This window comes from Leptosomus discolor, chromosome 3, assembly GCF_034619465.1.
Source record: "Leptosomus discolor isolate bLepDis1 chromosome 3, bLepDis1.hap2, whole genome shotgun sequence".
Lineage (NCBI taxonomy): Eukaryota > Metazoa > Chordata > Aves > Leptosomiformes > Leptosomidae > Leptosomus > Leptosomus discolor.
The window spans coordinates 40,570,413-40,641,354 of record NC_141393.1 but is presented as its reverse complement, the minus strand read 5'-3'; the positions used below and the strand labels follow the sequence as shown (position 1 = coordinate 40,641,354).

The following is a 70,942-nucleotide window of genomic DNA, read 5'->3' as shown; positions in this document are numbered from 1 at the left end:
CAACACTAGGATTAGAGAAAGCCTTGGGTCTCTTTCTCACTGCTATATGTAACTACCAAGGTGAAATCGGCAGAGAGAACAGTTTAATTCTGTTTCCATTACGGAAATCTAAGGATCAACAGATACAAAGACTGAAACTGCTCACTGAAGAAGTGAAAGATATGGACAAGAGGAAGATGCATCCAGTTCCTTGCAGCAGCCAAGATGCTACAATGAAGGGAACGGCCTAGCACGTTTTTTTCTGTCAGCAGCTAGGGAACACACATGAAATGTACATACTCTTCCAGCAGTCAAGGGGGGCCTCTGACATCAAATGTATAAGGAACTACAAACCAAGGGTTAGGTATAGAACGTGAAGAGACACTAAGCTGGGTCTAGGTAGAATACACTCATAGAAATCTGAGGAACAGTATCTTGAATGTCTCTGCAGACTGTCCTGCTACCCTGCCAGTACAGTTCAGTGATCAGCATCCGGTACTTACTGTGGTCTCAGTATTGTAGATGGTAATTTCCAAATTTCCCCAATATATTCAGACATGCAAGTAAGGAACTAAACAGCCTTGAAATATTTTTAAAACCTTCGTTGACTTATGAAAGTATTACCTCAAGTGAAATTGGATGCAAGCAGCATTCTTGATAGCTGCACTCTAATCAAAGCTCTTTAAGGCAGAGATTATTTGTGTGAATGTTACAGTGGTAAGAAAAGCAGTAACCATCTGGCCTGACACCATTCAAAATACTGAAATAGTGACATCTTCAGCCCTCCAAATTATGTCAGTTTAGGCTCTGTCTGTGCCAGCAAGCAGGGCAGTAAACCAGGAGTGGTCTATCAAACAAAACAGATGGAGCTGAGACCCTAATGTCCATACTACACATTTTGGGGAGGTCTACCCCACTGGAATGAATGCCCACGTGAAGCGAAGAGTGCATCATTCAATATATTTTCAGCCAAAAAGAACCGAGTTCATTCACTGGAATAGAGCAAGCTAACGCAAAAAAAAAAAAAAAAAAGGTTTCCCAAGTAAGGATGACAGTGAGACCTCCTTCAAAAGCACGCTCCTGACCCAAGCTAACAGTAATGTAGGTGCACAGTTTATTGATCTTAGGCAATTTTTGCAAGCTGCAGATTAATGATGTCATGGATGGCAAAACATCTAAGCTTACTCTAAGCAGACCCAGCTCAAATCCAGCCTGAGCTATTAACTAAAGCAAGTGTTACACAAACACAGCTATGATATTCCAGGCTCAACTTCAGCCTAGAAGGAGTTCAGTTGTTTCCATACACTGCTCTTCTCGGGTAGCAAGTCCTGGTGGAACCAAACACCATGCAGAGCCAGCTGCACCAATCTTCTGAAACTCAGAGAGCAACAAGGATACCCATATGGCTCTAAGGTTTGGTAAAATCCACAGAGACTTGTTAATGCTGACTCGGTGCTATCCCTGCGGGAGGGAGCTCTGTCCATTAGAAGCACAATAAGTGCACGGGGCTGGCCTGAGGGCATGTGGGACTCGAGTGTCCAAGATCACAGAGAACTCAGAATTACTAAGAAACAAGGGTCACCGTCATTCAGACATTGCTGCCCTGTGCTTCTTTATTACCTCCAACTCCCAAAAGTCCCAATAAGAGGGAACTGACTATATGAGAAGATTGTGCTGGTCTGGCTGCACTGTTAATGTAACTTTTTTTTTTAATCATAGTATTGTTTAAACCTTCTTATTTACTCATTTTTTTTTAATAAAGGGGTGAAGAGAGAAGTCATAAACAGAATGTAAATTTAATAAAAATCACTGGTGACTAATGTATTTTAAACTGACAATTATATCACCTACTCAGGGCAGCATCATAATCCTACCAGTGTTGCAAGACTAATCTCCGCAGTATCTCCACAGTGTCTATGTCCTAACTTTTACTTAAAAAAAATGCAAAACATTTAAAACATTTTCAAGTTCCCCATGAAACAGTTACCATACTTACTGTTGAGCTGCTGTTACAGCAAACCAAGATCAAACTAACTGTAAAAATCCTGAAGTCTTAATGCATAAACGAACTTAACGTGCTTTAAGAATACATACATGTAGTGTTATAACATCGGTGACAGTATGGCTGATGTAGCTTGATTTCATTTTGTCTGGTCTTAACTTCCCCTCATCATTTTCCCCAGAGAATTCTTCTGCACCACAAAAAGATCCGTACACTTAGCCTAGAATAAGTTGCACAAGACAGCTGCGCAAGCTAGTCCCCCAAACAAGGGAACAGTAAGCGCAAAACTTGCTTGGGATTTACTTTTTTTTAAAACTACAATCCAGCTTTGATTATAATCTTAACATTTAGGTTATCACAAGAGCGCCTGATGAAATCCACACTGATGCAAGTGTGCAACACTGTGCTAATTAGTAACACTCTGGTTAAAGAGATGTTATACCAAGCCATTTGATCTGTATATCCACGTTGTTATGTCTCACTGAAACATCCCTATAGAAAAGCTTTCACACATTAAAAATGGTTTTAATGCTTTTAAGAATTAATTACGATTAAGAATCGTACAATGTTTTGGCATTTGATTCTAATGTCAATACCTAGGCAGCAACGGAAAGTGACTAACAATTTCCTCTACTTATGACAAATTATTTTATACATTTTGTGTCATATGACAGGTGCAGCTGAGCAAGAAAAGCATTTTCAGAAGCAACTGGAGAAAACATGCAGTAAACCAAACTATTAAAGTCAGTGCTCTCACACAGGCTTTTACATCAGTCTCTACACAATGTCTGGATTTTTAAGCTGTTCCATTATAAAATAACCTCACAGTTTTTCACCCATTGGAGATGATATTTATATTATTGCTTCTCACAAAAAAAAAAAAAATCCCTAAAATAAAAGCATTTTACTTCAAGCCATCTGATTCTCTCAGTGAAAACATCCACTTTCTCATAAAGCCCTACAGTGTTCTCCAAAATTGCCTGCAGGATAAGCAAGGCATCAATGTCAAACACAACAGACACAGGGAGAAATAAATCAGATTATAGATTTTCTAAGGATATTTATTTATAAACAAACAAAACTAGCATTTGCCCAAGCCTGTTTTTCAGAGGTGATCTTGAAAGTGATCACTAACTGCCACACAATAAGTTGCATCCCACACTATTATTATGAAGCAACCCAAAAAGCAACATGCTTCTCCAAAACAAAGCCAGAGTCCAAAAGCCCTTTAACTAGGGCTCCTTTAAGCATGCCACCAGAACTTTAAGATCTTTGATTCTGTACCTCTGCACCCATAATAAAGCCCTAGTCAGGCAAATAAGCGACTCTCGACTCTAACTTTGCCATTAACTCTTCCCAAAACACAAACACGGCTGTGGCATTACAACATTTATGTGAACGGGCACTCGAGAGACTGAAGCAGAGAAACATAAAGCACTAGCCACTCCTTTACAGGGAAAGTAAGAAACTCTCCTGTTCTTCCTTCTTCAAAAGTGTTCTTGACCATCTTCCACAAAGGCTGATGCAATACCTGAAGCAATGCTCTCCTGACCCACAAAAAATTACTAAAAATCCGTGTGCATGCATCTGAACAGATGGAGAACTATACAACTTTAAGATTTCACTTCCTGTAAGCCCATGTAAGACTTACTACAAAAAAAAAGTTAGTTGTGTACGGGATGCTCCTTGTACTTAAACAAAACCCCCTCTTTTCCTTCAAGCAGACAAAGTTCTTTTTCTATAATAAAGATATAATGAGAAAAACATGCCAACGTACACGTCACAACTGTTACCTACACGGACGCATCACTGATTCTTTTATGCATAAGCTGCTGACACGTGTTTTAAGATGACTACCCCAGTCCACCCCAAGGACATTAACTTCCCTGCCACGACACCGTCGAAAAACGTTTCCTCGCATGACCCGCTTCCTCGACATCGAAAAGTAAAATCCCACCCACAGCCAGAGGCGGCCGGGCCCAGGCTGGGGAGCCGTTTCGGGCGCCAGCAAAGCTCCGCCAGGGGCTCGTCCGCTCCCACCCGAGAAGCGCAGAGCCTCCTCCCGAGCGACAGACGGGCTCCTCTCGCCTTCCACGGCGCCCACGCCGCCCCGCCGGCTAGGGCCGGCTCCCCGCGGCGCCTCTGGGAGGCGGAAGGGGCTCCCACGCCTCCTGGGCGGGAGAGGAAGCGAAAGGCTGCCACCGCCGCTTTCCCGCGAGCACCTCCCCGAGGCCGCTCTCCCGTTCCACCCCGCCACCAGGCCGACGCCGCCTCCCCGCTGAGGCGCGGGCCGCGGTCCAGGGTGCGGGGGCGCGGCGGAGCGGCCTCGGCCCGGCCCCGGCCGCGCCTCCTCTGAGCAGGCGACTGAAGCGCCACCGCTACCTTCCCTCCCCCCCCGCCCCCATCCCCCCGCAGCCCCTCGCTTCTCACCCCTTCGCTACGGAGCAGAAGCCGCGTCCGGAGCGCCGCCGCGGCCCCTCCGAGCCGCGCGGGCCGGGGATGGTGCAGGGGGACGCCGCTCGGCCGCCTGAGGCCCGGCTGGGAATCCCCGGGACGCCACTAGGCCGCGAACACACCGCGCCGAGCCGCCGCCGCCGCGCTGCGCGGGGTCATGTGACCCGCCCCTTCCGTCAGCAGCCCGACCTGCACCGCGTGCGCCACCATAGAGGTGGCTTTGCCAGAGCGCCCTCCCGCGCCGCACCCGGACACTAACGCGCCCAACCATAGAGCGGCAGTGGCTAGACGGGCAGAGAGGGAGAGAAAGGGCTTCCGGGCTGCCTCCATCTTTGGTGGGGGCAGGTGATGCGGCGCTTTGACCCAGCCCGGAGCTTCGCCATCTTGAGGTCAAACACCGTCGCTCGGCGCTGCCGGCGCCTGCGGCGCGGGTGGCTGAAGGCCCTTGGAAAGACTCTTGCTGTGGGCCAGCACCGGCTCCGCTCCCGGCTGCCGGCGTGCGGCTCTCGCCTGCCCGCGCCCCCTCGGTCACCCCGGGGCGCCATTTCCCGCGGCCGCGCTGAGCTGTGACCCTGCTGTGGCAGTGGTAGGTGCAGGCTACGCCCGCAGGCAGAGCCGCGTGGGAAATACAGGTGTTCCTTTTAACTGGCTATTAATAAGAAGGGAACACGTGTTTTAGCTGTGTTTTGCAAATTTTAAGGGCTTAGCTAAAACAGAAAGCAGTCTTACGGTCAGTAGATGTAAAGATGTAGAATCATAGTCTGGGTTAGAAGGGACTTTAAAGGCCATATAGTTCAACCCCCCTGCAGTGAGCAGGGGCACCTTCAGCTAGATCAGGTTGCTCAGAGCCCTGTCCGGCCTGGCCTCGAATGTTTCCAGGGATGGGGCCTCCACCACCTCTCTGGGCAGCCTGTGTCTGTGTTTCACCACCCTCATTGTAAAACATTTCTTCCTTATATCTAGTCTAAATCTGCCCTCTTTTAGTTTAAAACGATTAACCCTTGTAGCAATAGGCCCTGCCAAAAAGTTTATCTCCATCTTTCTTATAAGCCCCTTTTAAGTACTGGAAGATGGCAGTCAGGTCTCCCCAGAGCCTTCTCCAGGCTGAACAACACCAACTCTCTCAGCCTGTCCTCAGAGGGAAGGTGCTGCAGCCCCCTAATCATTTTTGTGGCCTCCTCTGGACCTGCTCCAACAGGTCCATGTCTTTCCTGTGCTGAGGGCCCCAAACCTGGAACCAGGGGTCCCACCAGAGCGGAACACAGGGGGAGAAACGCCTCCCTTGACCTGCTGGCCACGCTTCTTTCGATGCAGCCCAGGATACGGTCGGCTTTTATGGAGGGCTGTATCTTTGCTGGAAAAACTAAGGATTTACAGAGCAAAAAGAGCAAACCCCAGTCTCTTAGGCAGCCATATCATCAGCAAAAAGCTGTTGCTGTGCTAGAAAAGCAGTTTGGCCTAGCTGTGGACTACAACTGGTAGTTTCTCTGACCTACTTCCAGCATGAAAAAACAATTTAAAATGTACAATTCCCCCCAACATTACATGCAAGACAGTAATTGCTGGTTGCCACAATGATGGCAAGCGATTGCAAATGGAAGGAGGAAGTGACTGAATGGAAGGGAGGGGGTCTTAGAGGTGATTGTGAGGTAGACCACAACATGGGCGTGTGTGCACAAAGCTGTTTAAAACATTTTGGATCGGCTAGGGAAAGAAGTATCTTACTATCACTATATTCCATTTCCCACTGTTTATATACACTGTAAGGAAAAGTGCTCAAAAGATGAGAGTCTTAACGGCAAACAGTCCCCTCCACCTGTAAAGGCAAGGAAAACATTTGAAGCAGACACTGTTGACTTCTCAGTACAAAGCAGATTAAGTCTGACTGATGTCACACGTGCTACTGAGCAGTGAACAACTGAGCTGGACCAGAGGCCTGTTCATCACCTTGCTTTACAAGGTGCAATAGCAACTGCAATACTGACTACTGTTAATTTTTCAAATAATTTATAAACTTACCTAGGTAAGAAGAAATAGTACTCATTTTGCAGCTTGCAGGAAAACCGAGGAAAAGAGAAAGGGCATAAAAAGAATCTTCTGAGTGTCCTGTTACGATGCTGTCGTCTCAGATTGAAAGCGTTACCTGCTTAAAAAAGAAACATGAAATCCAAACTCACTTGTACTGCTGTAACAAGCTTTTATTTACAGTAAATATTGTACAGGCATTCCTGATTTAGACTTCATCTGTTTTGTTTAGCCAAAGAAACGGATCATTTTGCATTTACTCTCATTGTACAAATCATGAACTTTAGCCTCCAGGGCTAATCAGGGAAGAATAGCATCAGGAGCATCCAGTAAAAACAGCTACTTCCACATCTCTACTCTTTCTGCTATTGAATTTTAGAATTACCTGCCCCTAAACCTATCTGTGTTACCTTTTTACTCTTCAGTTGTGAAACTGAGATCCCGCTTTCCAGATACTGATCACAGTTCACTTTGTTCAGTTCCCCGCTGTGGGCTCCGGAGTTTCATGCTCAAGCCAATCAGGAAGAGTGCAGTAGGTGGTTTTTAATAGTAAGGCCAAAACTAAGAGGTCCTTTTCATGTCTGCAGATTGTTTTGCATTTCAAGCATAAGAAATCATTCCAAACACACTAGGCAGGGTACAGGGGTTGGATTGTCTCTAGACTATGCAACGTGTTGAATGTTTTATGGGTGGAACAGAGTTCTAGTCCACAGCTCAAGAATCATTGGGTGAAAAGGCCCTCCTACAGCGGTGAAGCAGTGTGGTCTTTGTAAAAACTGTGACTAATCACTGGGATCCTGGGTCCTTACTGCCTGTCTGCTCTATACAGGGCAGGTTTCTCTCCCTTCATCGTACTCTATGTTACTCCCATGGAAATCAGTAAAACTTGTTTTCAAGAGGGAGCTGGAATTGATTTTTGACATACAACAAAACCAAATTTACAGTTATAAGCAGGGCATTTAAAAGAGAAATTAAATGTACACTTCTTATCCCAGGAGGAGCAGCACTGCCTAAGAGAGAGAAGTGGGAAACAATGGGGGTGAAAGTTGAGGCTTTATGCCGAAAGTAATAACTAGCAAAACTTTGTACATTTTGTAATATTTTAAATAAAAGTAGCCTTCGAGTGTACTTTTTTTTCAAGACCACAAAACCAGTAATTACATTTTATCTCCCTCATACCCTTTAATTGCTCCCTCTGTCACATGACCAATCTAAATATAGCCACTGAGAGGAAGATCCCTTAGATGCCAAACTCTCCTTGATTCGATTCCTTGGCTCCCCATGAATGGTGCTGTGAGATTTAGATGTTTCTACCTCGTATGCATTAAATATATACGCTATCCAGGATTTTTTCACTCTGAAGACATCTGCTTCAGCAAAAGTTCATTCCTATAAGTGTCAGTCTATTTAGTTAATCTTTTTGATTACAATCTTTTCTGCAAAATACTGAGTGAAAATACATTATCTTAATGGTATGAAATAGGACAGGGAAGACAGTTACTGTGCTAATTGTCAGTAATTCATCATCACTGAACTGCATATAAGATAAATAGATAAACCATGGATACGCCTAGTTACACAAATACACGCCGTAGAATCTAGTAGCACAAAAGTACTTCAGCAATGCACTTGAGTTCTGATAGGGCCTCGGTCACTCCAAGTGTTCCGAACTTCAGCGATGCCTCGTTTTTGTAGTAATTGGGCCTGCTGCCTCAGTTTTGTGAAATGATGGTACTTCACCTCACAAAAGGTAAACTCACAATCGCTGCTGTCTACATGGGTATCCAGTTACGTAATTTGGCTCCCTCTCAAAATTACTTGTGTACAACCAAGGCAGGGGACCAAACAATGGGGCACTTTACAGCTGCCTGTCTGTGATTATCAACATGTAAAGTCCACTGAGGTGAGACAGTGCATCTCCCTCCTTGATCCAAGCGTCCGGCCAAAAACTCTGGTTACTTTAGAAGAGAAATTGCTTGAGCACTGGCTACGCTACAACAAAAATATTTTTGCCTATTATCTAAATCACATACTTTCATATACATGTACGGCCAACGAAAAATAACTTGTCTTTTCACGTAGCGCCCTGCCCTTTCCAGCCAGTACCATGAGCCGAAAGCTCAGTGGAGCCATTGCTGGCTGAGGTTACTGCATCACCGTGGGGCTTCTTTGACATCTCTGTGTCCGCCACCCGTCCCTACAGCTCCCTTTTCTGGCTATGAATCTGCAATTTTTGGCAGGCGTGTGCCCTATTTCAGACCTGCAGTCTCTTTCAGCTAAATAAATTGTGGCAGTTCACCCACTGGCTGTAGCTACCATCACGAAAAAGAAAGGGCAATAATTCTAGTAACTGGTGGCACGCCTTGTCGAGCCTCGGTTTACACACGTGTGTGGCAGGACTGGGCTGGGTGCCGACCTGTCCCTCAGGCAGACGCCACAACCCACCTGTTTGCCAGACCTGGAGGTCTGGCAGCGGCCTCTTGGTCACTCTCCAGGTGGTGGAAGTAGCTTCGCTACGAATTTCACCCCTCGGACACCCGCCATGGGGGTATTTCCACTGCTCCGGCGCAGGGTGGCCCGCAGCTCCGCCCGCCCTCAGGGGAGCCCAGTAGGGCCTGCCGGCGCCACCGACAGCGGCCAGCCGCGGGGCGCGGGACAAAAGTAAAGCGAAGGGGAAAGAAAACCTCGGGGGACAGCGAACGGGCCGGGAGGGCCGCGCCGCGCCACGGCCGCCCTCAGGGCCGGGAGCGCCGCCTTACGGCACGGATGCCGGGGCAGCACCCCCCCGCCGCGTCCTCGACCCCACCAATACCCCCTGTTCCGCCCAGGAGCCGCGCGTCAGGCCCCACCGCCCCTTCCCGCCCTGGGAACTACACCTCCCAGCAAGCCCCGCGGCAGGTCCCGTGGCGACGTGCAGTGCGCTGGCGGCTCTCCGTGAGGCAGCGCCCGGCCTCCGGACTACAGCTCCCGGTGTGCCAGCGGGGCCCTGCCCCGCCTCCCGCCCGCCGCCTTCCCGTCTCCGCGGCGAGAAAATAACCCTGAAATTCCCCGCGATCAGCTGATCCCGGTTGGCAACGAGAGGAGCGGGCGGAGGGGGGCGCGGGTCCTGCCCTGCCCTGCCCTGCCCTGCCCTGCCCTCCCCTCCCGGGCGCCTCGCCTGCATGGTCGGGTCGCCTCCCCGGCCCCTGGGGGAGGAGAACCGGGACACCCCCCGGGGCGCGGGGGGGGGGAGGGGAGAGGAAGCAGCAAGCAGCCGCGGCCGGGACCCGAGTCCTTAGTCACCGGGTGCTGGCGGGAGGAAGGGGAAGAAAGGTGGCCGCCGGCTTGTAAACAATAGCCCGGCTCGCGGCGCCCGGTGTCGCGCCGCCTTTGTTCCTGGCCCCGGCGCAGCTCCCCGCCCGCTGCCGCCGCTCGGCGGGAGGAAGCCGGGGCATCCCCCTGCCTCCCCAGCCGCTACTTAGAACGCGACGGCGCAGCCCCAGGTAGGTGCGGGAGCGAGGCGCCGGCTGGCACCGGCCTTACGTAAGGAGCGCCGGGCTGGCGGGGGGCCGCCCGCCGCCCCCGCCCGGCTCAGGGGCGGCTGAGCCACAAGTGTCGGCCGCCGCGGGGGCAGCGCTCCCGGGCGGTTGCCCAGCTCCCTCCCTGCTTCCCTCGTTCGCCAGGTCGGTGAAACCGGCCGGGGAGAGGGAGGCGGCGAGGGGCGGCCCGGTGCGAGAGGGAAGCGGGGGGGCCGAGGGCCGGGGCAGGGCGGCAGGGCTGGGGCCCCGCGCGGCCGGGAGGCAGCAGGTCGAGACAAAGGCGGGCCGGTGCGCAGCCTGCCCTCGGCGGGCGCCGGCTCCGGGGCCTGCTGTGGCAACTTGGGTGGAGAGGGAGAAACGCCGTCGTCTGTCAGCCTGGCCGCGGTAGCGATCGTTACCCAGCGTTACTAGAAGCAGCGCACAAAGAGAGCGGATTTTTGTTTATCCGGCGAAGCACATCAGGAAATTCCCTGCAAATAAATACTGTGAACTCTGAAGGAGGAGCTTAGCTGGGGAGTGAAAGCAGAGAATTTTCTAGTATTGACACAGTCCTCTGTGTGTGTGTGTACATGTATGTGCACTTGTGCATTTCTCATGCCTTTTTTGCCTCTGTGTCACCAGCTGTCTCCCTCCGATCTCTGCTTCAGGGAAATACTTGCCCTAGCTGCTGAAGTACACCAGACTGTTGGTTTTTTTTTTTCCTCGTCATTGTAAATACATTATACAGCTACACAGAGGAAGAATGTATGCCAGCACTTGGCTGTAAACATACATGAAACCAGCCATGTTATTTAAGTTTATTATGGAGAAAGAAAATTTCATCTGTGTTTAACAAGACTCTTCCTGGGAGGCAGGTCAATGTACGAATCTTACAGAAAGATCTATTAGTTATTTAAAATTAAGTACGGGCAGCATTCCTATTGTGTTTCTTTCCGCTGGGAAAATACTACGTTTGCAACTGACTTTTACATGTATCATTGTTCAAAACGGAAACAGGAGGGAAAAACATTGCTTTAAAGAAATCTGAAGATGAGCGCCCACACACAAACTGCAGAGAAGGGACAGAACACAACACTCCTGTGCCAGGAAAGCTATGTTTGCAGTGGGACAGATGAAGCAATCTTTGAGTGTGATGAGTGCAGGAGCCTGCAGTGCCAGCGTTGTGAAGAAGAGCTGCATCAGCCGGAACGGTTACGGAACCACGAACGGACCCGTATAAGACCCGGCCACGTCCCGTACTGTGACTCCTGCAAAGGTGCCAATGGGAACATAATGCACGCCAGTATGACGGGCTCTAGGCAGATAGCAGCAGTGAGGTGCCAGGTGTGCAAAATCAACCTCTGCGTGGAGTGTCAGAAGAGAACACATGCTGGGGGGAACAGAAGGAAGCACCCTGTCACTGTGTACCGTGCTGGCAAAGCCCAAGAGCAGGAAGAGGAGGAGGGGATGGATGAGGAGACTAAGAGAAGGAAGATGACAGAGAAAGTTGTGAGTTTCCTCTTGGTGGATGAAACTGAGGAGATTCAGGTAAGAACTGCTGTGGTTTGTTGGAACAGGCAAGATCCTTCAGTTTCTGTCTTAGTCTAACAGGCTGCTGTCATGCATGATTAATGCTTGAAGTGTAACTGGCAGTAACGGTAACAAAATGAGGATAGCCAGTTAAGTGGCACTGAGTGAGTGAATACCTTGGACCAAAAAAGACAGAGTGCCTTGCAGTGGCCTTGCTCACGAGTTCCTCAAAAGGTCAAGTTCATTAAAACCTTATGTGTGGCAAGAGCGTCCTCTAAGAGGCTTGGTAAGTAAAGCTGGTGAAAGAATTGACTCTGTACTGAGACACGCACAACTAAGATAAGAGCTCTCTCTGCAGGATGCTGATCATTCCTGAACAAAACTGAACTGAGTGTATTGCAGTAGATATCCTGCAAAGGGGAGTGCTGGCAGCCAATCTCCTGCCGTATGACTAGGAATGGGCACTGTACCAGGCAGTGCTAATGCAAGACTACAGCCCCTTGCTACCCTCCTTTAGCATCAGTAAATCCATCTGATTTTTAGGAATAGGATAAAGTAGAAATAAGGACCCAAAGTGCGCCATCCAAGTCCTACAGACACTATGGTTAAGTATATTGCTTGTCATAGGTGTTATTCCATGTTAGCCTTTTGCTGAGAGGGGGCAATTGGACATCAATTTGGGTAAGGCCTGCTGGTAATAATGGTAGAAATACTAGTTGACTAGGAACAGCCTCTCAGGAAGCATTAGAGTCTAGCGTTCAATATATGCAGTTAACGAACTCTTCTGTTGGCCCTTACATTTGGTGAGCATAAGCACTTTACACTAAAAATAATTTACAGATGTGAAAACAGCAATGTGTGAAAGACAGAGCAGCTTAGTTACACAACTAAAAATTCAGCTTTGTCTTCTGGCTTCCAGTTTGCATCCTTCATGTTAAACCTCATTCAGAAGACACTGAAAGAAAATGTGTAGTCACCTGAAGACTCAATATGTGGTTGCTCTAATTTAACGTATTCATGGTACCAGCGGTAAAAAGAATTGTGATGATATTCTGATTGTTGGTAGATTAGTTATTTGTATCTGTCATAGTAACGGCCAAGGTGTCTGCCATGCATTGCAAGGAAATGTGAGTTAAGTATCTTGTATTCTATACTATAGAAGAGTGTATATATGCATATGTATGCTGTAATTATACTATAGAATAGATGCAAGATACTTGGATCACATATTGGTCAATTCAGGTGTACTGATTGACAAGCTCTTGTGGCTTTTGGAGGGGAAAGGAAGGAAGGGATGACAATCCTTACAATGCACAGACATAGAAAACACACCATACACTAGGATACCAGGACTGTAAACGGAGTGACTGAGGTTTCGGGTGTTGTAGCAGTCCTCTGTATGCCTCCCCTAAGCACACATAAATTTCCTTGTAATGCACGGCAGATGCAACTATTACTTTAAGATGCAGACTTTTCAGTCATCTTCATCTAGCCACTAGAGCAAGCTCTGAAATGCCTTAGAAGAGTGCTGTCCTGGAAAGCTGCTCACAAGCTGTGGCTGCGTGTGGTTGTACTGGTTTGAGTTATCTTTATACTCATGAATCTGTAAGCCTTATTGAGGTAGACTTTTGGCTACCTCTTGCAAGCAAGTGAATTGCTATTTAAATACCATGAGCAATAAAGCCAGCTTCCTTGTTGTGACAGCAATGGTGCTTTATCAGATCATAGCAGTTTGATCAGAACAGGGTTGAAAAAGCTCTTGAAAACTGATCTTGCTTAGCTATCAAGTTGTTGAATCAGAGCTCTTCCATCTGGAGTGATCTTTTCTTCCTCGTAGCTGAATACTTATGTGACATCTTACAGCCAATGTCAAAGCAGTTTGAGAGTTTTCAATTAAAATATTTTCCAGCAGCTGGAACTTAAAGGGTGCTTGCTATTATAGTGATGTTTCTGCTAGTGAGCATGAGGACCTTTATTTAAAGAGGGCTGTCAGATGACTAGCTAACTCTGAAGACATCTTCTGTAGAATCTTTCGGTCTTGATAATACTGAATAGCCAATTTAGCTATAGGAAAGTATTCCTCAGTCTTTTGGATTTGCCATTAGCAAGATTATAGCTGATTACTTGGGGAGAAATCCTTAAAACGTTGTTTATTTAAACCAACTTTTTTGTCTGAGAATGCCTAAATAGTAATGACTTGAAATGCGGTGGTTCAGGGTTTGAGGGTGTGTGGCTTTTTAAGCTTGAGCAGACAGGAGAAGGACTTACCAGAATTATGGAGTCCAGCTATCTTTAACCATCTCTTTTCTGACCTTTGGAACTTGAAGATTGTTGCACTAGTTAGGAAATAAGAAAGGAAACTGCTGATTTGCTGTCAGTGTAGATCCTGCCACAGCAGTGTTAAAATGCTAGTCCTATAAAATTAGGCATAACTGGTTATGCTGCTGAGCAAACAGGTTGGATCAAGATACCCACTGATGTATACATGTTTACAAACCTCTAACCTGAAAGTGGTTCAATGAGATGGGAATACAAGGCAAAGAGTTTTCTTTTTTAGTTTCCTTTGGAACTTGGAGTTGTTAGGCTCAAGTGGTTATGTTTCATTTCGTTATTCCTGTTGGCTTCTTGGAGGTGATAGCTCTGAAACTCAAGGACATTTATAGTGTGTAAGCAATGACTGAGCTAGGTCCAGATCTAGAAGCAATGTAGATTAATCCATAAGAAGCCATGCCTGAGTAAATTAGTTTAGCTGAGAGGTGGAGATTGTCAGCTTGGGCTCAGCACTACACTGATACAGCTATGATAATTCTGAGATCTGCATAATTGTCTTTGTGCCATGTGGCACAGATGTGCTGGCCTGCTTAAAGCTGGTTTGGAGCTTTTTGCGCTTTGCAGGCATAACCATAAGTTCAGAAAGCTGAGGACTTCTTGTGCTTTTTTCAACATCCACTTAGTCAGGAAAGGTCCTATTTTAAACCACCACTTGTGAAGCAGTTGTTTGTAGAGAACTGATGGTAGCTTAAGTTCATGTCTGTGAAATAAAAGCATCTCTGTGATGTTCATTGTAACAGCACTATATCTGAGCACCTCAAAAAGAGGTTGGTTATCTCATGTTATGAAAATGCCGTTGAAGGATAAATCCAAGTTTGCACTGCAAGTCTGTGGAAGAACCAGAGAGAGGTTGTTCCTGCTGGAGTCCAACCCCAGCTGCCTCACACACCACACAATGTGATGCTTTGCGAGTCTTCTGAGTTAGTCCCCAGCCATCTTGACCTACATCACAAATTTTCCTTTCCTTCTTCCAGGACTTACTGCCTCTCAGAAGACCTTATTGATGACTTCTGTTGGAAAACAAATCTTACCCATGCTTTACAAATTGGCATCAAGTGCAGCTTAGACCCCATTCTAGGTCTTTTTTTCTCAGGCTGCATTGTGCAGTTTCTCTTTACACAGTATTAAACTTTTGGCCTTATCTATCTCATATCTAAAACTGAGGCTTAAATCAAGTTGTTCTTGGTAACTGCAGTATTTGTTTGTTAACTGGCTTTGACGTAGTCTATCTTCCTTGCTCATCTCTACTCAGAATGATATTGTGGGAATTACTTCCTCAGTCAATTGCTTTGGTGGTGTTACTGCTCTCATTACATCTTCCACATCTCCTCTGCACTGTGTTAGACTCAAACTGCATGCCTTCTTTTTTTTTTTTTTATGTGTGTAAATCCCCCAACTGAATCTCCTGATCTGCTCTGTCAAGATGTCAGCTTTCCTTTCTTATCTCTAACTTGCTGTATTTTCAAACAAGCATCATTGTGCTGTCACTAGTGCTGCCCCTTGCACACAGGAGGCACTTCCCTTAAGAACTTACAGAATCAATTTATTGATCTTTTAAAAGTCCCCTGTACTCGTGGACCTATAAAGAAAGACACAGCAAAATACAACAATAAAAACACAACACAGGTTTCAAGTCTGATACCATCTCACTGTCTGTTGAACCTTTCCACTTGTCTGTATGTCTGTCTTTTGTACTTATGTTTATGCAGTTTTATGGAACAGTATCCAGTTTTGCTTTGTCCTGCAATAGAGCTCTTTAGCGTAAAGCAAAGAGTTAGATAGCAGTTGTACAGTGAACACTATTTACTACTGCTTCTGAGGCAGGGGAGAAGAAATGCTAACAACGCATAACAACAACTTGATATTTTTATCTTGGGGAACAGATGTTGAGAGTTCTTACCACAGGACCAGAACTTGGTTGTAGTGTTGCTAGTGGCTTCTATGATAACAGTTTGTGCAAAGCCCTAATCAAGGACTCGGTACATATACTTTATAGAAGTAGAGAAGGTCTTTCATTGACCCTAGAAGATAGGGACATGCTTGATCGTTATTAGTCTGCCTTAGAGAGTTCATTGATCCTTGACCAGAAACTAGCTTTGTCACAAGAAATGACCCAATCTCTGGGTTGCAAGGAAAAATAAAAGTTACTGACTTTGTAGCTTGTTCTTACTAAGGAGACAGGAAGAAAAGGAAGATTTTCCTCTAGCTAGTCACAAAAATAATATCCCCAGCAGTATAATTTCGTGTGGGAGAAAGAAGCATACATTTATTAATGAGTCTCCCCTGAGATATCCACTATAAGCTGTCTTCCTTCAGTTAGCAGGGTATTTTTGTTTTGCCGATAGATATCTCAATTTCCTAATCAAGTCCCATTCCTTGAGTTCTTTTTATTCTTGCTAGCAGGGTCAGACACCTAAAGGATTAAGCTTTTCCCCTCAGCAAGTACTGAGCAGGATCTATATAATGCTTTGCAGTCAGTTTAGATGACGCAGAATGACCTGTAGTCCTCACTTAAATGCAGAGCATTTCATACAATCATTAAATAACCAGCCTCTAACAGTGCAACAGTCCATGTGTCCTCCTCTGTGCCCTCTCGTTAAAAAGTACGTGTACACAGTGATAACTCCTTAGGGATGCTAGCTGCTTTGCTTTTCTCACTCCCACTGTAAACCTGATGAAAGTACTATGATTTTTCCTCATTATCTACTGATTTGAGCCTGGCCAAAATCTAGGGATGAGAGAATGGAGAGTTGGTAGAAATGCTTTTCTAGTGAAGTATTCTTTGTCAGTCAATGCAAACTAATGTATGTCTTCTAATAGACCATCACAATCTGTTATTGCTTGCTTCTGTAGTAGAAAAGCATTTTTCTAGAAACTAGTACTAGTTCCTATGACACACTTGCTTGATTTGCTGTTGGGGGAATGTTTTTTTTTTTGTTACTTTTTTTTTTTTTTTTTTTTTTTGATGCTTTAGGGTGGCACAGTCAGCTGTAAGTTTCTGGGAATTTTAGTCCATATCCTGTAAACTGAAGAGTCACAGCTGATACATTTGACATGGATGTAAAGGAGGAAGAAGAAATGTAGAAGAATTCAAGTTGTTTAGGTCAGTGTGATCTGTTGGAATAGAATATGTAATTTCTGTCCCTCATCACTCTTGCTGTAGGATTGATGAGTTTTCCTCCTCTTTGTGCTTCAGAGAGGTTTTCTTGCCAAAGTATTTTTGGGAGTTTGCTGTTCTACGCTCTAGGAATTTTTCTTTTATTAGTTTGCTATTTTTCAGTATTCCTCCCATCCCAGTGTGTTACCAGTTTTTCAGTTAGCTTTCCTACACTAAAATACTCTGTTTTTCTGTCCTTTGAATAAAGTAGTAGAAAAACTACTTAGCAATTGCTGGTTAGGAGTGTTCTTTATTGCACTGGACATATACCAGTATTTTGGAGAGTATTTTTAGAAGATGCAACAAATGCGCAGTTCTCTTAATGGTCGCAGGCTGACTCCTAGCTAATTTGAACATAGCCACTTACAAACATTGCTTTTCCCTGGAACTGCTCATGCACCTTCTTTGTGATGCAGTTCTCCTGGGCTGTAATTGAAGTAAAATCTCTTGCTTTCTTCCTGTCTCTTTTGTCCATATGCTGAAATGAGTGCAGGTGTGGAAGCAAAGGAAAGCATGTCACACATGAGAGAAGCTGGTAGCAAGCCACTCTGGAATTATTCACTATTTTATTTGAGGAGTTCCTGAACTAAATTGGGTTGGTGGGGGAAAGGGGGTGTTCTAGTGCCTCCTCCGCTGTGCTCCTCTGCGCTTACCCAGTGAATCCTTTTGGGCTCCTATGTGCTGCCAGCAGGAGCAGGGTGTGAGTGCTTTGGGGTACATGCAAGAAAAAAGGGAGCTGGCAGCTTGCTGTCCTCCAGCCCTTCTGTCCTTGCCATCTCCTCCATTCTCTCACTTCTGCAGAGGTCACCAGAGGCAGGTGTTGCTGCAGTGTACCTTTTACTTTTTCACCTGGGTTGTTAATGCCTTGCTGTAGGATTGCATAAAGGCAGAAGTTTCACAGTCCTTTGGCCTGCCTGTCAAAACAGCCTGCAATTGGGAAAAAATACAGAGTAACTCTTTTCTAGGAAGAGTGGAACTGTAATACAAGTAAGTTTGTAAATGTCCCTCTTAACAAGGACACAGGTATAAAGTAGTGTCCACACAAGTAATCTAGTTACCGTTAGTATTGAGGAAGACTGTTAGTTACAGCATGGACTTGCTCACTGACTTGCTGTCTTCTCCACAAGTCTCTTCACCTGGATGTCACCTCTGCTGCTACAGCTGTGATGTTGGCATGGTAATTGGTAGCTGTGTGGCCAAATTAATACCAATGGGGAGCTTAAAAGGTACTTAGGATACAGAGTAATGATTTCTGCTTCATTGTTTGCTGTTCTCTTAAAGAGTTAAATGACACTCTGCAACTGCTGCAGAAATAAAGACTTCAAGGTAAATTAAAATAGTGTTATTAGTTCTGAGTTCTTGCAAAAGTAGTTTTTCAGCTAGCAAACAGGTTAGTGGGCTGTGTAGTCTTTCTTCAGCTTTCAGCAAGTTCATATAACTCAACTGTCATCTACAAGGGTAACTTACCTGTAATAGCAATATTTCAGTTAATATTGCTTCTTGGGTTAGGGAGGACTCCAATCACCTTATGTTTTTTTCACCACTGTCTTAAAACCTTTGAAACGGGGCCTCTTCTTTGGGTAGGGTTGTTAAGCAGGCTTTAAATCTTATGTATCTCTCTTTCAGAAGAGAGTCCTGTAACAGAAAGGCATGGGCCTTGGACATGGGCAACCTCCACCCTTTCATTGTAGAGACCTGCAGGTCCTGTTGAGATTCGTTCTGTTAAGCTCTGTACAAACCCAGTAAAATACTGTCCCTGAATTCCTTTGCCAGATATTCTGCTCAGGGACACTATTTTCATAGGTGTGTACAGAGCCTAATAGAACAAATCTCAACAGAACCCATAGGTGGTACTGCAGTGAAGGCAAATAAGCAGGTACAAAAAAATTCAGGTTAGAAAACACCCCTAATACAAATGCTTTCCTTTGGTTGAGCCAGACCTGCACCCAGCATGTGCAATAAGATCTAAACTAGTTGAAGCTGAGGAGGAGTGTTGGAATCTAACCTTAAATCCTCAGGGTGTGTCTGTCCCCCTCCTTTATTTTGCCTGCCCCACATCTGTCGTCAGGTCACTCAGTTTGGGCTTGAGGCTCTGTAGGAGTCCAATCCTGAAAGTGCTGATGTCCACTGTCAGCTTGACTGAAGTCTAGGAGATTACTGAGGACCATAATGATAAACATATTTAAGAGTTTGCTGGGTCAATGGTTAATAACTTACTCCTGAAGACCGGGCTGTAACTACTGGTATGACATACACAATTTTATAAACTGATCTATTGACACAGCATTCTTGGGGAAAACTCTCTGGAGCTGCCATAAAATATTTACATAGTAACAAGTAACTCTGAACAGTAGAATTAATGAAGTCTAATTTCTGAGGTGTCTGCCTCCTATTATCCGGTGCTTATCCATATCTTCTGTCTTTTGGGTAAGAAGAAGTTGCTATCATGCACCAGCCAGCATGCTTACTGGCTGGCAAGTATGGGTATGAGTGCTCAGCTTACTACTGTATCCTGGTGGCTGTGTGGAGTGGACAAGAGACAAGCTTCTTTCCTCAGAAAGGTTATTAGAGTCTTTCTTTTTGACTCTGCTGTTTATTTTCATCAAACTTTTAGGAAATTTATGTTTTAGAGGCACTTGTTTCTCTATCAAATATGTCTGTTAATTGGATTATGGATTTTAAGTTGTATGTGGAGGACTCGAGTAGTGTCATAGATGACATTTTAGATGGAAACTCATGCAGAAGAAAATATATAGGAGACAAACTAAGGTAGGAAACTAGAGCTGCTTGGTTTGATTCTTCTTGAGCACCTGCTTATGATCAAAATCTTCTCTCTTGTTTGGAGACCTCTAAAAGCTGGGAGGGAGTAATGACCTCCTGAGGTCCCTTTTAGCCTGAATTAGTCTCTGATCTTAGCGAAAACAGGGTTTGAATTATGATAATGTAGGGCTCCTCTCGTAGCTCTACTGATGTCATGAGTTCATAGCAGAGGGTTTTCCTTCCTCACAGGGAGCTACCCAATCCTTTTTCTTACTTTGTATCAAGAAACATTTGGGAATATCAATAGAAGTTTCTCCTGGAGCAAAAGCAGGGAGTTTCCAGCTGCCATTGTAATAGCCCGTTGCACTTGAGTTGCTGGGGTAAGCCAGCTGCAGTTCTTTGCGTTCATGCGTTGCCTTTCCGGGAGTGGCTGTGAGGAGCTCTGCAGAGATGTGAATTTTGGTGGCAGCGCTGTACTGTGATGCAAGTTACTCTTCTCAGATTTGTCTTACAGGCTGCAGTTAAGGGAAAAAATCTGCTTTACAGGTTTGCTTTTGTTTGTTTTCAATGTACACTGAAATTCTGATGTAATGACCTAACGGTAGGACCTGAGGCTTTAAGCATGCACCCATTTTTTGTGAATCTACCTGTGGATGGGAACTCAGGTTTTTTTAGAGTTAAAACACAGCTGCCAAAATTTAGAAGCTGTGTCATAAAGAACTGGTCTGTGTTGAGGTGGGCAGATCTGTCAGATCTGTTCTGTTTCCAAGTTTAATGATTGATATGATACTCTGTCCTTAAGATCAGTTACCTAAAATTGTCTCTGTTTTGTGTTTTAGAAGTTCAGGGCTGCTTAAAAAGTTACAGATCTTGTTTTAGCTTGCTTTGCCATTTCTCCCTCTGATTTCAGGTGTTAGTTTGAATTCTTGTAAGCATTACCTTTTTTAAAAGTTTTCTGAACTGTGAGCAGAATTGCTTGTGTTAAGTAATGTTTTAAAAGAAATATTTTTTTTTTTCCCATTTGTTTGTTTTGACCACTTACATTTGAAGACTGAAGACAGATGTTAGCAATTTTATGCTGGTATATATTTGGATGTGCTGTTACAAATCTCGTGGCTTATTTTTCCATTCATTGAAAAGTGTGTTAAATTTATATCCTTTTTATCCATTTAGAGGTTATGTATCAAAAGATACTGTCGCATGCTGTTGTCAGACAAGTCTAATATATCATTAAATTTAATTATTTGTATGATGGTATCTTTCTTAATTGCAGAAAATGTATTTTAGTTATTAAAAATACTCTGTTAAAATCAGGTCAAGCAAAGAGTAAGATTTCAAAATGCAACAACAAAAGTACAAATGTAAGTCAAAATGGCAGTGTAAGACTAGCAAATGAAGACGCTCTGATGAATACTATGCCAAGCACTCTTGATTCTTGTTTTGAGCTATTGTGTCGGCATGGCACAGCTCTGGCTTTGTGCACCACTCCATGAATACTAGCAAGCCTTAAAGGGTTCATAAAGAGTTTTAAAAGGAGAAAACTGCGGTAAAAATGTCTGATTTTGTTAATATGTTTCTTTTGTCTGGAGGCAGATTTAAAGTTGTATGAGTAACGGATCATTGGAAATTCCATTCTGTTTTATGGATTTTGTTCCTAAGCTTTTAACATGTTATTGTTTTAGTAACGTTGTTTAAAAAAATTCATAGGCGGGAATGTTAGTTTAGCAGTTTGTGCTTCTTGTCTCCTCTGAAACAGTTCCATTTTATTATGGCTCAGATCTAGGAAGCTTGTGTTAGGTATAATAGATTTCCAAGTGCGGGTGACAAGGAGGCTTCAGATCTAACTTTGTTCCATGACAGCGTCATGCAAGTTTTTGTGTCCTCCTTAGAGAGGACTTTAGCTGCAAAGTTCTCTGTTTTTCCTGCTGAAGACCTTTACCTCCAGTTCAGCTCAACTTGGGTAGAGTGTCTGTCTGGCAGGCTGGATGACAGTTGCTAACAGGAATGAGTTAAAACTATAGAAGGAGGCTAACCAAGATTCTAACCTATGATGGAGTAAAAGCTGTTCTTTCTAGAAGAGAGTCCTCTTCTAAGAGCTGTAACATAAGTGTAAAAGTACAACACTCATTTAGTCTCTGATACTAGAAATGACGAAACAGAGAAGGGCTGGAGAGATATGCCTCTTGTCTTAGGTTAGACATAACAAAGTTTTCATTCTTAATTGGCATTATGCAATTCAAGGCAGGTTTCATATTTGCCCTCCGCTGTTCATGTCAGAGATGTGGAGCTCTTGGTCAATGTGGGAGTGGACATGGATATGGAAACATGAGTCCTTTGCACATGCAGCAGAAGGTGGTACCATGCAGATTTTTTAGAGATGAGAAGCAAAATGGAGAAGTGGGACTTGAGCCCAATGGGGATTAGTACTTTGACACTTATTACACCCACTTTGACTTTAAATGTCTTAAAGAAACTTGCTCGAGGGAAGTAAATTTGTCTACTGATATGGGGATTGTTGTGGATGGTTCTTTGAGAGCATGGTCCCTGTGCTCAGCCACGGTTACAGACAACAAATGCACAAGAGCAAAGAACACCCAATGACATAAAACCCATATTCAACAAAAGGAAGTGGTTTTTTTGTTTGTATTAATTTGAGGGTTTTTTTGTTTTGTTTCTTTCCTTCCCCACATGGAATTTATTCTAACAGGATATTGCAGGATCTAAACCCATGACCAGGTTCACAAAGGGGTTAGACAACCTCCTAGAGGATAGGTCTACTGGTTCTCTACCAAACATCTAGATGCAGCCACTGCTCTGGAAGTCCTTTGACATCTGACTGCTGAGAGCTGGTAAAGCATGCTAGGAAGCATTTACTCTTTTTGTGTCTAAGCTCTTTCTCACCCGTTACTGAGTCCTGTGAGACACAACATTGGACTAGCTGTACTTTGGTGCATTCGTGTGCTCTGGGGTGGCTTGCCTGTCTGAATCACTCCTGAGTTATCTGTCCTGCAAGGAAGTCTGAAAGAGCCTGGAGCCTTAAAAGGGGGTAACAGCTCAGTGCTTTGAGTGTCTGATTTGATATTCAGTGTAACTTTTCTGCTGGAGTGATCTGGATTATTGATCTGGAACCAAATCTGTCTGGCACAGCAATTCAGCTATTCTTCCCACAATAAGTTGCCCTGGCATCAGCAGTTGTTAAAGTACATTGAATGTGAAAGAAGACTGGTGGTGTGGACATTTGTGTTAGCTCAGCTTGGGACAATTTCAGCTGCAGCGGAGTTTGTCTGAGTTGACTCCTGTTTCTTACTGGTGGGAATTCATTGCAGCACTACTCTTATCCCTCTGGTCCCTATTGTCGATTGTGCTTCTGACATTACTGACTCAGTCCCTCCCACAAACTCTGCCAGACTGATAACAGAATAATAAACAGTGCTGCCTAAAAGACCTTAGTTATTAGTTGTTCGGCCAGTACTTAAGCAACTGTTTGCAGACTGATATTTCTTTGTGCTGTCCAGGGAGTGCATAACCACTGACTCTGGCAAAAAGAGGGTCTGCCACCCTTATGGTAAGAAGTTTGGAAGGTGGGAGTTAAAACCAAAACTGTCATATTCCTTTTTGCTTACGTATAACCTTAGTATATTATCAAATCTGTGAATGGTTTTAGGAGCTATCCCATAAACCAAGAACTTCCTTTCATCCACAGAGACATCTCGAGAAACACTAAGAGAAACTGCATCTGTCATCTAAACTACCTTCCTGATGACAAGCTACCACTAATCGCAGCTACCACAAAAGCAGACCCTTTCTTGTGCACCTGTAACTTGAGTGTATCTCCATGATCTCCCACAGACACCAGAAAAGATTCTATTGAGTGCATTTTGGTTTCTCTGTTTCCTGTTTTCTTCCACACTGTGAGGCTGCCTTGAATGCTTTGAGTCCATGAGAAGCCACTGCAGCCCCAGAGCCCATATGTTTTCTTTCTGAATGCTGTTCCCAACTGCAATCTGGCATACTAGTTGGTTTTTATGTTTTGGCACACTGGCTGTTTTTTTATTTTCCTTCGAAGTCCAGATGCTGCTGATAGATTTGACCAGAGCAAGTGGGGCTGGCTGAACCTTAAATTAATTTGCTGATCTAAGAATAAACTTGTTCAAAGAAACCATTTATTACCTCATGGCCTCTGTGGATCATGTATTATGAGACCTTCCAACTGTACTCCTGGGGGGGGGGTGGGGTGGGAATAGCCAAGGAGCTTCCAGAAGTTGAGAGGCAGGCAAGAAAGCATCTGACATTCATTAGTGGCCAGCCCAGCCCTAACCCGTGACAAGGGGATGGAAGCCGTGCTTCTGTCAGCTGATGGGTATTCCTTGAGAGAATCATGACGAAGGAGGTGAATTTAATCCGTCTCAAAAACTGCCTCTGTCGTATTTTTCCCTCTCACATAGCACATGGACAAAATCTGTTAGAAGAAGAAAAAGCAAGTGATAAACAACCATAGCCAGAAGCATGAAGCCTTCGAAAGCCAAGGCTATATTCTGCAACAAAACCAAGGCAGGCTTCTGTACAGAGCCCTAAAGTGTTTCATTGCTTGTTTATCTGTTCCCTGTTGCTCTATTTGAACAGAAAATGCCCTTCTCACTAACCTGAATAGCATGATGCTTGTCACTTAATCTATGTGAAGCCAAAGAGAAGTTACCTACTGAAGGCTGTCTACTCTCTTTTGGTTTTGTGTTTGTGTTGGTTTTGGTTTTTTTTTTAGTTATGAAATGGATCATTGAGGTAGTTTGACACTTCTGTAAAAGCCAGTTTGACCTGCTTTGACCACGTGACTCCAGTGCACAACTTTGCTTTCTTCTTCTCTGGCCCTCTTTCCAGCTGAAGGATCTATCAGCTGGAGAGTGGTGGGAGCAGGACAGGCTGTGTCTGAGAGACCCTGGCTGTGGATAGGTGCAGCACAGCTGCACGGAGGAGCTGCTTCTCCCTAAAGAGGTGCTCAGTCTCTGTGGATGAGACAATTTAAGGTGACCAAAGCACTCCCCTGTTTTGCACCTGAATTTGCGTTCTTTCCAGGAGACCAATGCTACTGAGGGCACCTGCCATGCTCTAAGTAGCTGTTCTGGCAGACAAGGAAGTAGGGTTGTGCTCCCTTCTCTGAAAGGACTGCCTCAGGGAATGGGATAAGGTATAAGAGATTTCACTAAACAGGTAATCACAGTGAGGCTTCACTTCCAAAACAGCAACATGATGGAACAGCCTAAATCCTACTGATGTGTGCATGTTCCAAAATGGCTTTCTAATAATTTGCTTTGGACTTCTTGGTGCTTCAGAAACTCCGGATGAAATCTGAACAGGAGGGAATCACTCTCATTAATCTTAGGAATCCTGAAATCAGCTGTGTTTTCAGTGTTGGCTACTCCAGTTGCATAGTTATATTTTTCTCTCTCTCTCTCTCTTTTTTTTTTTCTTTTTTTTTTTTTTGGAAGGTAAGGAATGAAGAAGACTTTATTAAGAAACTGGACTGCAGTCCTGACCAGCATCTAAAGGTAGTGTCCATCTTTGGGAACACAGGGGATGGCAAGTCTCATACCCTTAACCACACTTTCTTCTATGGCCGGGAAGTCTTCAAGACGTCTCCAGCCCAAGAGTCTTGCACAGTTGGAGTCTGGGCAGCCTATGACCCTGTCCGCAAAGTGGTGGTAATTGATACAGAGGGCCTCCTGGGGGCCACTGTGAACCTGAGCCAGAGAACACGGCTGCTGCTGAAGGTCCTGGCCATCTCTGACCTTGTCATCTACCGTACTCGTGCTGACAGGCTCCACAATGATCTCTTCAAGTTCCTTGGTGATGCCTCGGAGGCTTATTTAAAACATTTCACCAAGGAGCTAAAAGCTACCACAGCCCGCTGTGGCCTAGATGTTCCTCTGTCAACTTTGGGTCCAGGTGTCATCATCTTTCACGAGACTGTGTACACCAAGCTACTGGGCTCTGGTGAGTAGGCAGTAAGAAACTGAATTACAATGTGCTAAACACTATCTATAAATTATCAGGTTGCACTGAGCATTCAGTGTTCTTTACTACCATGTAAAAGATGTGGCTCAGGTTTTGCTCTCATTTGTTCCAGTCTGGAAGCCAGGCTATGGAAATAGCAGGGCATTCCCTGATGGCAATCTGACTATCCCAGATCAGCTAGAATAATCCTCTTAGCCAGCTGGACACCAGCATTGGCTGGACATGATGGGAGTTCTGCCAGCAATAGGAGGGGTCGTTGTACAAGATCATGAGTGTGGGTGATACAGCAGATGAAGATGAAAACTGAGACACCTTGGGATTTTGGCAGGGATCTGGAGTATTCTGTCGCAAAAAACCTAAAATAAAAACTCTATGTAGAAACTAGGATGAGCAAGAATAATTAAATTGATGAACTTCAGTACTTAAGTGCCCTCACTCTGCTTTTTTTAAATTCTATGGACAAATGTTGTTCTGAGGTTGGGACCGAGGTTGTGGTGGCACAGAGCTGATGGTTTGACACCACTTTTCTCTATGCAAGTATCTGATATGGCCAAAGCAGTAGGCCTGGAACACTATTATTCCCATCACTTTCAGTGTTCTTTTCCAGTACTTTTAACTTGGCTCATCTCATACTGGATTATGCATATTTAAATTGTATATTTTATTTGTATGTCTGAATGAAATGCACTGTCCTATGGAAGTCATGGCACAATTTGGTTTTGACTATACAGAGATCTAAATTTCTTCTCCTGGCCCCATTTTTTCCATGCTTCAAAAGGCATGATGAAACCATTCTTCATCCTGTCCGTTTCTTTGCTTTGATGAGCAAGAGCCCTAATGAATTTGCCTGCAGTGGCTGAGGCTCAGTCCTGCTGTCTGTGAACATCTGGGATTTTTCTGCTGTGTAATACCACAGCAGCTCCATGCTGGCCCACATTCTCATTTTGGCTTTTCTAACCGGTGAGGTATTGAGCTAGTAGAAGAACTTAGCATTATTTCTGGTTATTATTAGAGTGACTTCTTAATTACTTTTAACTTACCTGCCAAGGCGGTTCCTTTTCTTACATACTAATTGTCTGATTAGCAATGCAGACTTGCATACGGTTGTTGAAATTTGCTGTTTCAGCAGGTTGGATTTAGTGACCTATAATGATAGTTGCACCTGTGTGCGAAGTCAAGGTAGTAAAAAAATTATACTTTTTTGCTCACTTCTGACCATGGTAGGAATAGGAAAGAAACCTCTTAGCATGTGGATTTGCAGCAAGCTGTAACCATCTGTTTCAATGGATAGTTGAGATAAGTGTATTTATGTAGTTTTAGGGCAGGGAAGAAGGGGTCTGCCTTATTCTGAAGCGTACAGCAGATACTTGAAGACAAGCAGAAGAATGTAGTCGGCTCTGTGGAGTCTGACTTGATGTGGCCAGTTCTGAAGTGCTTCATCACGTACGAAGGGTTGACAGAGGCTTGGTCTTCCTTTCTACAGGGTTGGCATGGAGAATAAGCAGCCAGTGTAAGGTTCATATCCTCCACTTATCAAGTTATGGTCCAGTGAGATGAGCTAACAAGTGTGCTGACATGGAGTTTCCTTATATTATGTCATAAATTGCTTCTTGTTCTGGATATCTGTGTTTCCAAACCCAGATGTTTCTGGTTTTACATGTGGAACTTGGTCTTAGAATCTAAAGCTATGTATCAAAAAACAGTGACTGCTTTTGGAAACAGTTTGTTTCTTTTCCTTCTTGTAAAATATAATGATAACTGCATTCCAGATGTATTAGAAGGTTTTATTAGGAAAACTAGCACTGTGGTGCATATGAAAGCACTGTGCAATTTAAATATTGTTTTAAACAATCAGTTGTTTATATACTCGCTGATACTCTTATATATAGATCATCCTTCTGAGGTTCCCGAGAAGCTCATTCAGGATCGATTTCGGAAGCTAAGCTGTTTTCCTGAGGCTTTCAGCTCGATCCACTACAAGGGAACAAGGACATACAATCCTCCAACAGATTTCTCTGGACTTAGGCGAGCCGTGGAGCAGCAGCTGGAGAACAATACCACTCGGTCACCTAGACAGCCTGGGGTTATCTACAAAGCACTAAAAGTAAGTGGAGAAGGGTTCATCATAATCTTTATTTGTATTGCTGTTGCTGGTAACTGTCAGTTGCAGCTAATAAAGGTAGAGCATGTGAACCAGTGATGCAGACTTGCAGATGTCTGGAGATAAAGCAGATCTTCCATGAAGATGGTGATTTTTGTGTAACAGCTAGGTAGCCTGAGGTTTGGTTTTTTTGTGGTTTTTGGTTTTGTTTTGTTTTGTTTGTGGGTTTTTTTTGCTTTAAAACAAATAATCACCTTAGCAAAGACCCTGAAAGGTCAAGAAAAGTTGAAGAGCAAAACACAGCAAATTCAAAAAGCTATGCCAGAAGGAAACTGACTGGGGAAGGAAAAAATAACTGATTGTGAGTGACAAGCACTGGCTGACAGTGATTTAGAAAGAGGAGGCCCAGAAGGAGTTAGTGATAAAATTCCCAAGGATGGCCTCAGCACAAAAGGAGGGAATGCAAGAAACTTGGGGGGAGTTAATGGCTGGCAAAACCTAGCACTGAGCGTAGTGTAACCTTAGGGCTAGGAGGCAAAAAGGAGGAAGGAGATAAGTTGATAGCTAGGAAACAAGATGGGATCAAGCCAAATGATGTATCATTTCAGAGGTGCAGCATCAGATTGGAAGGCTGATGGAAAGGAATTGGAGAGCGCAGCTGGTGATTTTCTTAGAAGGTTCACCTTGCTAGGGTGTCAGAGGGATTTTTAGGTCTTCAAATTTGCAGTCTGTCCTACAAGTTTCCACATGTTGCTACCAATACCTGATTCGTGTCATGTTTTCATTGGCCCAAAGAGCATAATCGTTGTTGGGGAGGGATGGGCAGAGCTGGGACATATCTGCAGAAGGCAGCAATGTTAGCGGTCTTTTCTGATGTTAGTCACAGCTGTTGGAACAGATAATTCCAGCTGCTCTGTATTTGGGGTAGCTGAAGCACAGAGGGTGGCATGTACACTGTTTCTTGCATTAGGGAGCAGACAGGCAGCAAGGGGAAAACAGCTGGAGTGGTTAATTCCAGTGTAATTTCTAGGGCTTTATTACAATAATCAAGTAATCCAGTTTCAGATATAGCTGCTAGTATACTTAAACTCATGTCCAGTAAAGTGGTTGCTGTGTTCAGATCACTATTGACTACAAATTAACTTTTTTTTCTTCACTTCCTGAGGACATAAGGCTTGCCTAGAGATCTGTGTCCACCTCCTCTAACTTCTGAATCCATTGGCTGGTGTCAGTAAAGCTTGAAAGAGATCTTGAAGTTAACTTCCTTTAAATTCTGTGAAATCAGATGTCTACATAGAGATCTTGTCTGAGAGAAGCTGTGGTGAGAGATAGACACATGTCTGTGTGTATGTGCGGTCAACCCTTGTTAGGCAGCAGAGATGCTCCCTCACACTCCCTGGGAGGGGAGAGGGAGGAGGAGAAAAGTAGGCGGCCATGATAGTAACCTCAGCTGTAGGAAGATTTTCAGTTAGACCTTACGCCTTCAGAGACCTCCCATCAAGAAAAACCCTAACCATCTGCTTTGTTCCAGTGCTTGCTTTTTTTTTTTTTTTTTTAACATAACACCCAAAAGAACTGAAAAAGTTGAATGTGCCAAGGCTAAGGACTGACTTAATCTGAGGACAGATGCTCCCAGGAAAAGGGGACAAATTCTCCCTTTGTCTCAGTCTTGCAGTTTCACCAGAGAAGAGTGATTGTTCAAGGGGCCAGAGGACAGCTCAGGGCAGCACTTTCTGAGCTGAGGGGCAAAATGTGTTCTCATGTACTGTGAGAAATTACTCTCTGAGTTTTCTTCTGGAGGTTCCCAGAATTCAAAGCCCTTTTAGCAAGCACTGTGCTGTTTTGGGCATGGGTTGTATGCACAGAGGTGGACATAATCTTCTACCATCCATTTCTACTATAAAATCCAAAGCAGGGGAAGGAGGAGAGGAGAGGGGAAGAGTAAGTATCTTACAAGCATTCAGGTCACTTCTGTACAAGTGCAAGATTGTCTTCTTGCTTGGTTTCTAATCCTTGTCTTGATTTCCAGGTTAGTAGGACGTTATTTGTTAGCTGTGTACTCTTTCTGCCTCTCCCTCCAGTAGAGGAACGCATGCTTTTGCTTGCAAAAGTTTTCATTGAATGTCTGCATTGCTCTCAGTCTCTTACCTTACCAGTTCATTCTTTTCTGTTCAACAGGCTCTAAGTGACCGGTTCAGTGGGGAGATCCCTGATGACCAGATGGCTCACAGCTCTTTCTTTCCAGATGAGTATTTCACTTGCTCATCTGTGTGCCTCAGCTGCGGGTAAGTAGATGAGAAATGAGCCCTCATCCTTCTCGAAGGCAGAGCTGCCCTGGTCTGCAGCCATAGAATGTGAAGTTTCTGTGACATCTTGACACCTGACCTGAAGTATCATCAGCTAGTACTTCCAGGCAAAATTTGCTTGAAATTCAACTCTTATATGAATTGGACAGCTATTACTGCTGCATCCCAGCTGGATGCATGGTCTTTGCCTACTCTTTTTTCGTGCATGGCTACAAACCTGCTCTGCCCATATCTTTTTCCCAATGCACACAAGGCAGGAAGAAATGAGTGTCTAAAGAAATCCCCTGAGATTTCCTATGGTGATTTTTCCTGCCATTTTATTACCTAAACAGTATAAACAATCCTAAAGCATGTGTCATGGGCCTGGGCTGTGGTCAGTGACCAGATCTAAGTGGAGCCCCAGGTTTGATTAGAGTTTGGCTTTAACTCTCTGGGAAGAGCCCAAAGATTGAGCCTGGAAGGGCAGTAGATGCTCTTTGAGTCTGTGAGTTACTATAACAGCATGATATTATGGCTTATCATGCTTCTGGAAACATTTTCTATCAGATGTGATACAGTGCTACGTTCCTGCTCTTTTACGCTCATTAGAGAATTTCTAGCAGCACTTTGCAAAGGCTACAGCGTTAGCTCTGTCCTGCTCAATTTTCAAACTTAGTTCTTCCTAGAATTCTCTGTGAAATTTAATTTAGCTACAGTGATCATTTCCTACACTGAACTGTTGGGTGATGCTTCTTTGTACTGTGAAACAGTTGCTACACCTTCCAAAGAGCCTGCCCTTCAATGATGAATAGTGTCATTGCTGTATGCACAGTTGTGAAAATGGTTTGGGGTTACAACGTCTACACAAATGCAAGATAGTAACATAAATGAACTTTAGGAGACATCTATCCTGTATCTAACAGCAGCAGCTCATGGTTTGCTTTTCGTACTCAGGTGTGGCTGTAAGAAGAGCATGAACCATGCAAAGGAAGGAGTCCCTCATGAATCCAAAAGTCGATGCAGATATTCTCACCAGTATGATAACAGAGTCTACACTTGCAAGGTGAGTAGCGACACAAGGACAAGGTCTGAAGAATGGAGGAGGAAAGGATGGCCCAATAAATGAGGAATATCATAGGCACATGCCTGTTTTCTTGCACTTTTTCAAATGGGAGAGGTGCTCATGGTCTTGACAAGAAAAACAGATCCCCGTTGAACTTGTATTTTTGGTTGGAGAGATCATCACGTATGCGTGCTATGTGTCATTTGCTAACTAAATTGTGAACCTGGCTGCTATCAATCTGGTGATGTTGACGTTCTACATGCTTAATGTAGTTACTCTTCTTATTTGCTTATGTCTGTTGCTTGGTATTAGCCAATTTTTCTGAAGGATGTGTGCAGGAAATGAAAATCTTTAGCTACCACCGTGTTTTTTATTGTTGTAGAAATATTTCCCTGATGTCATTATTGATAGTGGGTTTGGTTTGGTTTTGGTTTGGTTTTAATTCAGTTCTGATGAGTGTTCTCCTTTGCTGTGGAGACCACTGTATGCCAATTACATGCTTTATGTGGCCAAACAGCTGCAAGACCCAGAGTCTGGGATTCCCAAGCATGCAGTTTTAATTGAGCCTTTGTGTTATAGGCCTGTTACGAACGAGGGATGGAGGTCAGCGTGGTGCCAAAAACCTCTGCTTCCACTGACTCCCCTTGGCTGGGCCTTGCCAAGTATGCCTGGTCAGGGTGAGTCTTAGATTTCTCTGCTCGCTGTTGCCTTTACACTGCCTGGTGCACTGGACTTCCAGTATCTCACTGAGGTAACCCCCCTTCCTCTTCTGCAGGTATGTGATAGAATGCCCCAACTGTGGGGTGGTGTACCGCAGCCGACAGTACTGGTTTGGCAACCAAGATCCTGTGAACACTGTAGTGAGGACAGAAATTGAGCATGTCTGGCCAGGGGTAAGTCTGGTTGCTGGATAGTCTGTGTGCAGCCATGCATGTATTTATGTTGGTTCTTCTGGACGTTGATGAAGAAAATGGATTGGCTTTTATTACAGCTGGTCCCTGTCTTTGCTGTTTAAAAGAACTGTTGCAAAGGCCTTCAGTCATCTTTTGGCTATCTTGAAATGGCTAAGTTGCCAGTGTATGAACACTTTGTGTGAATGATACACCATTAAAACCTGCCCCTGTGTTTCAAATCAGGGCTGGTGAAGGTTTTTCTCCTGCTTGCCATCCAGTTTAACAGGAGCAGTGGGTTGCAGAGCCATCTGCATCTAAAAAAAAATGAGGCTTCCTTGTTCTTATTCTCAAATGAATATGCATTTCATTCCAGACTGATGGATTTCTGAAAGACAACAACAATGCAGCCCAGCGTTTGTTGGATGGGATGAATTTCATGGCACAATCAGTATCTGAACTTAGCCTGGGACCCACAAAAGCTGTGACGTCCTGGTTGACAGACCAGATTGCCCCAGCTTACTGGAGACCCAACTCTCAGATCCTGGTAAATAGCAGCTGCTGTAGAGAAAAGCTTTGCATAGCTAAAAACCCTTTTCCTCACCCTTTAAGTAAATACAGTATTTTGTGGGTTCCAAATGCTTCCTGTTTCATTGCAGCAAGCCCTTCTACAATTTTGAGAAAACTGAAATGCTTTCAGCTCTTCCCGTTCTTGACTTAGCCAGAGAAAGTACAAACAGAGACTCTGCCCAGCCCAGTCCTGCTAAAGAGACTGTTTCTCCCTATTATTTGTGAGCTTCTCTCCCAGCAACATCACAGAAAATCCTGGCTTGCATGAACTTGCTCTTCAAAGCAAAGAATCAACATCTTAAATCTGGCTACTGCAGTTCATAGTACTATTTTTATAGGTGCAGAGGTTAAACTCTGGTTTCATACCAGATGCAAAAAGCTGGCCCAAATAATTCGATTAGGAAAGGATTCCCTGTGTCTTGCAGGAAACAGATACTTCTTCAATGAAAACTGCCTTCTGAATTCTTACGCCCCCCCAAAGTCAAATACCCACCATTCAGCCCTGTATGATGTGGCTGTAATTATTTGTATTGTGAATGAAGAGATGATAGCAATCTATTGGCTTAACCACTGTACATCTAACTGTCTGAATCCCTTCCCTAGGGTAAAATTACAGGGCTGGTAGCACCCAAGTCTTGGCTATAACCGTGTTTGTCACAATGTCAGTCTGAGTCTTGCAGTCCTGGGGTTTTGCTCTCTATTTTTCTATTAAGGAAGATCAAACTAACAGTTTTTCTTTCTATGTTGTTCTGTCTTTCTGTGTTCTATGTATTAGAGTTGTAATAAGTGCAACACACCATTTAAAGATAACGACACTAAACATCACTGCCGGGCCTGTGGAGAGGGCTTCTGTGATGGCTGTTCTTCCAAGACCCGTCCAGTGCCTGAACGAGGCTGGGGACCAGCACCAGTGCGCGTGTGTGACAACTGCTATGAAAACAGGGGCATCCAGTTAGGTAATTTTGAGTTGATTGAGGCAATAATTAGTCTGAAGTCTTTGTCCCTGGCTCCTGGATCACAGCCATTCCCATTGGGTGTAGACAGTGTTGTTCAAACTGGGCTTTGGCACAGAGTCTTTGGTAGGGAAGCTCAAAAGCTCAATGTCTTTTGGCAGGAAGATGACCCTTGCAGAGAGCTACCAGATAACTGACCTACTGACAAGATTATTTTCTAGTTGCATCTTTACTTTGTTTTTCCAGCACCTGCTGATGATGTGGAGCTAACATCAAAGCAGGGATGCTGCTGTTTCAGCAGACTATATATTTTGTCCATTATTGCTGAAATGACAGTGGAAACTGCAATCTGAGATTGGGGATGTGGAAGATAAAGGCTGACGAGAAGCTCCAAGCTGCCTTTTGAGTTTGCTGCTGGTTTTTGTTAATGTAAATTGATGAAACTTGGCAGAAATTGTGCTGGACTTATGGGCTGAGCCCTTTACTCTTGTGTCATGCAGATGTGGCTGAGCTGCCTTCAGAGGAGGAAGGTGGGACACTTATTGCCAGGAAGGTGGGGGAAGCTGTGCAGAACACTCTTGGAGCAGTGGTGACAGCCATGGACATTCCCTTAGGTGAGCTCTGTTCTCTTCTGATGGAATTTTTTTTTTTTTTTTTTTTTTTATAGAGGCATTTTTGTTTTCATGGAGCAAAACTTCTGATTAAACCCAGAATTTGTGTGACAGGTGGGCACCTCTGCTATGAAACCACTGTTGGTTGCGAGTTCTACAGCCCCCGTCACCTCTCTCGCTTGATGTTTCCTCTTGGTTTTCAGCACGTTGTTTCTGCAGTTCATACCTTCTCTTTTCTCCCTGTTGTGCAAATCTGTGTGCACCAAGCTGTGAGTAACTCATGCTCCCTTGAAGCATCACTGCAGTGACCTGACAGCTGGAGTTCCCTAAAGACTGGTCAATTAGGAAGCATTTTATCAGGTTTGGTTTTCTTCCAGAGATGCCGAGTGCCTTTTAAGTGTGTTCACGGGTACTGCTGGCACTTGGTACTTCTGCAAGGGAGGGCTGAGAATCTGAAGCTGTCCAGGTTGGTAATGATGGGGAAGTAATCAGTCATGTGCTCTTTAATGGTGAGCTTAGTACAGTGAATGTTTGCTGCTCTTTCATGTGCTGGGTAGCAGTTCAGATATGGCAGCAAACAACTTTGAATCCTCTGTTGTTGGACCTGACTTCCTACTTGTTGCACAGATCATCATTCCACTGCTTTGCTTACATAATGTCCTGCCATCATCCTTGTGGGTGTTTGTTGTCTGACTCGATGAAAGGCAGAACAAATCCCTTTCTCAGTGCAGACAGTACATGTGTTTCTGAATGTTTGGTTTGGTGACTGTGTTGTTTTGGCCACTGCTGAAACTGAAGGTAAGGAAAAGCAAATGTCTCAACCTCTGGAAGAGCCTAAGAAAGGGAAGATGCTGCCATTTAAGGAGAAACAGTCTATCCCTTTGAAGAGAGGTAGAATGTGACGGAATGGCCTAAATGGCTACCCTTTGCTCTGAAGTACTCTGGCAGTGGGTCGTCTTCCTCTTACTTGGCCGTGATATGACTTGCAGTGTGTGAGTACTTCCACTGGAGTACGTTCTTGACATGCTCATGTTCACAGATTATTTTCTTCTCCCTCTTTCTCATCCCCCCACCTCACTTCCTCCATAGGTCTGGTAAAAGATGCTGCCCGACCTGCATACTGGGTACCAGACCATGAAATCCTGCACTGCCACAACTGCCGGAAGGAATTCAGTATCAAACTCTCCAAACACCACTGTCGGGCCTGTGGCCAGGGATTCTGTGACGAATGCTCACACGACCGCCGAGCGGTTCCCTCACGTGGATGGGATCACCCAGTTCGAGTTTGCTTTAACTGCAATAAAAAGCCTGGTGACCTTTAACCCCAGGCTCTTCTCGAGATCTTTGCAATTCCTTATGTTCTCAGGGTTACAAATGAAAATATCTGGTCTCCCTTTCACCTCTTAACATGTTGCAGCCAGAGTGCATGTTTCCGGTTTCTGGCCTCCTCTTGTGTTATATCCATCTTGGAACGCTGGGAATGAGCTTACGTTTAGCCTCTAGGTTTTAATTTCAAATTAACTGGGGAAGGGAGGGAGCTCCCTTGTAAATGAGCAAACCAAAATCCAGTGTATTTTATTCCAATTAAAAAAAAAATCTATATATATCTATCTGTGTATAATTTAGTATATTAAGAATACGGTTGGCTAATGAAGCTTTGAGTATTCCTAGTTCAAATGATGGATGGTGTTGTTCCTTACTATATTGGATCAGACTTATGGCCTTCTGATTCTTCTTTTGGAACGTCTTGCTGGTCACAGTGTCCTGTGAGGAAGGTTTGGACTCTGTGCTGCCAGGAAATCTCCGGTGTTGATGTATGAATTACATCTGATAATTCAACCAGCCCTGCATCTGGAGCTGCTGTACTTCTGGCTATGGAGGATTAAACCCAGATTCATTAGCAAGTTTGTTTGAACTGTGATATGAGCAGTGGTCTTGCAGTGCAAGAGGTATCAAGTTGAAACAGACCCCCTAGTAGAGACCAGTAGAGCTCTGAAAGGTAAAGCATTCTAATGTTGCCATTTCAACTTCAATACCAGATCAAAAGGTAGCAGGGTCTTGCTCTCCCTGATAATGTTCTCATGTACTCAGGTTTTCTCCAAGTTTCTCTGCCTGCTGTTGCAGTTAAAAGTTTTGTCCAGAGCAGAACAAGTGATATAAGCAATTCTGAAATACAAAGTTTGAGTTGTTTGGGTTGTGATGACTTTTCTTTTCCCTGACTGTTTAAGTGATCCTGGAGTCTCTGGAGCCTCTGTGTTCTCAGACATGGTTGCACAGAAACTGCACAGATTTGACTTATCTATTTTCTAATAATATGAACTTACAAATCCACGTGGAAAATGGGAACCTTTCTTTGCTTCTAGCGACTGGCACTCACTGGACTTCATCCTTTTATTGAAGGACTGCAATGAATTCACTCATTTTATTATGAAAAGCACCACTTAACCTAACTAATACTGTCTTGTACTGTGGATTTGTGGTTCCAGTTAGAAGAAGTAAGAGACCATTGTGGATTAAACTGCCTAAAATTCTCCTTTCCTGGCTTACATAGACAAGAATTCTTCCACCACGTGAGAGTTGTCTCCTCTTGGAGCAGATGAAGTTTGATGCAATGTCCTGGAACTGTGATATTTTTTTCCCCAGCTTATTAAATGTGCTCTTGTGTAGATGAGTGCCCGACACCCTGGTTTAGGACTGTATTATTAAATTAACTGCTATAAAGACTTTTATCTTCTGAGCAAGTGTACTGACTTTTTACTTGTAACAAGTGGTTCTTGCTTTGTCTCTGAAAGAACATCAAAGTGATTGCCCCTTTGCAGCTACATCCAGCCTATGTGCTGAAGTAGGATTAGAAGATGTTCCAGGACACCTTTGGTACTGGCCAAGTTTACTGGGGGCTGTCAAATGTTTTTGTAAGCAAAGTCTGCCATAAACTGACAGTTACCCAAGTTGAGGGCACGAGTAGGTAGAGATCCTCTCTTAAAAGACATTCTGCACATCCAGCATAATTCCGTGCTTCAAAGTATTTTTATTTTTTTTTAATGGGTGAGCAATGTGTTCTTGGTTTGTAGGCTGTGCCCTGTGTGCTGTTTATGCATGTAGCTTTACTACCATGTTAATGCACAAAGACAAAGCAGCCATGACATTCCTTGTATAAAATCTTTGGCATCTGTTTCAACAACTTGTCTGATTTTTTTTTTTTTCCTTGTCACAGCCAGAATGACTACTTAGTCAAAGAGAAAATATTGTCTAAACAATTTTAGTATATATGCTATCTTAGTAACTTAACAACCTGTCAGTATGCAGGGTCTGTTCTTGATTGATTATTCTGGAGCTGGATCTTTTACGCTGTTGCTCAACAAAGCAAAATCTTACACGGTGCTTAAACTGCAGCAGGCTTGGTGTTACTCTTTCTGGACAACGTTGAGAGGATTATTTGGGTTCTTTCTTCCAAAATGGGGAAAAAAAATCGGTAAGGTTTAAGTTCACTGCTGTTTTCTGTACAAAAGAGCTTTTATTTTTTCTGATAGTATAGAGTTCTGAGAGTACACAGAGTATAGAATATGATTATTAAGTGGATTAGCTATTTAAAGGGGATAGATGTGTATTTTAGCAGAGCCCAGTGCTATTTGGTATTAACACATTAGATTTCAATAAACAAAGGGCTCTAAATTATGTCTATGGACAGAAAGCTCTACAGGAAACTTAAATGAAGGAAATAGTGATTGTTTTTAAGATTTCTAAAGCAAGTAACATGGGAGCATCTTGTGTTTGAGGTGGGACTGTCAGCCTGAAGGCAAGGGTTAATCCTGGCAGTAGAAACCTGTGAGAGTTTTTCCTACATTCTTAGGAGATGTACTTCATGTGTAGAGGTACTGGTAGCATCTAACCAGAGTGGGTCTTTGCAAAACCTGTCAGCAGTTAACAGCAACCTCTCTGGAGCTCTGCAAAAGCCCAAACTGTGAGTGTTTCATAATGGCAGTATGAGATAGGTCTGACACTCTACTGCAACACCTGAATGGAAAAAGACTTGTTTATTCACAAGGGCAGGGATAGGAGGGATCTGTTTTCCAGGAGATTTCCAGAAGATCACTACGTGTGTTTTACTGAAGGCAAATGAATTATTTACCATGAAATTGCAGTTGGTCAAGATGGTAGCGTGTCCTTCAGGTCAACTGAAGTTCACCATATGTTGCTATTTCAGTAGTTGAAATCAGCACACTGTCTTGGTAAGGTAATGAATTCAATTGGTCTGAGATGTGGCATGATAAAAGCATGTTCTGAGTTACAGAATGAAGTTGATTGATGTAAATCTGTTGCCAGAAAAATTATGTCAGATTGATTGTTGGCAGATCAAGCAGCCTCTGCACCCCTTCTGATAAGGAAATGCTGTGAAAAATGTTGAGTAAAATAAGAATCGTGTGAATCAATTGATGTGCAAAGATGTGCCCTAGTGGAAAAACTAATTCCTCACCCAAGGGACCACAAAACAAGCCTAGATTTGTAGAGGAAAAAACATCTAATAAGATTGCTCTATTCTGATGGATTTATTTCTGTTATGGATACCTACCAATTCAGCACAGAGATTCACCTTCAAATAGGTGATGTGGGTTTTTCTTCCTTTCTGTGAAGCAGCTGTATGTGAACTTCGGATAGATGCGCACACTTCTACCCAAAACCTTTAGGCCAAACTTGACTTAAACACCTGTCAAATGCACATTGCACGTGAGACTTGCAGTTAGGGAAGCAGAGGGAAGGGGGTGGCAGAACAGTGTGGCTGTAACGCATACCTGTTGGCAGGGTGGCAGCAGGCTGTAACATGTGGCTACTTGCACAAGAAAAACTGCTTTGTCTTTCACCTCCCCACCCCGCCATTAGTTTTCCTACTCATTTGTCCTCCTGCCCAGTTCCTCACAGGTGAAGCTGCACTTGCTGAAGTCAGCCACGGTACCCTATACATTCCTGTCTGTGTCACTTGTGAATTGGACCTTTTGGTTGCGTTCTGGAAAACATGACAACCCTCACTAGCTTTTTTTGATGCCAACAAGAGTTTATTTGTTGAAATAAAACCCCTCATGTGTAGATCTGCCTTGCATTTACATGAGATGTCTGTCTGCTGTGGCTGTGCTGAGACGTTCACAAGTGCCCTTGTTGCTTTGGGTAGCCTGGACTTTAATGTTGCAGGACTGTGGCTTCACCCCTGGTCATACAGACTTTGCTGCTCTTCATCCTTTTGCTTCCAGCAGAGCCAGCCCAATGAGGTGTAAGTACTACTATCACACTCTCTTTTGCAGCCTCTTATTTTCATGTTTCGTTGTCAACTGATGTTGTCAGTCACTGTAACTCCACGCATTGTGGCATTGTCCTTGCATTTGATTTATTTCTGATGGCTGTAATATATTTTGGCACCAGCAGATATGTCTTTGCCTGGCAGTAATTTGAGAACAGAGAGTGATTTGGACAAGTGATGGAACTGTCTGCTTTTTGTCATCCGTGTCCTGTCCCCAACCCTGCTTTAGCTGAGCACTTTCTTGGTAAAGCAATGCTGACGTGTATATTCTCAGTCACAGCACGTAGTATGTCACAAAACGTTTTTGTTTGTAGTGCAGGCACATCAAAACCATGGCAATGACAGAATAAATAAAAACTTAGTATGAGAGCTTTCAAAATCAACAGTATAATGTGACAAAGACAAAGCTAAACTAGAATGGCAGCTAGTCAGTTATCTTAAGCCAAAATTAAAGTGCATTCAGCTTTTTAACTTCATTTTTATTGGATGTAACTCAGGCAAAAAATAAAGCAATACAGATACAAGTTTATATATAGAGAACAAGTCCTCATGTAGGAAATGTCTCAATTGCAGCATTACAGAAAGTCTAATGTCAAGAATGCCTGGAGATTTTGAAACACTGATTTCGGACATTTTGAAAAGCTAGCTAAATCTTACAGGTTCTGCTTGAAAGGCAGTTTTACAGCAGCACTGGAGAGAAGCAGTAGTGTACGTATGACAATGTACAGATGATGCCATGCCAGGAAGACAACAGTGTGTGTTGCAGCTACTGTGATATTAGCAGAACTGCAGATAGGATGAAGAAGAAAGGGCAGGTGATCTTATTATATTTTTGGACATTACCTAAAAAGGTTTATCAACTTTGTGCCTTGGCTTCCATTTTTGAAACATGAAACTAGTTCGTAAAGTGTTTTAAACACTCGAGTCAAGCACTTTCAACCCCCGGCCCCTCTCCCCAGAACCCCTGTCTAGAAAGTACTTTGGGTTGGTATTGACTGCTTGATTCAGCTGACAGTTTATGTAGTATATGCCAGCAGCCACCAGCAACTGAAGGTTTGGGGACGGAAGCTGAATTGTCTGCTGCCAGATTATAACTTTTCTGAAAGCAGGTACTGTAAGGGGACATCTCGAGGCTATGTACGCAATCGGTTTGAATTCTTACTTCTTCACAACAAATGCTTAATTTTCTAGTACTGTTAGAATGGGGCCCTGTTAAGATCAAAAATGTAGAAATGCCAGAGTGAAATTGTGACTAGTAAATTGTTTGGTTTGGGGTTTTTTTAAGCTCTTAGTTTCAGTATTTGTTGGGATAATAGAGGAGGAATGACCATGAAGCAATGTACTGCAATAAGTTAGGGCCAACAGAAAGATATAACCCCCCCCACCACCACAGAAGACCCAAAGGCAAATCCCTTCCCTGCTTTAGACACTTCAAGTTAAAACTGTAAAGTTGAAGTTTCTCCCTGTTATGTCTAAGAACCTTATGTGACTTAAAGGGTGTTATGTGGAAAGAGCCTTTTTAATCAGGGTAGAGAGATGGCTGATAGGAGCAGGGTATATGGAACAGAACAAGGGTGAGACTCTGTGGCTTCTGAAACAATTGTGTTGGTGGGAGGGACTGGTGATTTGGTCAGTGAGGAGAGCCTGGTGGTCTGCTCTGAGCCTTGCCCCAGTGAGCAAAAGGGACCAAACAAATGGTGTCTGCTGGATGAGGGATGCTGCAACCTATCTTGGAGTGCAAGGTTGTCCTTGCTGAAGTTTCCTGATGGTTCAGTACTTGCTGGGAAGCTGAGGCAAAGAAATACTGCCTTAGGGTCCTAGCTATTGCTGTGTAATGAAATAATTGATTTAATATACTTTAGCCAAGTCGCCTCTCTTCTTGCCCTGCTTCCCCTCTCCTTTCATACTGCTTTTGCAGGCTTAATTAGAAGTGTTGGCTGCAAAAGCGCACTGGTTGGGTGAATGGATTTGCAGGGACATGTGTGTGCATTTGGCTCCTGGAAACAACAGAAAGCAAATGAGTATCTTTTGTTTTATGAGTTTTGCCTAAAAGGGAACAAAGAAATGAAACTATCTTCAGTTATGTAAGATGCCTTTCTGCCACAATTCCTAGTTTGTGTTTCCCACAGTAACTGGCCACAATTGTTGCACATCTTGTTATGCAGAACAAGCATTACTGGAGTTAAGGGCACTGAAGAGAGGTTAAATGCTAATTTAAATTTTGGAATTATCTCTGATTTAAGGGAGGTCATGATCCTTGTGCTTCGCTACCTGCAAGTGTTTGAACCACACATGTTTACTAGCCAGAATACCAATATAAAGTATGTTCCAATTCAATTCTGATTATCAGATGTAACGTTAGGAGTTTGCAGTGGGACGGGGTTAGCTATGTTTTTGTTGAATGGATGCGTAGTTGCAGTATGCATTAACTAAGTCAATGCAAATGCTTTTGCAAGTTGTACTGCACGCATTAATCACTGTGCATGCAACAGAAACTGTCCCAAATTAACATAACTAAGCAAGACAAATTGCAGAGTATTTTCTCGGATTGAAAAGAAAAGCAAGCCAGGAATTAGGGCTCTTTTTGTTATCCAAGGGTAGTAGAGGGAATGGGAAGAGCCCGTAAGACTTGCATACCCTCTGAGGAGAACAGGTCTATAGAGAGAAGGGGCAGCACAGAGCATGCTGTGAGCAGCATCCACTCCGGTTTGTCCGAGACAGAAGGCTCTGCAGAGGAACGCTAAAGCCAGATGTATTGGGGGAGCCTGAGTTGTAAGGAATTCACAGCTCAATGTGCCTATGGGGAAACGAGAGTAGGCTGTTTTAGGACACAAGAAAGATTTGGGGGTTCTGAATGTGTACTCATACAGGGAAGAACAGTTTTGAATATTTACTGGGATTCATCTTTCATCTTGACTACCCTTGCAACAGCTATTTCATACAGAATACATTCACACTGTAAAGTTACTATACTGCTCCCAAGAGAAGAGTTTTCCTGCTCTGTTGTCTTCTATATAGATAATGGGTAAAAGAAATACAAAGGAAGGGAAGGAGATCACCACACATAACACTAATTTTGTGAGCAGTAAGAGCTGCTGATAAGACAGTTTCCTAGAACAACGTGCTGTTGCTTAGGCCCTACGGCTGTGAGAGGACAGGAGAAATGAGGGTGGAGCTCTGCAGGACAGAGAGGATTTTTAGTAGGGCCCACCTTTCCTGGCACCTGAATAATTCCCTTTTATCCAAAGTCACTTGAAAAACGTAAGGAAAGGGGAGCGCATTGGAAACAGATGAAAAAAACCACAAGATATGCTCGGGTTTGCACTGGGCTCATGAAGGGCATCCCTCTGTATTGGACTTGCGATGTAGGGCACTTGTGATGCTTCCTTTTGGAGGAAACCAGGCCAGAACCCCACTCGTGACATGTGCTTGATGAGCTCAGGCCACTAGTGGGGATGCAAAGGGATGAATGAATTGGCTGTAACGCCAAAGTCTCAAGGAGCTCTTCAAGATCTCACACCACAGCCTTGAGTGTGTCATTCCCGTTAACAGTGCTGTGCTCATGCCACAGCTCACACTCTCCTCTGAGAAAAACACTTTATGACTGATTGAACAGTCACAGGATTTTGCCAGCTCACTTGTTTAACTGTAAATATGCCTGCTCAGTTACAGCCTAAGAGCTTTCCCTGCACAGGTGCCAGCGTGGAGTGGAGCTGAAGGCCCATCATGATGAAGGTGGTGGGGTGCAATCTCTCTGTAAATAGATTGCTGTGGCCAAAAGCTATAGGTGCAAAAGAATAATAGTATCTGCAAAGAAACAAAAAAAAAGCTAGACACCTTTGTACCATTTGTACCATGCCTAGGAGGGTAGTGGTGAAGGTTTCCTCTGAGGGCAGGAACAGGATTGCTTGGTACCCTGCTGTGCCTGTTTAACCAACAGAGCATCCCTCACCTCCTTTGGGCTGTAGCAGTACAACAGCTCTTCAACCTATCCAGGGTTACTCCCACCTATATCTCCTGCCTCTGCCTATACACGGAGGGCAGATACTCTGCTGGACTTTTGCTCTACTGCTGCTGCTGGAACATGGGTTTCTGCTGCTTGATGCCTTCCCTGCCCCTTTGAGTGACCCAGTGGCCCTAAACCCTAGAATGGGTTTCAGACAGCACTGCAGGAACAGGACAACACAGCAAAGTCAGGAAGGGCCTTGGAAAACAAATTAATTATGCCTGCTCAAGAGATACGGTGAATGGGGTAAGCAGCCAAGAGACAGGTATTAGCCCTGTTTCTTTTTATTCCTGGAATGCAATTCAGTGAAGTAGAAAAGCTTTGATGAGGACTTTCAGGCCCCTTCCTTCCCAGGATGCTCAGCAGTGTCCCCTCTGCAGCGAAGACATGGATGGCAGCCCAGGTGCTGCGCTGGGTCCTCCCAACCATAGGCCATACCTGTAGTCACCAGCAACTTACCTTTGTGCACACGTGTGGCCTATACCTGATTTCAGAAGGCACTTGGAATGCAGACGCCCAGCCTAGCTCTCTGCCACGGCCATCTTGCCGAGCCAGCTGGATGCAGCCTCCACCCCACCATGCTGTGCAGCCAGGGTGGGATTGTAACCTGTTTGTATTCTCACCCGCTGACCGGGCAGTAGCATCTCTGAACACTGTAAGTGGATCCTAGGATAGAAAGGAATTCCCTACATTCCTTTTCTAAGAATTTTAGAAAACTTGAGTGCAGCATGCCTTTCCTGTGAAGCCCACCAGTAGCCCCACCTAGTTGATGAGGGCCTTTAGTCCCTGTAGGCTCCTGATCTTGTCAGTGCTTCCTACACACACCGACACTAGCTGCAGCATTAACCAGACTGGTTACCACGAGGGAGGTGGAGGTAATGAGGCTCCATGTGATGATAATTGTTCTCAAATATGGATACAGTGTCATTGGATTACTGTGAGCAAAAGCCCATTTGTACCTCTGTATGATAAAGCCCTGACTGTGCAGGTGATCCCATGTCCAGACTGGGCTTGCCTCCTGCTACAGCAGCATGAGCAAGCCTGCCATTCCAGAGTGCTGCCCAGATTCCAAGTTGGGTGTGGGGACTTGGTTAGGAAACACTATGATAAATTAACAGGGACATTGAGCCTGGCTGCTGGACCAGGAGAGGGGCTTTGCTCTACACATGCTGCCTTTTAAAGAGAACAGTGGCAGGGCAGTGGCACGCTACCATCATCTGAAAAGGACAAAGTTTAGCAATGGCCTAGGCTCGAAGGACTGACAGTGTGAGTGAGGAAACAGCCATTCCTTGGCCTGCTTCCAACCATAGATGGAGGCAGTTGATGTAGGGACCCAGACCAAAGGTCTCCAAACAAAGCCCCAGAACAGCTGTAGTGTCAACTTCTCAACACCAGCTACTGCACTCTCCTAACCCACTCTGCTGCCCCAGCCTACTGGCTCACATAGATGTAACCACAGCTAAGTGGTTCAATGACCAAACCAGGATTATGTTAGAGCAGCCTTTTGAGAGCAAATTCAGCTAGGATGAGACAGGCCCTCACTGGAAGTGACCAGCTTATAGCTGGATTTCAAAAAGGCTCAACATTGCCTAAGAAGATAACCAGCATTCAGCTTTATTTACAAGATGTCTGAGATCACATACAGAAAGATTTGCTGAACCTGCTGAAGGAGGTTCAGAATTTCATGGGTAAAGCAGATGCAAGAGCAGCACCTAGTGACTCAACAGCATGGAGACCAATGCAAAAATTTTGACGTCAGGTATAGGCTGGCAGCTTTGTAGACCAGGTCTGAGAAGAATATTGTGTCAGCTATAGGAGAAGTGGTAGAGATCCTGTTTAACAGCCATGAGCAAGCCAGGAATTCCTCGGCTACCCCCAAGTCTGGAAGAAAACACCACACTGGGAATGGCATCTTTGGAGGATGGGTGGGGAGAAGGGATGGTTCTAAGCAGATGGGCATCTTGGAGACTCCAAATTCTGGTATAGCAATCCTGACCAACTGGAAAGGAAAGGACACCAGAATTCAACATTACAGAAAAAATACTTTACATGGCTCTGCAATATTATCATCACAGAAGCAGAAGGTCTAGGGGGAAAAAACCCTGACCATTTCTACACACACTGGAGGCAAAGTGCTTATCAGTGCTTTACAAAACAAAAATTCTACACTGAATACTGTAAAAGTGGGAAAAACGTACATTTCCCCTTAGGCAATAAAAGGTATGATAAATCAGTATTTGGAGTACTTTCCTCATCATCAAGCTCCTAAACCAAAAAGGAGGAGAAAAACTCACTGTCAAATTAACAAGAATTCTTCTCATTATTCCATCGCTTATTGACAAATCCAAGGAGAGGAGGTCACTGTTTATAGTGACATTGTGAAACTTGACTACATTATGAGGATTCAGGGGGTTTTCTTCATTTATTGTTACCTTTCTTCCCTCCATCCCAAATTAAATAAAGTAATCTCAGATTGTAGCCAAGTATATTCAAAATGAACCAGAGTGGCATAGACAGTTTACAAGGAGTTATGCTTCCACACCAATGCTCCAGTCCATTGCAACACTACCCCTTTAAGCACCAAACACGCACATACATGGTCTTTAGTCTCTATATGAAGTTACCAAAGTGTCCTGTTTACATGCGGTTTCCCTGAATTTCAAAATCAAGTGTTTTCTGCTCTACTCTTGAGACACACTGCAGAAAGGATGATGGGACTTCTGCAGGACACAGCAGATAGAGCTGTTAAGTGCTACACAGGAGTGATTACAGTAGGCATGCATTCATAACAACATTTCTTAGTTTTCATAGTATATTACAGTATGTCTAAGGCTAAATTTCTTCTGAATTTTAAAAGAGTTAACAGCTTTATAGCTTCCAACAGCTGTAGCTGAGAAACACTCCTCAGGCATATGAAAATCACTGCCATGCACTCTGCAAGTAGAGGGGAAAAATAGTCAACCCACCTGCTGTAAGAAGTCCTTCCTCCTCATTTACATGCAAAGGGAGAATAGCATATTCGTTGTGATGACCTTTGTACTGTTTCACACACTTCACTGTTCTCAGGTCCCACAGTTTTATCTGCAAGTTGAAGTAATCATTTGAAAGAGGAGATCTTAAAGCAGAGAGCATCTGATGGTTGATAAATAAGTGGACATGGAAGAGGACGCACATATGGAACTACCACCCAGTTCCATACTACCCCCCAAAGAACAGGCATCTGCCCTTGGGACTGGGATAAGCACCTGTCAATGCCCAGATACTAAAAAGAACAGAATATCCTGAACACAACAAAACCCTACCTTGCCAGCCATATCTGCTGCCATAAGGTAATGTTCAGCCTCCAGAAGGCGAATAGATGTAACGGCTGAGTCGTGGAAAAGACGAACCGCTTTCCAGCTCTGGCCTTTTCGGTTGCGCTGACGCACATCAATGCTAAAAATCTCACCTGAACGGCAGCCATTGTACAGCATTGGGGTCTGGAAGAATCCAAGAGAAAGCTGCATACTGTGTAACATCTGAAAGGATCTTACAAGTTATACAGACAGAATTTATGTCAAGCTTTTAAGCTCTCCGGTGCAGTTGTCAAATTATTTTATTAACACGGGCAATAAGAACCAGAATTTTTAATACACACCACAACATTTTTCAGCCAACTCATTAGTTCCATTCAAACCTCAAGTATTTACTTTAGCTGTAAAGTTCAGGTAGCTAAGCAGGAATTCAGTGTGATGTGACAGCTAAACAGGAACTGGAATTCTCAGACTCGGATTTCACCCTTCTCACTAAATCTCTGTGAACAAGTCCATTAGTATTTTATAGGGGTTTTCTCTTTCTTGACAGAGACGATACACCAAGTGTTAACAAAATGAGGTCATTTGCCAAAACCAAAACCATTTTACAATGCATTATTACTGTGCTCTTTGTATTTCCTTCACTTCGTTTTTACCTCTGTACAACTAACAAAAAATACCCCTGTTGCCACACAGTTTGAAATCAGTTAATCTTTTTTTGTTGCTATTCAATCATGTGCAAGCATCAGACCACATCAGCTCTGCTGTGGAACAGCCATCCAACAGTAACTGTAATCACAGCTGTATGTAGGGCACGGGGAGTCCCACCACAAACAGAACGAAAACCCCACCAATGAGGCAGCACTCTGAGAAAATGAAGGGCGTGGAGGTTCTTCTTACCTGCGTGGCAAACTGTTGTGCCAATACATCGCTACTGGTTCCAAATGTCTGTCGATGCCCTGTCACTACATTGGTCACAAGAACTCGTCGTGTCAGTCCTAAGGAAGGCAGATTATGTTAATTTAGCTGTAATTTGAGTAGCAGCTGGGAGATTAACGCAAGAAGTCTTCCTCACTGAGACAGAAGGTGTTGCTAGCCTGGCAGATCACCTGTGCTGAAGCAGTTGTCTGCTTGGGGATTCAGGCACCAAGCACAGGACCAGGCAGTGGATATCTTGAAGCTGCACAGCATTCCAGGTCGATCTCCTAGGAATGAGGAGCAACACATGAAGCATCCATAAAATGTTAGGCCAGGATGATAGCTCAGAAAGCTTCTCTGGATTTCCATACTTCTTTCAACATTTCAATCTGAAGCAGAGAAAATGTTACCCAATTAGCATCCCTGTGCTACTCAAGAGACAGGAAACAAAAGTGTGTCTTCCTGACTGTAAGCTGAAAACTTACAGTCTATATAGATAGGCGATTGTGAGAGATTGTGAAATTTATTCAGTAGTCAGAGGGCTGAACATCGTAGGAAAGAGAAAAATAACACTTGCCTTGCAGCACTAAGCAAGACATTTTTTTTTTTTAAAAGAGGAGAGGGCTAGAAACACAGAACATTTACTTTATAACCTATACATTATCCAAAGCTTAATCTGTAAATTCTTGGTCTGCCTTCTTTTTATTAAAAATAAAAAAATAAAAAGGCTTGAGTAAGTAACAATACCCTAGATTGGACCCTTACTCATGTAGCTCCTGCACAAAGTCTACTAATTGACTTAAAATTTAAGTTCCCAGTTTTCGCTTCTTTCATGGCACATCCACCAGGATCACACATATCACAGGCAGCACAGGTGACATGTCTAAAACATGGTTTAGTTAGCATCTACTTAGCAAGGTTCCCTCAAACCAACAATTTAGGAGCGTGAACTAAGACTAAGTGAACTTAGAAATACCTAAAACAGTAATAGCAAATACTAGAGAGGAGGACTTTTGTGGAACTTGGGGCATCTGATTATAGCAAAGGCCTTAAAATGATTTACAGTGCAATTGGGCATGCTGGCCTAGTAGCCATCCATCTTCAGCAACTCCTCAAGTTGATGCTAACTCTAGGCATCTTTTTTTTTTTTTTTTTTCCAGTGGAATGACATTAAAAATTTAAAATAGGTCCATAACTCTTATCTATCACAGATTTCCTCTGTATAAACTTAACTGATGTCCTGGGTTACAGTGTAAAATGTGCCAAAAGGAAAAAAAAATATTCTATTACCATCTTCAGGAGCTGTTGAGACCAGGTGGGGAGGTGCTCCCTGCCTCCCCCCTCTGGACTATCTCCTGTTAATGGGCACAACAATGCCTTATCGCCTGACCCATCGATAACTCGCTCCTGGGCTATCTCCTGTTAATGGCCCATCAAGGAACTGCCTCAGGACGCCCCATCCCATTGTGAGATGCTCCGCCCGGGGGGGGGGGGCGCGGGGAAGGAGCCAAGCAGTCCATGCCAAATAAAAACTGAGATTTCAAACACCCTAGCAGCCTTCTTCCACTGGATTCCCAGAGGAGTTTTTCCCCCCCCACTGGAGTTCCAGAGGACAAGAGCTACCGGCCTACCACTGGACCTTCGGAGGAAGACCAGACTCTTTTACCTGATCGCTGCTTCAACAGAACTACATCCATCGCTTCAGGACTGCAGCCATCATCTTATCAGACTGCTACTGCCACGCTAACAGGGCGTCAGGTTGTATTCCTGACTCTGTCAGTGTAAACCAGTGGGTTGTTTGTTTTTTCCTTGCCTTGTGTTATATATATATATATTAGTAAAGAACTGTTATTCCTATTCCCCATATCTTTGCCTGAAGGCCCGTTAATTTCAAAATTATAATAATTTGGAGGGAAGGGGGTTGCACTTTCCTTTTCAAGGGAGGCTCCTGCCTTCCTCCGCAGACACCTGTCTTTCAAACCAAGACAACTGATCATGTCTGAGTGGAAACTGGGTTAGAGGACTGCACTGTGTGACTTGAGAAGCATGGTTCTGACATCTATCAAGAAAGTCCCATTAATAAAGTCCTGCACCCAAGAACATTGAATAAATATATAAATATACAGCTACAGCCATCAGACTTAAGACATAGGATTCTCTGAATCAATCATGCTTACACGTAACTGAGCATGAGCTTGTACAAGGAGCTATGGGCTGAGAGCTTTCCACCTTTGATTAATCCACTGAGCATACATGAGTAGCTACTAGGAGCAGGGATTCTGCAATGATTCTAGACAGTCTATAGGGAAATTTGAGTATTTCTTGTGTGCAGCTTCTGAGCATTAGTAACAGGCCAAGCTACTCATGAGAAATCTTAAAAGTTTACAAGTGAGGTGTTCTCCTGCCAAAGTCAAGTCCTACATCATCATCAGCTAAAAATAAACTAGTCTTTTGAATACTGTTTGTCAATTAATTTTTAAGGTAAGTTCTTTCATCTCGTCACTTCTTAAACTCTTTCCAGGTTTTACAAGTATACCACTGTCTCACCAGCTACTGAAGAAAAGCGCAGAAATAATCTTTCCTTTGTGCTCTTTTAATACCATCACTGCTAGCGAAAATTGGAGGAAAAAATCCAACAAAAACACCCTACCTGAGTTAGTGCTGCTGAACAATGATGCTGGAAGCAGACTGGCACAGCCTGGTGTTTCTGCAATTCCCATGAGACACAGCTTGCTGAAGTGAATTAAGGAAAACAAAAATTTCTCCCTAAATTGGAACAGGCTGCCTAATATTTATAGCTGGGAAAAGCAAGATGCACTGACACAGCCACAGCTCACAATACTTCCCCTTTGAGCCCTTTGATGTGCCTTACAGCTTAGAATTAAGTCTTGGCTTTTAATTTCTTTCATAGGAAAGAGCTAGAAAAAACTCAAATTCTTGCTTGTGTATGTCCACTACCAGAAAGACAAGATAAAAGGAATACTAGGGCATCTTTCTCATAATAGAAAAAAAAAATGCTCGGCCTACATGGATCATTCTTCTCATCTTTACAGGCTGATGACACTGCATTAATATAGATCTGTTTTTCATGGAGATAAGTTGGAAAAAGGGGAGCACACATTGGGGAGGCAAGGCAGACTCACTTTAGATTACACTAAATTATTTTCTAAAGATTACACCAGGTATAAATAGGATTTGAAAGCTGCATTTCAAATTCGGTGGGGTAAATCTGTGATGTGACTAGAGGAAAGCATGAAATAACCAAACCAAACAATCCCCAACGCCTAACCAGCTGTGAGCGAGCCTGGTGAACTCCTGCCACCTTCTGGTTCAGTCCTGAATTGCTTGGTTTTTCCCATGAGCCTTTACATATATTTCTATATAATTTTCTCTCTTTTGGCACTGTGGCCTGCCATCATCCACATTGAAATCCCCCTTTCTTCCTCTCTTCTGGGCTCTGCACTGTCCATTACTGCTTCCCCTACTATACCATCAACCTTCCCTCTTCTTCTGAGACAGAGCTGCAGAACACGCTCTGAAAGTTGCAGAGCACAACGCCAATGAATTGCTCCCATTCTCCTCTCGCCCCAACCCATATGGGAATGGTTTACAACAGAAACCACCCAACCCACTTTCAAACAGGTCCCCTTCAAAGAGAAAGCTAGTTGCTTTAACCCTCTCTCTTGCTCTTTTGCCCCAACCAATTTCTAAGTACCAGATCATTTTGGATATGGCATCTACACTATTAGTGAAGTGGGAAGTCTCCAAGCAGAAAATATGGTCTTTCACCTACTATTATGCTGGAACAATCCTGCATATACCTGTAACAGAACCACACATCTGTCTCACTAGCTCCAACTTCTTCAAATTTTTATAGCTTTCTCCATTTTCCACAAAACTTAATTTCTGGGGCAACTCCATGAGAGGTCTTCCTGGAAGTTAGTCGATCTGTGCAGCATGATACAGACTTACAAAAGCTGAACTGACATTTTTAAAAGGATATAAAACATGAGAATCTGGATGAGTCAATGATGCCCAGCACACAGAATTCACCTTCAGACACAAGAAAACATACTATTTTTGTGATCTCTTATTCAATTCATGAAAGGGTATTTCCATGCAAAGATGACATAAAACTATGCGCTGGGCATACTTCCTTAGCCCACTAAAGAGCCCAGTAAAGGGACACGAGCACTTTAGCATCATACTCCACTTAAATACAGGAGAGAGAGAAGCATTGAGAAGTGTGTCCAAACAGTGACTGAAGCACCAAACACATCCTATTGTTTATGAGTTCATCCTTAAAAGAATCTGAGCATGAAGAGATTATGAAAGCCTGTTTTAAATATTCTTCATGTTCACAGATAAACACATTTTCCCAAAATTATTTTTAAGAAAGAAGCATGCAAATCTTAGCAGTTTCTGGCCTTCAACATCAGTTTTGTCAGCTATGGCCAAGTGCAGCTCTGAAGTAAGCACTACCCTTGAAAGCTGGTACTTCTACATACTCCTCCGTTCCCACTGTAGCATAACATTCCTGGGCGCCAGCACTGGTACCGAGGACTCTCAGAGACAAGTTTACTGTGATTCTGCCTTCATCCAAGCTTCAAATTGCTAGATTTTTCCACTCTCTCCTCCTAACCCTTTCGCCAACCCTTATGCATTTCCACCTATGCCTCCCAAAACCAGCATTCTGAGAATGCAACAACCGAAGGAAGCGGGAGCAGAAGACAGTACTTTGCGGTTCGTGAAGTAGAGGTTGTCATACATCTCCACAGCGAGAGACTCCTTGCCCAAACCACTGAGGTTGATGATACCATATTTACATCCTCCATGCTCTACGTCATTCACAGTGAATATCCGTTCACAAGCAACATCTGCCTGTAAAATAAAAACTTACTGGTCACACTTACTGGAAACTTACAGGAAAAAAAAGCTTGAGGGAGCTGTATGGGGTCTAAAATGAAACAACACATTAATTCTGATCCTTTTAACACCATCCACTTCCCATTCATCTCCAAGAACAGTGGACGAAAACTTTTTATATGCATGCACAGAAAAAACACGCGTAAGAAAAGGATTTAGTCATTGAGTAACAAATACTCTTTCCAACTTTATCAGTCCTATATACTTACTCTGGCTGATTACTAAGTACAGACTGGTATTGGGAGGACTCAAACCAAAAATTTAAACCCTATCAAAAGTGAATGTGGAATTCTCCTGCTGTTGGACCACAGTAGAAAGGCTGGTCTACATTTCAACTTTTCTTTATGACACGACCTTTTATGTTCAGCTACCTATAGCACTCTGTTTACAAGGCCGGGAGCTGGTCCTGGAGAGCTTCCTACATAGACTATGTAAGATAGTTGCTCCACAGACCTCTCCTGCACATGCAGTACCATCAAAAACAGGAGCAACTGCCTTCAGATCATGAGATGTAAAAAGATTATTGATGTTTACAGATTCTCCGGGACCACAGACTTCGCTACTCCCAAAATTCTTCCATTTTCTTATTCTTTCTTTTAATCATTTCCACTCCCCCTCCCAGCCCTGCATTAATCATCCACTCAGCTCCTGTTTATTTCCAAGAGAACATGTTGATCAGCTTCATTAAAAAAAAAAAAAGCCGAAACACTTTCATATCCAACCTTTTCATCATTTTCCTTTCTAGGAAAGGAATAGCCTCTTCCTACCTTTTTAAAATTACTGACCACAGATTTTGAGAACTGACACAACAGCAGTAACGCATCTTTGAAAGCAAAATTTGACCTATAGGATTTGATTACAAGATCCTGTACTTTCACTGAAGATGGGCTCTCTTTATCCCAAAGACTTCACAGTTCTAGTAACATACCACAATTATTTTAAAATTGTTGGTTCCAGCAACTGAGGAATCTGGACTGTGAATTTCGATCTTCCTCCTCTGCATGCAGTTCACTTTTAGTTCATGGACCAGCCTGTAAAAGCAGGTGTGTGGGGGTGAGAATTCAGGTAAGCCCAGGTTTAATGCCAATGTAAAGAATTCTGGATAGGATATCCAGAACTGCTTCTTGATCACAGAAAATAAAATGGCTCAACAACTAGCATGCTGCAATTTCACTTATATAACGCACGAACACGTGCATCTTCCACATTGATGAAATTTCATCCCATTTTTTGAACCTCAGCGCACCTTCAGTAGCAGAAACAACATAGTAAGTCACTAACTTGCCTTCTGCGCTGTTACTGAATCTGAGCTATCTTAGCCATTCTAATGGGGGGCAGGGGGAACAGTCACATCAGCTGAAGAGCATTCATCCAAAGAAAAGCTGCACTGTGTCCATAAAGCACAATGTGGCAAACCAGCATATAGAGGGGGAAAGAAAAAGAAAAAAGTGAAGTTTTAAACTCCATTTATCTGAAATTGGGAAACCTCTTATTCATTTGAATTCTCATCACTTTAGTAATCTGATTATAAAAGAATATAAATATTTTTTTATTACAAGTAATATGTTCCTCTTTGTACTAAGTGGACAAAGAAAGGAAATGTAAAAAAAACCCAGTAAGAAATGCTGACAGGAACAGTTGCATCAACAGCAGAACTTGGTATTGCAAACAGAACAGAAATCAAACCATTGTACCTGCAATAGCTTGTGGAGCTGAGCAAACCCAGCTGCCTTTTCTGTAACAGCATTGATGAGTTCAGTCCAGCCCTTGTTGTTTTCTGGAAGACAGCAACATGAAAGTGTACTCAGTTATTTTCTTGTTTACAATTCAAACATGGCAGTGGGTCTTGGATGTTTGGGATATTTAGGTAACTTTTTCCTCTAGCCTACATACATTAAAATTTTCAGAATGTCTATAAAACACATTCCAGCACCATCTGCCTGGTCTGCTACCCCTGTGAGACACGAGGTACTCCTAGAAATACAAAAACTGGAAGAAAAAAACCAAACAACCAACAGCCATTGTTTTCACTTGACATAACTGGCAGTACCACCTTGAGGTGTGAAGCCACCTTCTGGTTTCACTGTAACACCTTAAATTCTTACTATACAGCAAAATTTTCTATCACAACAAGACTGCTATTAACTATGCAGTCCTACTGCTGTACTAAACTACTTTTCCATTCATCATTTTTTAAGAGTTCACACAAACACTTTCTGGGGAGACCAAACGATGGAGTATTTTGCAGCGTTACAGAGGAAGAAATCTTTTTGATTATGCTTGGAAAAAGCAAATATTCAAGAGTCAAAATGTTCTTATCTGGACCCTAATTCATATGCCTGATTCAACAGCCAGATTTTGAGAAGGGATGTATATCCACAGTTCCCATTAACAGCAACGCGGGAAGCAGCTTTTTGGTATCTGTGAAACCTAAACTGCTCATGGAAACAGCTAAACCAACAACAACAAAAAAAGCCAAAATCAAACCAAAACCAGCAGCACTTTCACAGTGAAGACCGAAAATCTGAATAGCTGGTTGAAATAAGAACGTCATTACCTAAGGAGACAAATACTGCTTGCTTCTTCCAAATGACAGCATATGTAAGCTGAGCAGTGATTTGTAAGGTTGTAAGACATGGCTTTCAGGTAATTAAAAATGATCCTTGTTGGGTATTTTACCCAGATGACAGATATGCAGCATCAGCATTAACTCTGCTGTAACGCTTCATGATGAAAAGCATACAGGCTTTCCAGGCATAAACGTAAGACCCGCCTTGTTTTTACCTGTCCAAAAAAAATTAATGGAAAAGCTGTTTCCACAAAGTGTCATTAGTATCGCTTCTTCAGGGTCCAGGAATACAATCAATACATTTATTAAACATTGGAAAACTTAAAATCAACACCCCACTTTGCCAATTTGAGGCAGGGATTTGAAACCTGGCGTCCAATGTCCTGACTCAAGTGTAACTGACAATCTGCAAGTCTGAGCACAGTTCCTGTCTCTTTACAGGTTTTTTTGTTCCTAATGACTTGCTTTCATTCCTGTGTGGAACAGCTGAACAAAAGGCTTCAAGGACTGTAAGTTCTCAGCAAAAAGAAATTTTCATTTCTTCAGACAGCTTAGGGAACTGTACCACAGTCAGAACTGAAAGGCTTTAGCTTACAATCTGTCGTGGGCCAGAGCACAATAAAGCCTAATTGCAATCTTTTTCAGAATGTACCTTCTTTTGTTTTTCTTCCTCTTCCAAAAGTCTCAGTCTTTTGCATTCCATCGCCTTGTACTGAATGCTCTCCTTGGTGAGTGGGTTGTAGTTATTATGTCCAGGCAGTAGGCGAAAATAGCGGTTCTTTTCTGAGTCATAGTAAAATCCCGGCAGTTCTTAGGGAAAAAAAAACAAACCAAAAGTGTCAAACCCCAGGCAAAATCAGACGGATAACTAAGGTTGTTTATTGCTCTTTGACAGCCCGCATCTTCACAGGCTGAGCTCTTGCTCCCAGTGGGTCCCAAGCATGACACAGACTGGGAACAGATGACAGCCACTTGAAAAAAAGATTATTTATAGTTTTCAAATGCAGTGCTGTTACACAGGTACAGAAGAGATGTCACCATTGACAGAGATGAAATTCAGACAGGTCAGAGAAGCAGAGAGGAAGCGTTTTGCTGCAGAACAAGAATGACCTTTCTTCATAAATCAATCACGAGGGGACACTCTTGGTTAAAAGACTAGGTAGGGCAGTCCCAAACGGGGGGGGGGGGAAGTGATGACAAGGTATCAGCCAAACAAAAATAAAGTGATTCACTTCCCAGAACAAGCCACTTTTTCTTTCACACATAGGAGAGATTTAGATACAATCAGGAGTACATTTGGACAATACACAGAGGCTCCTTCCAAAGATAAACTGGGATGAGAGAAATAGTCAGTTTTGGTGCTTCAATGCCAGGCTAAATTCAGAGGGAGACAGGTAAAGTACTTGACAGATTAATAATGGCACATTGTCTCAAGATAAAGGATTTTATTCAGAAGGGGTGAGTGTTAACATTTCAAGAGTTCTTATTTAAACTTTTATCTACTACCAGAAATTGTATTTGAAGTAACCTCTTTTTGCTGCTGCTCACAATTCAGCTCCTTGTCAGCATCTTTTAGGTTTCAGCTTAGCAACAAGTGACCAAGACTTATTCAGGTCATCAAAAATAGAGAGGTAGTGAATGAATCAGTGAGGTTCATAAAAGCACGCTGCAGGTAGTTTACAGAATCTAATTGCACAGCAATAAATGTTTTTGCAGGACACATCTCCTAACATGCTCACAACCTCTTAGGCACAAAAGGGTGATATACAAAAAAGGTCTCTAAACTCTGGCTTTGTCTGGTGTCAAGAGGTTAGAGCCAGTGGTGTTTCAGGACTTTCCTGTTGTGGAAAAATACATGTTCTCACAGGCTTAGCTTTTGCTACGGTTGTTTAATGAGTTGGGAAAACAGAAAGCAAACGGGACATCTTCCTAATAGCACCATTACCACATCAAGTCTGGTTTCACCAGTCAGCTCTTGATAATGAACAAATATTTAGCCAGAGTGTATTTCTTACAGGCTACAAAACAGACTGAAGGCACAAAGAGAGACGTTTTTTCCATGCACCCCCACCCCAAAGTGGTGGATTGTTATGTCTTTTAAAAGACTGAATAACTGGATGCACGTTTTATATGCTCTCTTATATTCTTTGCTTCTTTAATGTTTCTGTTGAAAGATCTATTTTATAACATCTTCAGCACATATAAGAACAGAAACAAAGTTCGTTTTCTTCCCAAAGCAACAGTTATGGAGGGAGACACAGAATTACATTTTTTCAGTTTATATCGGCTTGGTTAAGCACCCAAGTTTTCAAACATGAGAAGCACCTGAAAGTGCATTTGGCCCTGCTCTCTAGGTCCTCACTACGTCTTTTTGGTGATAACTCAATGTTACTTTTCCCTACAAACTTTACTGCTTATATCCTTCCTGTAATATCATACTTTTAACACAGCTACTACTACTTTTATCACACAGTCAGCATATAGACGCTGATTTTTGACCCGTTAACATGGTCTCTTACCTGGTACTACAGAGTTCTGTGTTGAACTGGACGAAGAAGGATCTCCGCTGCCACTGGGGCCTGCATTCACTGGGGTCTGTGGTTCCTCCTGTTCCAGCCTAAAAAACAGCATTGCCTTCAGGCAGGCTCACAGTGGTCCTACACATCTTTCCCACAAAGAATCTAGAAAGCAGCTTGTTATTGACATTAGTGGAGCACAATTTTGCAGGGCTATGATACGCACACTGTGCATATCACCATACACTAAACCATGAAAATGAAACAGTAAAAATATTCAGCTTATAAACCTCTGAAGAACATTAGATATATCAACATCTTAAAAGCCTTAATTTCTTGCTGAAACATTAGAGGTGGCTGCTGATTCTGCAAGCGCCTTTAACTCTTTTCCACGAAAGCTTAATTCTGGCCATTTTACCATAACCCCTGATTACAAGAAAAGCCACCCTTGAAAGCATCTAAGTCTTCACAGCATAAAGCAAGAGACAGTGTGGTAAAACACTGATGTCAATTCAAAAATATTTTGCCATTCTCTTCATGACAATTTCACTGATGAGGTTCAGAAACATGCAAAATAAACAAAAGTTTAACGAAAACTCAAAGAAAGAAAAGTCTCTGCTTTTGTAATAAATATCACAGTCAATAGGGTAACTGTACCTTTCTTCTTTTTGAAATAATTTAAATGAGCACATTCAGTACTGATGAGCAAAATTCCACTGGGACGTTTTCTGAATCACCCGTACAATTCTCACTTTTTAACACAGGTCTTATTACATGTCATCTTAAAAGCATTAGGCCAAGACATTTTGCAAGAGCTGTAATTTATTGAAAAAAAATTTACAAATTCTAGCTCTAATACCAGCTTTATTGCCCTTTGCTGATACAACTTTGAAGATAGTTAAACAATGTAACCTACCTCCAAGGGGAAAAACACCCCACCCCAAACCCAAGTACTCTGATTTAAAGCTTTTTAATAAAATCCTTTTAATTCTATATTCACTGAATTAGGGCCCATTTTAAATTTCTAACTTTTCATACACAAATACAACTAACAGGGCAACTCATATATATGTGTATGTGTCTTTTTCTCTAAAAATATATTTAAAAAAATGCTTACAGCATTAAAGCAAAGGATTGGCCTCTTTTACTCCTGCAAGGAAAGAGCATGGGGAAGAAAAAGAGCCATAAAAATAGCTCACAGGCAAGCATAAGTTCTAAAGTTTAAAATGTGCTTTTCAGTTTTCAAGGCAGTGGGCTATTCCTGAGACATTGCTTCAGTTTCCTGATCTGCTAGATGTGGGATTATTACCACATTACTTAACATGCTTTCAAACTTTGAGGAAGATCCTTTACACTAGTAGACACCGAGGCATAAAGTAAATGGGCAGGTGGAATGAAGTACTTACTCACAAACATTTTTCTTCCCTGAACTATCTTTACATATTCATAAAAAGTTTATGGACTATCAGGCACACCTGAAAGGTAGCTCACGGAAACACATTTCAGCTCAAAATCAATATACAGTTGTGAACAGATGATAAATATCCAGAAGTCAATGCAATTCCACTCCCACTAGGTATGACAGTCCCTAGAAGTACTGTCCCCCAGATTTTTAGATGGCAGCCCTCCCAGTTCTAGATAGCCACCATTCTGCAAATTTCATTAGGCATAACATCTAACGGCTTAACCCATGCTAAGCACAAGCTGCACACACTTGCCTTTCAGCACGGTTGTTGCGACTGGGTCTTGTGTACCGATGGGGATGGCAGCTGTACTTGCGATGGCTCCATCCACGCTTTTCTTTGCCTCTCCAGTAATTTCTCTTCATTTCCACCTACAAAGCAAACATAGGCACATACTTCAACGCAACTTGCCCGGAACAGCCCGACATACAAGACAGTCTCTTAACACAGACGCTTTTCAACCACTTTCAAACAGCTTCGCAGTGAGATCAAAAACACTGAATAAAAATATTTACTTTCAACCACTCTCAAGTCCAAACGGCATCGGACGTTAAAGAAAGGCAGAACAGCACCGCCGGCCGCTCGGAGGGAAGCTGCGGTGAGCGCCGTGCGGTGCTGACCGCTCCTGCGGCACTAAAACGTCTTCTCCGGCCGAGTTCCCATGGGCGCAGGGCCGAACAGCCTCACAGCCGGGCTGGAGCCGGGTGTCCACAGCCGCCAGTTTCCTTTCAAGCAGACTGGCCCCTCTCAACACCGGGACAAACCGAAGCGGCCTGCCCGCCGCCCCGGCCCGCCCGCCTGCCGCCCCGGGCCCAGGCACCGCGCTGCTCCCACAGCCACAAGGCGATGCGAGCAGGCGGCCGGTGGCAGCCTGCCAGGAGGAGCCTCCCCTCCCCACAGCAGCCAGGCCGATCCGGCGGGCCGATACCCCCAGTCACCGTTTCCTAAGCGCCCAGGCCCGCTGCCCGTCCGCCCTGCAACCGCTTCCTCGCTCCTGTTGGCTGCCCTGCTGGGCCGGCACCAGTTCCACGGCTCGCCCCGCCGCGCTGAAGCTAACAGCCCCGGCGGCAGAGGCGCAGCCGCAGCCAACTGCCGGCCAGCTGCCCACCACCTACCCTGGGCCTCCCGTCCCTCACCGACACCGCCCCCGGCGCCGCACCTCACCGCTTCCACCCTGCCGCCAAGGCTCCGCCCATGCCCCCAGGGGCGTGTCTGACTGGCCCTCATCGTGACGGACAGCTCCCTCACCAAATAGCAGAGGCGAAGCCGGCGCGTGAGCTCCACGGAAGGGCAGGGTCATAGCGGCGCTTGGGCAGGGGTGGGTCGGCGAGCGTACTGGCGGTTGGGCCGGGCGTGTAAACCTCAGGAGGGGCTTGTGGGGATGGAGTTTTTGGCAAAAAGGGGTCGTTTAGCGCGGTAGGGACGCAGCGCAGGGGAGAGAAATAGCGGGGGAGCCTGAGGGGGGGGGCTGCCGGTCAGCGTTTAGGGGCAGCATCGGGCCCCGCGTATGGGGAGGGGAGGCGCTGGGGTGAGAGGGCGAACCGATGGGGCCTCGCCGGTGCTGGGCGGTGTGTGGGGCGGTGGGAGGGGTGCTGGAGCGTGGTAGGGAGAGGAGGGGGGTGTGTGTGTCAGTAGTTGAGCCCTGTGAGGGGAAACACTTGTCTCCTCCACGAGCAGGGATTGAAGGCGGTGGGTTTGCAGGGCGTGGTTGGGGGGAAGGAGGCAGAGATGTGTGTTCTGGGGGGTGGGGTCACTGAAAGGGTCCTGCTGCTTCCTTCTCGGGGCTCGTAGTTGGTTAAAGGCTGTGCTTTGGCTTTGGGGAACTAGAAGCTGTTATAACCTCTCTAAATTTCTCAAGAATTTGGAAAAGAGAGTGGTGGCTCTAAAGCGACCCTCCCAGTTGAGGCCTCTTGATGCTTAAATATTTTTTGAGCCCTCTGCTGCTGGGCAACAGAGAGTTAGATGGGAGATGCTGAGGTGCTGGTACTAGGACAGGTTTGGGAAGCGTGCAGTCAGCAGACAAGGTGGGAGAAAAAATTAGGGGCTGCAGCAGTCAGTAGCAGGAAGAGCTCAGCACTCCTCAGGCAGTCAGCAAAAGCAGAAAGAGCAACAGAAGGATGTAGTGGTAACTACCATCTCTTTGCAGTCGTTGTATGAAACACCCTTCTCTTAATCTTTTACTAGAGGTGTCCTTAAGCTGGTTTTGTACAGTGGCCTTCCTACTCCCTTTCCTCCTTATACAACATTCAGAAATTACACAATTAAAACCAGTATTGTAAAAATGTTTATTCATCTAATGGATTATTAAGGTTACAGCAAAACATGAGTTATAGTTCACCAAAAAGCTGTGGAAAAACAGGATTTTAGCCTTTTTCCCTCCAAAAAGTTAGGGGTTTTTTTTGGTCACTTTAATAATGCTAAATAAAATGCCAGTACTAGGAAAATAGGTGATGGATTTTTCACTTGTTTATTTGAATGTTTAGACCTTGCACAAGTTTGCTGTGGGTACTTGGCAGGAGAGATAGTATCTTGGGAGGCAGTGTTTTGTTCTGTCTCTCACTCGCTTGGTCTGTGTTTTAAGTTCAAAATGTATAGAGTTAAAAATAGTCCAGGAAAGCATGCCTTCAGGGATATGAACAGCCGGAGAATTCACCTGCAGCTTGTGTAGTCTGTGAGCTCTATTTCTTTGTCTTTACAAGGCAGACCACCAGCATCGTCTAATTCTAAGTCTTTTTTCATTGATTAGGCCAGTTTCTTATAGTGGTTTAGTGATACTGATCTTTAGCTTCCACAAGACCATTTTGAGTTTTAATATAGTAACAGAAGAAGAGTGTAAGTACCTATAGAAAGCTGCATCAGCAGCTCTTTCTGTGAACTGTTGTTAATACTGTTACTTGTAGACTGAATTCAAAGTGATGGTTTCTATGTTATTGGTACCTGATCATCTGCATGTAAATTTGATGCTGATACACCTATGGACAGGATTCTAGGGAGTGTTTTTTCCCTTTTTGCTGGCTCACGGGTAGTATTTCAGAATATCTAATGTTTTACAAGTGATATTATACTCTGCTTCTTTCATTGGCTTTGGTTTATCTTTTTAATTTCAATGTGCTGCTTGTAAGCCGTGGGTTTGACTCCTCTGAAATAGAATTACTGTCGGGGAAGAAGTGTGTTAAATGATTTGTTTTCTCACTTGTGTTGCATATACTTCCTGTGGAAATTCATGGAAAAGAATAGACTGGAAGATATTTTAGAGATCACTAGTTTTCTGTTTATGTATTTAAATAAAATATAGAAATATATAAATAAAATACACACACACACCACCCCTACGTTGTTCCTTAGCAATTGTTGTCTAATCTCCTCTTAAAGCCTTTCGGTTTAGTTTATTCTGAGTATTTTATTATATCTCTCATGGAAAGATTTTCTGATGTGTCATTACTGCAATCTAAAATGATTACTGCTATTCCTTCTGTGGATACAGAACACAATTTATTACCTTGCTCTCTGCAACCATATTCCGTATTTGAAAATTGGTAATGCTGTCCTATTTGAGTCTTTTTCTCTAGATTAAAGAGTGGCCAAAGAATGCCAATTCGCTCAAAATACTACAGATGACAACTTTTAGCTTTGGTCATTCTTGCTTTCTTTTTGGACCCTTTCCACAGGGAACATTTTTCCTTGAAGTGTGTTCCCAAAACCTGGATATACCACTAGTCAGCTGAGGCCTTCCTAGTGCCGAATGTGCTTTGCGGGCTGGGTTCGTGTTGGAGAGTTGTATGGTCTTTCACAGCTGCACAACAGTGTCGTTAACGTTCATGAAGCTTATCGCCAGAAGGGATGGGGGAGTTTCAGTTTGGGAACTGCTACGTGGTCAGTTTTCAGGCTGGGTTTGTGGAATTTGCTGTGCTTGGGCTGGTCACAGGGGAGTGCTGCTCTTCTCGATCTGGTTCTTGGGCTGGTCAAGGCCATCCTGAGCTGAGAATGCACTCCGCCATCGAGTTGTGTCCTTCATTTGCTGTGGCTGTTTTTCTACTTATTTCACAATGAGGGACTGGTTTTCTACCTGTGTGGTCCATTAAATGCGTACCTTCAGTCTATACTTCCTTAGTTTATTAGCTTTTAAGTATTTTAAACTTAGTTAAGTTTAAAATATAGTTGTAAATTGCATTAAAACGTTCTGTAAAGGCCAAACTTTGTTAATAATATTAGAATTTATGGGTTTGGACGTAGGCTTAGCATTATTGCAGCTTAGTGAGTTGCCTTTCAGCTGAACTGCAGTACCTGAACTTGTGTTCATTCTTATCGGTCACATCTGAACACAAAAATTAGTTTTTTTTAAACTCTTCTTGTGGTGAGGCTTAAACTATGTTATTTTATCTCATGCTTGTTGAGGGCTAAATCTGTGCATTCTGCCAGTTAAAGCTTAACTTACATAAGGCAACTCACTAAGCTTTGGTAAATGGGAGGTGTACCTGGGCCTGGCAGTTACCCTGGTCTCATGCAGGGTGATCAAAAGCAGGATTTTGTCCAACAGTAACATTTATTCTTGTTCTAATGCCACTGAAATCAAAGCAATCTCATTAAGAGCCTATGTAACTTTGTACGCTTACTCTTTGCATTATGAGCTGCGGTAGTCCTGCAGTAATGATAGCAAGGCTTTTAGGTGGTTTTGGATGTGAAAGTTGCTGTTTGACTTTTTGTCTCAGTTCTCAGAATATTCTGCTGGCCCACAGGCTAGCTCTGCTGAAAATCACTTCTGGGTTCTCTTGCTTCAATGGAGGAAGGAACAAACTGCTGTAGTGTTTAAGGATTTAATGTGATGAATTATCACAGTTTATATAATGATCAATAACTTTTTGCGTTTATTCTGTATGTGTACGTGTTTTACTTCGATTTTTTTGTTTGTTTTAAATCTCGAGCTCCCAAAGCAGTTCGGATGGTCTTGGAGATGTGCAGGTAGGTCCCTTCAGGGTCTGCTGCGCGGTGTAAATACGGGAGCGGATCTGGCCGGACCAGGAGAGGGCAGCAGTGCACTTGCACAAAACCGCTCTCTCTTGGCTCGATAGGGTATTTCTTTTGGATCTCTTCTGTACCAAGTATCGAATTCCTATAAAAATCAATTTAAAAAAGCAGAACTACACCAACTAATCCATTTGCAACACTACTTAAAGTGTATTTATTTGTATTTATCGCTCTAAGGTCCAGGGGCACTAATGTTACATATTTTAACCAGTCTTCTCTCCGAGTAAGAAGGTGAAGCTTCTTTCTCCTGACATACCAGCTTTGTCTCCCCTGCAGGTCAGAGGTAATGAAAAAATCCTGAAAAGTTGGCAAATGAAAGTGAACTTTCACAGTTTATGTCATTGCATTAGCTAAGGGTTTGTTTTGTTTTTTTTTTTTTAAAAAAAACCCCTGTACTTCCGGCTGTTACTATGGCAAGGAGTACTTGGATGCTAATAAGTAACTCCTGGAAATTTTGTGGTAGGTTCTGTATATATCCGCTGTTACTATTTTATATATATGCATATGTATTTTTTTAAGTTAATCAGTTGATATAAATTTAAATTGTGCTTTGAGACTACGTTTGCAGTCTTTTCCTTTCAAGTATCCTTAGCAATGAGAAATATTCTGGTCAAACCTTGCCTTCTCTTCAGTGCTAGTGTTCTTAATGGAGGTGTTCAGATATAATTTACTGAATATTCTGCTGATTAATGGACTAATCTTGTATTTTTTTTTCCTGTGGGATCAAAAGGAATAAAAAGTCTCAACAATTAGTATGTAAAACTTACTAGAATTAAGTCCCATTTTAAAATTGCTGAGGTGCTTAGGAAGGTTTCACTACAAGACAGTGATGAAGGTATTTAGGTTATACTTTTGCTGGTGCTGGTGGAGGGACTTCATGGCTTCTGATTATAATCAGAAGATTGACTGCAGAATATGCAGTCATAATTTGGTGCCAACAATTTACGTGGTTTCTGTGTTGGTAGCAATGGAGCTGTGGTGTTATGGGCCTTGTTAGCTAGGCTGGCACATTCCAGGAGATAGACTCTGCTGAAAACCTGTCTCTGAGACCTTCTGCTTGTCATCGTTTACTCTCTGCCAAGGGAGGCACAGGTGACTGGGCTGTGTGTGCCACCTCAGTGGCTGCATGTCACTTCATCTGGCTGCAGCAGCCCAAGGCAGGGCTGTGTTGCCACTGCTACTTGGAGGTGATTGGAGGAAACAAACCAAGCAAATAAAATCCCCAATACACACCACCACCAACACAAAGAAATAAACCCGAATCCTATTAGATGTTAAGGGAACAGTTGCAGGGAGACTCCTGATCAATGTAGCAGCAACCTAGTGAGTGCAGAATGGCAGGTCTGGTGCTGCTGTTGCCAATTTGTTAGAGAAATGCAAGTGTTTTATCACATGGAAGTGTTTCCTGCGGTAGCTTCTATGGGCATTAGAACCCAAGAATCCAAGATATGTTATTGCTGGGCTGCTATACACGTGTATAAAACCTGTTATTGCAGGACAGGCGTGGTCTTTGCTACACAGAAAAGCTGTACCTGTACTTGCTAGTATCAACAAATTGGCACTGTTGTGTATAGTCAAAGTCAAATGACTGAAGTGATGCATCTACTGACTTACCTTCTAGAATGAAAAAACAGTCTAAGATTGGGAATTCAGAAGATAAGGCTCTATATTGTGATAGTAACTTACTTCCATTGTGCAAATGTGGATTTATATTTGAAATCTCTCTCCCTAGAAAGATGAGCTGAAATACAGACTCTGATGCTAAATTTTATGCAGGTTACTGTGTATATCTTAAAGTAGCTCCTGTTGACTCTGATTACAAAGGGATGTTAAAAATCCTTTAGTTTTTGCTGTAAAAACAAGGGTTTATTTGCTGTTTTGGTTCAGACTTGCTGCTCTTGTGATGTAGCGCAGACTTCTGTGCAGCAGCTAGTTTCTATAAGTCTCTGTTCCAGTAAGGCTGCACTTCAATACTACATTCATCTTTCAAAATGGCATGCTGTCTTTCAGAAGGCAAAGTTCTAGGTATCTATGAAGCCCTTTTGAACATTTTTGATGTTTCAGCTGAATATCTTAAATAGGATTTGTGTACAGTATGACCAGTTACCTAACACTTTAAAATGTCTGCTGGGTTTTTTTTTATTTCTGTCATTCTTACTTGTGTGCCCAGTCTCAGAATTATTAAATAATGTAGCAATGTTCACCTCTCCTGCTGGTGGTGTAGGCAGATGTAAATTGTGTGTTTGTGTATGCACATAGATGAACATATCTCACTCTATGAACCTAAGACTTCATTACCATGTATTTCTGTGTATGGGTGGAGAAAATGCTAATTTGAAGACATGAGAGTTGCCAGTGATTTTGACCACAGAGGTGTCTGTGCTCTGCCGTGTTTCCTGTGGTGCTGTAGGTCTGAAGTCTGTCGGTTCAAAACAAAAACTGGCCCCTTTGTTAATAATTTTGGTGCTTTTGTGAAATATTTTTTTGGTAAAAGATCATGTCTGCAGATGGCAAAATGATCTGTCAAGCAGGTAGGGATGGTAACGAGGCTTTACACTGCCAGAACACAGAACTGGACCTTACGTTCCTTGCAGAGATGCTGTAGAGTAGAATATCCTGATGGTGTGGTCTTTGAAGAAACCTGTGTTCAGTAATGCTGTTCTGCCTCTTCCTAGGGGGAAAACTTAGGATCTGCATTGGAAGGTTAAGTTCATGTTATAAATAATGCTGTCTTTAGAGTAGTGGCAGCTGGCAGCTTTTTCATTTTTCCTCCAGACTCATTTGTTCAGCTTATGGGTGTCTAATACACAAAGTGCTTGCAGTTACAAGATTGATTTCTAGTCTCCTATTTAAAAATTGCGAGTGAAGGGAATCAGTCAGCGTCTCCAAGGAAGTGTTTTCTTTTGGGGTCAAAATCTTGTGTGCTGCTTCATATTCTCCCTTGTCTGCTTTGGCTGTAAGGTTGTACTTTTATACAGAGAGAGGTGAACTGTTTTGCTTTTACACATCAATAGCGGATGTCAGGGCTCTGACTGTTGATTTCCCACTGGAAGAAAAATTGGTAGCATAGACCATAGGAATCACCTTTTTAGTAGACTTTTATATTAAATACACGAGGCTCTGAACAGATGTAGAGACCCATGATAATGCAGGAAAAAACCCTTCTCCAGAAGTGTCAGTCTGGAAATCAGTGTTTCACTTTCAGGAAGTAACACTGTCTTTGAAGTTTACAGCAACTTAACTAAAGACACGGTGTCACAGGGCTACTAACACCTCATTTCTCGAAGTCTGTATCCTGCTCACATCCAAAGGAAAGTAATTGGTGAGACTTGGGTGCAGGAAGCATTATAATCACGTGAGTGGGGTTCTCAGAAATGCACTGTAAATGAACACAGTGCTGTCTTGGAGCATGAGCTTCCTTAATTATTTTGTGTGCATTGTGTGCTGTAGATGTACCCTTTGTAAAAGGTCTGTTTGAATGATGCAAGAGTGACTGACTGGCTTCGTCTCCCTTCCCCGCCCCCGTTGTCTTTGAAGATGTGGTGGAATTCCTTGTTTCAAGTTTTTTGGTTTTTTTTGTTTGTTTTTTTTTTTTAAAGAAAAGGGAATGAAAGTTTTATGAGATGAGAGTTCTTTCTTCTGAATCTTTTCTCAGGGAGAACGCTGCAGGAGGAGGAGGAAGCTCAGCCCAGTATATGCATACTATCGTGGGAGGCTTCCTGTAATCGAGGTGTGAAGTATCCAGAGTAAGTTTCTTTTGAGGCCTTTCAGGAGCACGTCCTGAAGGAAGAAGGGTGGGAGGAGGGAAGGTTGTCATGGGAAAACAGTCTCCATGTGTCAGTGCATTCTGTAGAGAGTACGTGTGGTTCTTTAATTTGCTTGTTTGGTGGGAGGGGGAAGGGTTTGAAGGGAAGTTAGAGATACCAATCTACAGATACCTGGTCTCATAATGATACTGTATATCATCTGCTTATCTCTTGGTTACTATTTATATGCTGTTTCATATTCTGGATGTTTCCAGATGTATTATTGTGGCCTCAGTCTTAAATTGTATTCTTAGACTACTGTGCCTTTGGGTCATTCTAATTGTGTGAGTATACTGATACTTATGATTGACCTTGGCATTGCCTTCGCTCTGCTGGAATCTCTGTTTCGCGTCTCATAGATGGCTCCATAGATGCTCTGCTTTGTGGAGCCCTTCTAGGACCTGGTTTTCAGGCTGCTTGTCTTCTGGGCACTGAACAGAAGCCAGGAACAGTGAACTGTGGTCAGTCATAGTTACCAGTATAGACATCAGCCTGTAGATTTCAGCACATGTGCCTAGTGCAGAAGTCTGCCCATGGGAATAGCACCGCAGGACCTGTCCCATAATTAACTTTCTGCACAGTTTATGATCTGTCATTGCTGTGTACCTGTGGAAAAACTGAGCTAAAAAGGTGTCTTACACCTACAATACTTTAGACATACAACACTTATATGGAAACAATCAGCTGTTCCTGGAAAGAAATATTAGACAAATCACTAAATGAAAACAAAACTGCAGATGGGGTAGTCTTATTCCTAGTACTTTGTAAGAAGTCTTCAAAAGTCTAAAGACAACTAAAACTGCTTGTGTGCTTTGTGGAACTGAAGCAGTAATTGTTTCACATACAAGATGTAATATGTTGGTTTGCAGTTCCAAAAAAACCCAAAACAACCAAAACCCCAAACCCCAATCAACAAAACTTTTAGCTCTCAGCTTAATTGGATGGAAATCGAAAGAGGAAGTAGGATATAGAAGATGGTTTATGGGCTTGGTTGAACTATCATGTCCCTGAGCAAAGCACTTTCTAGTTGGGAACTGGAAAACTCTGCAGGTCCCAAGGAAAGAAGAATAGCTAAAGAAACTGGCTGTAGGATATTACCAATTCTGTACGATAACCTTGTGGGAAATCAGGAAGGATGACAGAACTCTTTATGAAATAGTTAAGGAGGCTTTAAGAGGCTACCAGACCACAGGCTTTAAGCTGTATTAATTACCCAGCAAGATGTAATTGTGTGTGGTGTGTCGTTTTTGGGTTGTTTTTTTTTTGATTTTTCTTTTCCCTACCCAGGTAACAATTGACTGTAAGTTGACTACTAGTATTTACTTGTTTTCTTTATAAAACATGCCTGCTTTCCTAAAGCTAACAGACAATTATGTCAGTTGGTAGAGCATCCTCACCTTGAATACTGAACATATTTTATCACCTCTGTTTAGAATGCCAAGTGGGAAAGAAAAGGAAAATACAGATGATTCCCAAGTGTGTGTAAGGTCAAGGACTAGGAGAACTTCTGTGAGTGAAGTAACATAACGGGTGAGTGTTGTATGGTGATAAGTCAGTGAAGTAAAATTGCTCCCACAGGTTCTGGATAAAATTAAAATAGCAGATGAATGTCTTTATACAATGAAGCTCTGTATGTATATGGTGTCCAACAGACAAGTACTTCTGACTTGAGGAGATTGTCCTCTAAAAATTTCTTCTAGAAGGAACACAAGTATTTAGTAACCTTTCTTACAGGCAGTTGCATCCATTCATGCAGGCATTAGCCTCAGCCCTGTGAGATGAGGGAGGATCCTTTTTGGTAGAAGTTTTAAGAACAACTGTTTTGACAAGTTTCTTTCTCCAAAAAAAAAGTTAAATGGAGATGAAAGAAATAAGGAAAAATATTTTGAGGGTCATCTATATTTTGTTTTAGGATTATTTTTGACCTACATAGAATTCAATCCAAAGAGATAATGCTATGGGGCAGATTCACCAAGGTATTGAAGAATCTGTTCATTGATAGTTGCACATGAGAAATGCTTACTGTGCAGGAGCATACCATGACCATCCTTGTCATCCTCCTTTGTGCCTTTCCTAGCGCTAACAATCTGTACAGAGTATTGAGGAATTAGGCACACTATAGGTTCTTATGTTGTGACAAGGATGGTCAAAGGTATAGAACAATTTCTGTACAGTCAATTTGTACAAACAAAAGTTTAAAAAATAGAAAGATGTTGACTCCTCAAGATGGAAGAGGTGGCTGAGGTGGGATTATTGCATTTAAAAATAATTTATTCAGGCTTAGCAAATGCTGCAGAATCTGGGGGTCTGTTGTGCTGCTGGCCTGTGGTGAGCTGCAGTACGCAAGGTGTGGTGTAGGAGAAATGCATAGCTTTCTGATTGCTTGCTGAACGTGTGCCATGAATATATTCTATCAGTTCTATTGTAGTAGATATAATCTAAGGGTATAAGCAATGCCATAAAGAGATTGTTTTATCTAAACTGTACTAGTCTTAACATGTTAGATGCATCCTACCCATTAGGAGGAGTGAACTCATAAATGTTCCAATTTAAAGTCACCTCCGTAGTATTTCTTAAAACATTGTTTACAGGCTGTGCTGCCTTGTGAAACCAACTGTTTCCTCTTCCATTTTCTAAGGTCAGAGATATGGCCAGCATTTATGTTGTGTTTGAATGGCAGCTTTGGGATGATAGCACCAGTGGAAAGGTAGCTAAGTCAGCATCAGCTTCTGTCTCCATAGCTAGCACTGCTATACCGGCCTGCAACAGTGCCTGGGACAACAAATCCTGTTTGATGGCCCAGCAGCTCCTTCCTTGTGCCGAGTTATGTGCAGCTTTGTTCACCTGCAAAGCTTAGCATGATGCTTGGCTAGTACAGTTTGTGGTGGTAACTTGGCCCAGCTGGCTCAGCTG

General features: G+C 43.3%; 2 protein-coding genes across 4 annotated transcripts; one reads left to right on the top strand and one right to left on the bottom strand.

The window, feature by feature from the left end:
- Nucleotides 1-10,564: 10,564 nt before the first annotated feature.
- On the top strand, nt 10,565-36,954 carry ZFYVE1 (zinc finger FYVE-type containing 1). Of its 3 annotated transcripts, none has more exons than XM_009953791.2 (11): nt 10,565-11,505; nt 25,219-25,723; nt 27,634-27,848; nt 30,024-30,130; nt 31,085-31,193; nt 31,773-31,870; nt 32,011-32,086; nt 32,460-32,630; nt 33,429-33,609; nt 34,107-34,220; nt 35,307-36,954. In XM_009953791.2, the coding sequence occupies exons 1-11, from the start codon at nt 11,008-11,010 to the stop codon at nt 35,537-35,539; spliced, it is 2,307 nt and encodes a 768-aa protein (XP_009952093.1). In that variant the 5' UTR covers nt 10,565-11,007; the 3' UTR covers nt 35,540-36,954. The 3 variants fall into 3 exon arrangements, with proteins under 3 accessions (XP_009952093.1, XP_009952085.1, XP_086319030.1); XM_009953783.2 differs by having other exon boundaries at nt 31,969-32,086; XM_086462904.1 differs by lacking the exon at nt 10,565-11,505 and adding an exon at nt 16,914-16,921 and having other exon boundaries at nt 25,224-25,723; nt 31,969-32,086.
- Nucleotides 36,955-45,103: 8,149 nt separating this feature from the next.
- On the bottom strand, nt 45,104-60,326 carry DCAF4 (DDB1 and CUL4 associated factor 4). The gene is made up of 14 exons (XM_086462050.1): nt 60,314-60,326; nt 59,454-59,569; nt 57,739-57,836; nt 55,872-56,029; nt 54,345-54,427; nt 53,579-53,681; nt 52,462-52,605; nt 51,712-51,777; nt 50,375-50,453; nt 47,916-48,011; nt 47,707-47,804; nt 46,816-46,992; nt 46,480-46,594; nt 45,104-45,512 (listed from the first exon to the last, which is right to left on the bottom strand). Exons 2-14 carry the CDS (start codon nt 59,561-59,563, stop codon nt 45,319-45,321), a joined length of 1,521 nt encoding a protein of 506 aa, XP_086318176.1. The 5' UTR covers nt 59,564-59,569; nt 60,314-60,326; the 3' UTR covers nt 45,104-45,318.
- Nucleotides 60,327-70,942: the final 10,616 nt, after the last annotated feature.

What these genes read in the sequence shown, in the direction of transcription:
- DCAF4 (XM_086462050.1), bottom strand. Translation starts at nt 59,563, where the DNA reads ATGAAGAGAAATTACTGGAGAGGCAAAGAAAAGCGTGGATGGAGCCAT. An exon ending in TTTTATATCCTTTTAAAAAT is followed by an intron (nt 50,454 to 51,711) that starts GTCAGTTCAGCT and finishes CACTTCAGCAAG; the next exon opens with CTGTGTCTCATGGGAATTGC. An exon ending in CAGCAGATATGGCTGGCAAG is followed by an intron (nt 46,595 to 46,815) that starts GTAGGGTTTTGT and finishes TTCAACTTGCAG; the next exon opens with ATAAAACTGTGGGACCTGAG.
- ZFYVE1 (XM_009953783.2), top strand. Translation starts at nt 11,008, where the DNA reads ATGAGCGCCCACACACAAACTGCAGAGAAGGGACAGAACACAACACTC. An exon ending in TCTGTGTGCCTCAGCTGCGG is followed by an intron (nt 30,131 to 31,084) that starts GTAAGTAGATGA and finishes TTTCGTACTCAG; the next exon opens with GTGTGGCTGTAAGAAGAGCA. An exon ending in TTGAGCATGTCTGGCCAGGG is followed by an intron (nt 32,087 to 32,459) that starts GTAAGTCTGGTT and finishes ATTTCATTCCAG; the next exon opens with ACTGATGGATTTCTGAAAGA.